General features: G+C 39.0%; 1 long non-coding RNA gene across 1 annotated transcript; it reads right to left on the bottom strand.

The window, feature by feature from the left end:
* Nucleotides 1-795: 795 nt before the first annotated feature.
* On the bottom strand, nucleotides 796-31630 carry LOC131826765 (uncharacterized). Its single transcript, XR_009351734.1, has 3 exons — nucleotides 31527-31630; nucleotides 26115-26237; nucleotides 796-919 (listed from the first exon to the last, which is right to left on the bottom strand). It is a non-coding gene; the product is annotated as an uncharacterized LOC131826765 (long non-coding RNA).
* Between the last annotated feature and the right edge of the window lie 29318 nt (nucleotides 31631-60948).

Below are 60948 nucleotides of genomic sequence, written 5' to 3'. Positions count from 1 at the left end.
CTCAGTATTAAAAATAAATAAATAAATAAATAAATACCCAGTATTATTTTTATTGTTATCTTTTCATATCTAGAACAGAGATAATTTCAATGATCTCACAAGCACTGGTATAAATATCAAATAATGTGTATGAATATACTTTACACATGATTACAAATTACCCAACATTTTTTTTTTCTGACTTCTACTGATCACCCACAACACAGATGCATAACAAAGAACAAAACTGAAAGAAGGTGTATGGGTATCTGTCCTCTAAAAACCTGAACATCAAAATGAGGGTAAAAAAGAAGAGAAATAAGCCAGAGAGGCTGGGCTCCAATCAAATTTGTTGCCCCTACACAAACTTGCAGTGTCACCACAACTCAATATTTAATCTATGTGTGTAAGTCAGCATTCTACAGAGAAACAGAACCAATGGGAATAAGACAGGTTGATTGATTTTAAGGAAGTGGCTGAAGCCCAGAGGCTGCAGGGCATGCTGGCGGACTGGAGACCCAGAGAAGAGCTGATACTGCAGCCTAAGCGCACAGACAGTCTGGAGGCAGAAATCCCTCTTCCTCTGGGAAGAACTCTGTCATTTTCTCTTAAGGCCTTCAAACCGACGGGATGAGGCCCACTCACTTTATAGAGGTAATCTACTTTACTCGAAGTCTACTGGTTTGAATGTTAATCTCATCTAAAAATACTTTCATAGAAACAGCCCAGCTGGTGTTTGACCAAGTATCTGGGTACTGTGGCCTAGCCAAGTTGATAAATAAAATCACACATCACACTGTTTTACAGGTAAATACTGGCTCAATACAGTTTTTATTGTATCTTGTCTTCCAGTGCCATAGGTGACTTATTCTACCAGAAAAAACAATGATTGCTTTGTCCTGCTTGTCCACTGCGACCACAATTAGACAAACCTGTACCCCTGAAACAAATAATACATTATATGTTAATAAAAATAAAAGAAATTGATAGATCCCTTTACTTTTTTAAAAAAGGAAAAGCCCTCCAACTTACTATGAATAACATAGTTAATGTTGTTACATGGGTGCAATATACCAGATCATATACTAGGCATTTTAAACACTTTCACCATAACACCCACCAATCCTGCAAGCTTAAATGATCTCTCCTCTACTAATGAGAATGCTAAGGTTTCTAACGGTTGTATTACCTCACCCAGTATCATACAGTGAGTCACAACAGAACCAGAATTTGAATCAAGTTCTGTCTTATTCCAAAGCCTTTGCTCATTTTACTATCACACTACTGATGGCAAAGACAACTTAGCACAGTGATTAGTTTTTAAGGGAAAAAAAAAGGTTAAACATTTTTAAAAGCTGGAACAAATGGCTCCACTAATTTTTCTATCCTTTTCTTCCCTCTCACTCTTCACTGCATTAGTATTTAATGTCATTTTAGGTGACAGAGAGAGAACATTCACCATTCCCTGTACATGGTGATTTGTTCTAATAATATATCTTCCTCTTTTCAAACTGATTTTCCTTCACCAGTTAGTTATGGTAGGTCTATCAAGAGAATGTTACTGCATTAAAATAAAGATGTTCTATGGTCAGCTGCAAAGGTACCTTCTTATCCTGGGTGGTCACTTAATGGCACCAATCTGTAAGAGGTCAGATCAGCTCCTCAATGCTCTCCTGTGCCCAAAGATAGTCATTCTAAGAGCAACTGAGGTTCCTTGTCCTCTGAGGACTGTATTAAGCATTTTAAAATCTAGATAGAAATGAATTGTCCAGGAAACTCACAAAGCTCATGAAGAGAACTTGACCCAGCTCTAATGGACTGACAAAAAAAGGATTTTTTTAAAAAAGATACTTTTATTAGTCACATAATTATCTTAATTGCCACTGCCCCTTAGTAATGTTCATTGTACAAAAGCTGTTAACACAGATGTCCCTTCAGCATGGAGTCCCTAACTGGCACATGCTGTCACTTTAGGTAAGATCTTCATATCCTTTTAAACTTCAAAATGCTCACCTCACAATTTTAAGAGGATTAAATGAGATAATGCATGTGAAAAGTTGTTTAAAACTATAAATAAAACTATTCAAAAATAAAAAGCTTTTTAAAAAAATATTTATTTATTTATTTATTTGACACAGAGAAAGATCATACACAAGTAGGCATAGAGGCAGGTAGAGAGAGGTGGGGAAGAAGGCTCCCTGCTGAGCAGAGAGCCCGATGCGGGGCTCCATCGCAGGACCCTGGGATCATGACCTGAGCCGAAGGCAAAGGCTTTAACCCATTGAGCCACCCAGGCGCCCCCAAAAAGCTTTTTTTTAATAAAAAAGAAACTCATTTGAAAGCGATTCAGTAGTCAAAACTTTATCTTAAATAGTTTAATAACCCAAAGTTGAGAATACCCAGTAAATGGTATTGCTGGATTCAAACACCATGTGAACACCAATGCTCGTGTTCAGAACAGCTCCCCTAGCTCATGCATATCCAACTTCCTTAAAACAATACATGAAGTCCCTGGGTTTCTGGTGCAGAGCATAAAGTTGTACTGCACAGAGCAAGCACATCTGGGACAGCTCACAGAAAGAAAATAGAGGTTTCCCGTATTTGTCAACAGTTCTAAAAATTTATATTATATGACAATAACAAGTTGGGAAGATGAAAGAAATTTTCTTAACTCAGTAATAATAACACATTATAACCAACTGTGATAAAAAGACAGAATTGTCTTTCCATCCTTGCTATACAAAACATGACAAAATGGCTGTCATTGGAAGAAATGGTAAAAAATTTTACAGACAAAAATCCAGGCGAAAAATTCTATAACAATGTGTTGGGCATTTAATTCTATGACATTTGTTTTTAATCAGCTCTTTTAAAATCTGTACTTTGTTGTGATTTCTTGGTATAAGTATTTCTGTATCAATTTTGTATTCTAGTTTTTGTATTTTTTTTAAATGAGAAATAACAAAATTTTATCAGCTTTTGCCCCTTCAAAACTGAATTCTACCCTGCTTGCAGATTCTCTAGTAGGAGAGAATGAGATTAAAAATAGTGATTTGGGAAAGCAAATAAGAAATTCAGGCTTAGATCCTATTTCAACTTCTATTTCATAGTGATTATTCTTTTTATTCTCATAATATAAATTTACCATAATTTAAGGAATACAAAGAAATCTTCATGTGAAAATTACTATAAAATAAGGTGTCTTTCACACAGTAATTTCAATGAAACATTTATTAAATATTAATTGGGGAAATGTTTATAATAAATGTGATGGCACATTCCAGCTCCCCATCTTATATAAATAATAATGAGAACATGTATTTTATTTGAGCTAATATGATTACATTATGAATTCTTAAGTGGAAGGTAATCAAATATAACAAGTAGCAAAATGAAAACAAAGCCTGGAAATATAGCACCCAAGACAATGATAAGTTGAGCTAAATAAAACTATCATGACATTATACACCTATGATGTTGTGATTTATAATAAGAAATAAATATATTTGGTCTTTGCCCTATTCCTGGAACAGAGCTCTTAAACCCTTATAAATTCCGAAGCAATAAGAGTACTAAGAACATCTTTTGTTTTTATATTTGGTCTTTGGCCCTGGCCCCTGAAACCCTTGTAAATTCTTAAGTGATAAGAGCACTAGGCTCCTTTTGTTCTAATGAGGTGACTCTGGGTGGGCTCCTGGATGGCTCCTAGATGGGAGGGCTGGCCACCAGAAAGATCAAGCCATGATTAGAAGCTTTGAATTTTCAATCCAATCCACCATCCTCCAGAAAGGGGCTAGAAATGCAGTTAATAATTGATCCTGTTTATGTAAAGAAGCTCCATAAAATCCCAATAGTATGGGGGTTGGAAAGCTTCTGGGTTGGTGAACACAGCCACATACCAAGAGGGAAACACATTCAAACTCCATGATGGCAGAAGCTTGAGAACTTCCCAGACTTGGCCTATATACCTCTTCATTTAACTGTTCATCTGTATCTTTTATCAAATCCTCTATAAATTGGTTTTTTTCTGATATAATAAAAATAATAATAATAAGAAGAAGAAGAAAAAGGAAGCAAGGAGGGAGGGTGGAGAAAATTATCTTTTCATCTCATTAATAGTTATAAGAAAAAAGAAAAAGGGTGCCTGGATGGCTCAGTTGGTTAAGTGACTTCCTTTGGCTCAGGTCATAATCCCAGAGTCCTGGGATCCAGTCCCGCACTGGGCTCCCGGCTCTGAGGGGAGCCTGCTTCTCCTCCCTCTGCCCCTCCCCTTGCTTGAACTCTCTCTCTCTCTCTCTCTGTCAAATAAATAAATAATATCTTAAAAAAAGAAAAGAAAATAAATAAAAGAACTGGTTATGAGAGAGAGCAGAGAGAACAATTAAAAGACTATACATATGTTTATATTTATGTTTATAATTATATATGTAAGTGTGTGTTTGTTCTGGGTCTTTAGACCCAACTAAGTTTTTTAAGTATTTAAAAACTGATCAACAATATACAATCTAGGTAGGGTGAAAAAACAAAAATCACAAATTATTCATAATGATAGGGTAGAATGCCAAGGTAGAGACAGGGTTATAAAGCAATATAACACTATTGGGACTTATTTAAATCTAAATAATTGGCATGATTTAGTATAAACTACTTCTAGGTAAAATAATAATATTTGTGGAGTTAAGAAGTACCTTGCCAAACAGAGTTGTTTGTTATTGTTTTTTTAAAGATTTTGTTTATTTATTTGACAGACAGAGATCACAAGTAGGCAGAGAGCCAGGCGAGGTGGGGGGGAAGCAGGCTCCCCGCTGAGCAGAGAGCCCAGTGCAGGGCTCGATCCCAGAACCCTGGGATCATGACCTGAGCCAAAGGCAGAGGCTTAACCCACTGAGCCACCCAGGCACCCCCAAACAGAGTTTTTAATAGCATCTGGCTAATAGATCTTATCACAGCTTCTGCCAATTTTTTACTAAAATATCTATCTATCTATCTATCTATCTATGTATATACTTGAGAAAATAAAAACATATAGCAGAATTATAATCAGAAAGGGAGGATTCTAACTCTCTCAGAGGTTGACAGGTCACACAAACAAATATAAAACTGGAAAGCATTTGAATAACACAATTAACAAGCTAAATCTAATAAAATATCACTTTATATACCACAAAAGGGAATATATATTCTTTTAAAACTCCTACATATTAGAAAACAGTATGGAGTTTCCTCAAGAAGCTAAAAATAGAACTACCTTATGACCCAGCAATTGCACCACTAGATATTTACCCCAAAGATACAAACATAGTGATCCAAAGGGGCACATGCACCCCAATGTTTATAGCAGCAATGTCCACAATAGCCAAACTATGGAAAGAGCCCAGATGTCCATTGAGAGATGAATGGATAAAGAAGATGTGATATATATATATATATATATATATATATATATATATATATATATATAATGAAATACTATGCAGCCATCAGAAAGGATGAAATCTTACCATTTATATAGATGTGGATGGAACTGGAAGGTATTAGGCTGAGCGAAATAAGGCAGTCAGAGGAAGGAAATTATCAAATGGTTTCACTCATATGAGGAATATAAGATACAATACAGAGGATCATAGGGGAAGAGAGGGAAAAACAGAAATGAGAAGAAATCAGAGAGCAAGACAAACCATGAGAAACTCAGAAAGAAACTGAGGGTTGCTGTGGGGGAGGTGGCTGTGGGGATGGGGAAAATGGGTGATGGGCATTAAGAAGGCATGTGATGTGATGAGCACTGGGTGTTATATGCAACTGATGACTTAGTCTACCTCTAAACTAGTGATGTTTTCTATATGTTGGCTAATTGAATTTAAAATTAAAAAAAAAAAGAAAAGAAATCAACTAAGCATCAAATTCACGAACTATAAACAGAACAACAAAATAAATATCAATAGAAGTAGAAAGGTCTAAGCAGAGGAATTAATAGAATGAAAAATACAGAAGAGTAGTCATGATCAAGAAAATCAAGAACTAGTTCTTTCAACAAACACATGAAATAAACCTTTGGCAGTTGATGACAAAAAAAGAAAGGACATAAATAAAAATATTAAAAATTAGAAAGAGTAGGTAATTTTAAATAGAGAAATACAGAACAATATTTAAATTGTAAGAAAATACTATAAAACTTTGTGGAAATAAGTGCAAAAACCTAAAAGAGACAGGTCACTTTTAAGGAAAATTATCAAAATTAGCTCAAGAAGTAGAAACCTGAATAGATAAGTAACTATACAGAAAAATGAAAAAGCAGTCACAGATCTAGCCCTGATAAAAAGGCACTAATAAAGTTTGAGTTCTACAAAATACTTAGGAAACACATTAACATTATGTTATGTTATGTTATTTACACTATTCCAGAACATAAATAAGAAACTTCTCAACTCATTCTGCTAGACTATCCTAACCATAATTTCATAATTGAATAAAAATAGCAAACACACATGCACATGTGCACATACACACAAACACACACCTATAGGTCATTCTCACTAATGAACATGACTATAAACATTCCTGTATAAAATTATTGGAAAACAGAATCAGCAAGACAGTTATTGAATATGCATAATATTCTGGCAGATTTTATCCCAGGATTATAAGAATTCTTTATTAGGAAGTCTATTCATGAAATTCACATTATTAACAGATTATATGGAAAAATTTAATCTTTTCAAATTACTCAAATTTTTTTGGTAAAAGTAAAAACATTTAATGAATTAAAAAGAATACAGTAGCAATGGGAGGGAGGACTTTCTTAAGGTAAAATATATCTCTTAGAAACATAGAACAAGGGGCACCTGGGTGGCTCAGTTTGTTAAACAGCTGCCTTCAGCTCAGATCATGATCCTAGAGTCCTGGGTTCAAGTCCTGCATCAGGTTCCCTGCTCGGCAGGGTGTCTGCTTCTCCCTCTGACCCTCCCCCTTCTCATGCTCTCTCTCTCTCTCTCTTTCATTCTCTCTCTCTCTCAAATAAATACATAAAACTTTAAAAAAAAAAAACACAGAACAAGTATTATACTTTGAATTTGAGAAACAAGGCAGAGGATCACAGGGGAAGAGAGGAAAAAATGAAACAAGATGAAACCAGAGAGGGAGACAAACCATAAGAGACTCTTAATCTCAGGAAACAAATTGAGGGTTGCTGGAGCAGAGAGGAGTGGGGGGGATGGGGTGGTTGGGTAATGGACATTGGGTGGGTATGTGATATGGTGAGCACTGTGAATTTTGTAAGACTGATGAATCACAGACCTGTACCCCAGAAACAAATAACACATTATATGTTAATGAAAAATAAAATTTAAAAAAATGTTAAATATTATACTTTGAGTTGACATTAAAATAATTCTTTATTTTTAAATTTTATTTAATTATTTGTCAGAGAGAGAGAGAGAGCACAAGCAGGCAGGGTAGCAGGCAGAGGCTGAGAGAGAAGCAGGCTCCCCAGTGAGCAAGAAGCCTGATGCGGGACTTGATCCCAGGATCCTGGGATCATGACCTGAGCCAAAGGCAGCCACTTAACCAACTGAGCCACCCAAGTATCCCCATTAAACTAATACTTACTAAAATCAAAGGACAAGGATACAGGCAGCCAGTGAATACTATCCTGGAGCACTTACCCAAAGAATTAAGATGGCAAAAAGAATAAGGGAAAAATGTCATTATTTGTATAAAATAATGTTGTGTAATGCAACAGAATCAACCAAAAACTGTTAGAATTAATAAGAAACCCCCAAAGTTGCAGGATATAAACAAACCCCCCAAATTCTATATCTTAGCAATGATCAATTGTAAAAGGTCATTTAAAAAGGATTCTATTGGGCACCTGGGTGGCTTACTGGGTTAAGCTTCTGCCTTCGACTCAGGTCATGATCTCAGGGTCCTGGGATCAAGTCCCACATCAGGCTCTCTGCTCGACGGGGAGCCTGATTCCCCCTCTCTCTCTCTACCTGCTTCTGCCTATTGCCTGCCTCTCTGTCAAATAAATAAGTAAATAAAATATTTAAAAAAGAAAAAGGATTCTAGGGACGCCTGGGTGGCTCAGTTGGTTGGGCAGCTGCCTTCGGCTCAGGTCATGATCCCAGCGTCCTGGGATCGAGTCCCACATCGGGCTACTTGCTCAGCAGGGAGTCTGCTTCTCCCTCTGCCTCTGCTGCCATTCCGTCTGCCTGTGCTCACTCTCTCCCTCTCTCTCTCTCTGACAAATAAATAAAATCTTTAAAAAAAAAAAAAGAAAAAGAAAAAGGATTCTATTCAAACTAGGAACCAATAAATAAACAAGCTTATAAGTATATCTAACATAGGAACTATAAAAATTAACAACAGAATATTAGAATAAATAAGGAATATGTCTTTCAACAGACGAAAGGATAAAGAAGATATGGTCCCAGGCGCCTGGGTGGCTCAGTGGGGTAAAGCCTCTGCTTTCGGCTCAGATCATGATCCCAGAGTCCTGGGATTGAGCCCTGGGTCGGGCTCTCTGCTCTGTGGGGACCCTGCTTCCCTTCCTCTCTTTCTGCCTGCCTCTCTGCCTACTTGTGATCTCTGTCTGTCAAATAAATAAATAAAATCTTAAAAAAAAAGAAGAAGATATGGTCCATATATACAATGAAGTATTATGCCTCCATCAGAAAGGATGAATACCCAACTTTTGTATCAACATGCATGGGACTGGAGGAGATTATGCTGAGTGAAATAAATCAAGCAGAGAAAGTCAAGTATCATATGGTTTTACTTACTGGTGGAGCATAAGGAATAACACGGAGGACGTTGGGAGAAGGAGAGGAGAAGTGAGTTGGGGGAAATTGGAGAGGGAGACAAACCATGAGAGTCTGTGGACTCTGAGGGGAGGGGGTCAGGGGTTTAGGAGGGCCTGGTGTCGGTATTAAGGCAGGCACGTATTGCATGGAGCACTGGGTGTGGTGCATAAACAATGAATCTTGGAACACTGAAAAAAAAATTAAAAAAAAAATAAGGAAGAAAACCATTATTTTAAAGTTGTAAATTTTCTCCCAAAATCAATCTATAAATTAAATATTATCCCATACAAATCCCAACAGAATATTTTTAAAGGAACTTGACAAATTGGTTCAAAAATTCCCATGGAAGAGAAGAATATAAAAGCAACCAACATAATTTTGAAACAGATAACAACAACTTTTCCTATAAGATTTCAAAAATACACTAAAAGGTTGTTTTAGTATTAAAGTAGTATGGTTAAGAAATAGGATAATAAATGGAAGGTAATAAAGAATCCAGAAATAGTCTCTTTCACTTGTTCCCTTCCCTTGCCACACACACATACATGTATGCATGAGTACACTCTGAAATTTGGTTAATATTAGATGTGACATTTCACATCAGGGAGAGGGGAGTAAAACAGAAAAGTAATTTAAGAATTTGAGGTATAGACAAAAAAACATCTTTCCCTCTACCCATCTTAGGTTCTCTGCTTGGGGCCTTGTATATTGGACTAACAAAAGAGAGATTAACAATAGTAAAGCATAAATGTATATAATATAAATTTTGTATGACACAGAAGCCTTCATAGGAAATGAGGACCTGAAGAAGTGGTAAAATCTCAGCGTTTTTCTACTAGGTTTGATGAAGAGTAGAAAGTTGTGAGAAAATATGCTAGACAAAAGGGTATGAGCAAGGGTAGTAAAGTAGGAGAAATTCAGTAAGCCTAATATGTTTGGATTCCTCTTCAATCCCTCCATCTTCAAAGATAAGGATGCTCCTTTCCTCAGGTATAAGGAGAACACCTCTCACCTGAGGGTCTTATGACTTGCTTCCAGGTAGAAGGGGGTTGATCAGAAAGTTCTTCTTGTACCTGCTATTTCTCAGATTCTTCCAACTTAAAATATTCAAAATGCCAAAGCATCATATTTTGGGATAGCGTGTCCTAAACCCTGTCATATGTAAAAGCTTTTTATTGCAATGCCATCTGTAATAGAAAGAACTTAAAGGAGTGGCCCTGAAACAAAGCATCAATAGGAGGATGGTTAAATAAATTACAGTAATCCACACTATGTAATACCATACAGTTATTAAAAAGAATAAAGTGGACCAACTGTACAGGAATAAAAGATCTCTAAAATACATGAGCTGGAAAAGAGCAAGTGGCAGATGCTTCCTTGCAAAATAAAACAACCTCTATATTGACAATGTGTATATGTACACATACGTATGTAAAAGAGCGGTGAAATGACTAGAAAATTATATTATTAACCGTGAATAGGGAAATGGGTGTGTGTATGTGTATACAGGTGATAGCAGGCTTTAAAGGAAGATTACCATATTTTATTTTACATCCTTACTTGTTTTAATCTCTTAGAAGAATGTAGTTATGTACTGCTTATATAATAATATACAATTTCATAAACAACAATAGTGAAATAACCAAGATTTTATCTCCCTTTAGGGGAAACACAACAGCAGTAAGAAGCCCTGGAGCATACTAGTTCTGCCTCTTAAATTATCTGGATTATCATTTCCTTATCTATAAAATGAGGATTTTGACTAGATTATCTCATTTCTCTAATAAATTTTACATTTCTATGAGCCTATAAAATATAATTAAATATTTTTTCACTTTTTTATACTTTATTTTTAATTTGCATATAACAATACATTAGTTTTATGGTTATATTACCATTTACTACAAGTGCAATAATTAAATTTTTGCTTAAGTAAATTTTGTCTGGCACAAATACAGTTACCTACTTCTATGCTTAAAAATGACAGAGTTTAGTTTGTTATCAGAACAGAATTGCTACATGGTCAATGAATATTATAATGAAAGGCAGGATGCAAATCACACAATTGTTCTTGTTGGGAAGAAATGTGGCTAATTTGACTTTCCTAAACTCTCTCAGTTCTAGTCATTAAATCGGAGAAAAGAAAATGACATAATATAAAATTTCCATAAGAGAAGATCAACCTTTCTCCAGCAGAAGTAAAGAAAGAGTTTAAGCTAGGGAAAAAAAAAAAAAAAATGCCCTTCATTTGAAATCTTTTTTTTTTCTTTAATTGATTTATTTTTCAGAGAGGGAGACAGAGAGAGAGAGAGCAAATGCAGGGGGAGTGGCAGGCAGAGACAGAAGCAGGCTCCCCACTGAGCAAAGAGCCCCATGTAGAACTCGATCCCAGGACCGTGGGAACATGACCTGAGCCAAAGGCAGATGTTTAACCGACTGAAATACTCAGGCATCCCTGAAATCTTCAAGAAAATATGTTCCCAATTCTTCAAGGTATTGAGACAAAGGCAAAATGACATTATTTGAGGGGGGAAAAGATATTTTCATGCAAAAGTTTCTGAATAATTCACCTAGAACTTTCTCTAGATCATCACCCTGGTAGTGAATCCTAAAGGAAAGAAAAAAGAGAATTTGTAGGTTCATCAGCAAAGAGTTCTACCTTCATAAGCCACCCAGTCACTCAGAATCCAAATATAATTTGTATCCTGGTTCAGAAGGACATATAGGTGGGAAATGGAAAGAGTTCATGAGCTCAAGAACAAAGCAAGAATATCCACTCTTTCCACTATTGTTCAACAGTACAGAGAAAAATGACCAAATAAGATGTTCCTGGCTTGACAGTAAAATCAAAAGCAACAAAAGCAAAAATAAACAGTTAGGGGTTTATCAAACTAAAAAGTTTTTCCACAGCAAAGGAAACTATCAACAAAATGAAAAGGCAAACTGTCAAATGAGAAAAAATATTTGTAAATCATATACTTGAAAGGAGTTCATATCCAAAATATATAAAGAACTCATACAACCCAATAGCTCCCCCCCAAAAAAATCTGATTAAAAAAATGGGCATTGTATCTGAACAGACAGTTTCTGAAGAAGACATACAGATGGCCAACAGGTACACAAAAATATGCTCAACATCACTCATCATCAGGGAAATGCAATGCAAAACCACCATGAGGTATCACTTCACACACATTAGAATGGCTGTTATCAAAAAGATAAGAGTTAACAAATGTTAGCAAAGATGTGGAGAAAAGGGAACCCTCATGCACTATTGATGAGAAGGTAAATTGCTATAGCCCCTATGGAAAACAGGATGAGGGTTTCTCCGAAAATTAAAAATAGAGCTACCATATGATCCAGCAATCCCACTTCTGAATATTTATCCAAAGAAGATGAAAACACTAACTCAGAAAGATATATGTACCTTCATGTTCGCTGACTGAAGCATTATTTACAATAACCCAGGAGTCCATTGATAAGTGAATAAAGAAGGTAGGGTGTATGTATATGTGTGTGTGTGTACACATACACAATGGAATATTATTATCTAGCCATAAAAAAATGAAATTTTGCCTTTTATGACAACATAGATGGACCTTGAGGGCATTATGCAGCGTGAAATAAGTCAGACAAATACCTCATTACCTCACTATATGTGGAATCTAAACAAACTGAACTCAGATACAGAGAACAGATTGGTGGTTGCCAGAATCAGACTTGGGGTGGGGATTGGGGGGAGCACAAATAAGTGAAAATGGTCAAAGGGCACAAACTCCGGTTATAAATAAAATAAATATACATCCTAGGGATGTAATGTACAGTATGGTTACTATAGTTAATAATACTGTATTATATAATTTTGCATATTTTAAAGATGCTAAGAGAGCAAATCTTAAAAGTCCTTATCACAAGAAAAAAAGATTTGCAACCACCTATGGTGACGGATGTTAACTAGACTTATTGTGATGATCATTTCACATTATATACAAATATTAAATTGTTATACATCTCAACTAATATTATGCAATCCCAATCAAAATCTGCACAGGTTTTTCTGTAGAAATCAACAAGTTGAGTCTATGAACATATAAATGATGTAGAATGTCAATCCAACTTTGAAAAAGGGGAACAATGGTAGAGTACTTGCACTAGTTGATTTCAACTTCTTATGAAGCTACAATAATCAGGGCCATGTAGTACTGATCGCCTCTGGGTTGACTAGAACAGTACATAAGGGAGCTTTCTGGGGAAAAGTAAAAGTTCTGTATCTTTTGATAATTTCACAGGCATATAATTTTTCAAGATAAATATATCTGCATACCTGCCTATTTGTGGTGCTTGAGCTATCTTCGATAGACAAAAAAAAAGAAGCAGCAGTGGAAGAAGAAATGAAGAAAGAGAAAGAGGAGGAAGAGGAGGAGAAGAAGAAATGCTTCCTTTCACGGCTGCATGAGGAGAAAGACAGAGGCAGAGACAGATAATGGAGAAAAAGTATAATAAGGAAAGTATATGACATGTTAGAGAGTGACAATATTTTGGGAAAGTGAAAAGTTCAGTAGGCTAACGGAGCATAAATAAGAGCCCTGGGAGGATGCCGTTTTATACTGCGTGATAAGATGATCTCAGTAGAGCAAACGCCTGAAGCCATGCTCCAACTTCTTAGAGGAAAGAACATTCCAGGCCTTTAGGCCTAGGAAGTGCAGAGAAGCCAGTGTAATCTGGGATGATTCTGATTCACAGGAGAACTTTCTTAATGCAATTCCAATAGAACAGAACTTTCTCTAAAGATCCAGTGAGCACCTCCCTGAGCTGTTCCGCCTGAGCTTAGTGAGGGGCCTGCTGTCTACTGACAGATGTTAACCCCGAGGACAATGGAAAGAAGAGAGAAACTGTGGCTTCTTTACATTCTTTACATTTCCATTCTGTGTACACTTCAGTGCTGCATTCTCGACGCAGGAGGTGAACTGTCTAATTGCTGAGCTCTGGTCGCATATCTGGCATGGACAGACGCTGGTGCACTCTCAAAAGTTTTGTTTCTGAGAGATTAAAAACTAAAAACAGAACAAAACAAGCAAAAACAGTGTTCATTTCCCAATGACTCTCAGGTCTTAACCATTTCCTGCACTGGGGTACAGAAAGGGCAAATTACAGCAAATAAGAATGTTCCAAGCCCTTGAGAGCCCGCCAGAGGTAGGCAGGTGGCTTCTGGAAAGAAAGGAGTACAAAGGACCATACCAGAGTGCACAATTTTGAAGACAGTGGATATTTATTGATTTCCCAGAATATAGCACTGTGTGGTCACACAAATGGGAATTCACTCTGGTGTTGTCTTCTAGAAGACAGTGTTTTGCTTGCTGTGTCTGAGATGGGCACCCATATGATAACTACAAACATCAGTTAGCCTAGCCAGTTCAAGCAGCTTTCCTTAATAATCTCTTTCTTTTTGTTTTTGTTTTTGTTTTTAACCTTGGGTCTTCATAAAGGAAGCCAAATACTAGTTGGAAAGAGCTGAGCCAACACTGTGATTCCTAGTTAGACACAAATGCCAAATACAAAAGAAAGCACAAATATTGGATAATGATCCCTCCTCTCTCAGACATAGCCCAGCTTAAGAAACTCATATCTAGAAATCAGAGCAGTAGCAGAGCCTGGAACTGTTTGCTTGGAGATGTGAAGCAAGTAGGAAAAAATTTAGCTACTATTTTATAGTTCACTCCTGCTATTAAGTACATAACTGGGCCTAGTTTTAGGGAAACTCTCTGCTAACTACCCTGTTCTGTCACTGTGGATTCAAGCCACTGCTGTAGTTTAATTACTCCATAGAAACAGGGAAGGATCTACTTCATGGCAGTTAATTTTCAGTTCTACAGTTTTAAGAAAATATTTGGTATTTACTTAATAATGCTTATTAACTCAAAATCAATGTGAATTAATTAACATGAAAGTGTTATCTAATCTTCTAATGTGAAGCACTTAACTGATGTGTTTCCCAAGTTTTCTCCCCATTGTATTCAGTTTTAATTTGTGTGACAAGTTTCACCTCACAAAATGCTTCCTCCTATTTGATTTTTCTTAAATGCATATAGAAATCTGTTTATATTAATTTCTGCTAGAACTGTAAACTTCTCCTTCACGTCTCTTCCCCAAAGGACCATAAAGGCCTCTTGAGTGGCTATAAATGTCTCTTTATAAACACTTAATTAAAAACTGTGTCACAGTTAGAGTCAATCTGGTCTGCACTCTCATGCCAAAAAGCAGTCTTTCAAGCTGTGCATTTTACTCTTAACTTTCCAGTGTAGCTTTAGAATCTCAATCAATTCTTTAAGACATGCAAATGTTCTTTTCCCTTTGGCTTAGCAGTAGCCACTGGGAAATACATATGTATAATTCCTTCCTGGTTATGCATGTGCTGTAACAATAATCAAAGCTAGATGCCAAAGAAGCTACTTCAGAGCGTTTTTCCAACATTTAACTTTCAGCCTTCCTCTTGGCCCAGCCAGGTGGATCTTAAAAGTGCCACACAAAAATGCAGCCTGTTTGTAGGATTAATCTTAATCCATTCTTGAAACTTAATTTCTATTTCTGCTGTTGGGCCTCTTGACTACAGCTCCCTCTCCCTCCAACCTACTCTCCACTCTTGCTAGGGTGTTCTAAGGACGTTTCCAGGCGTGCCTCAGACAGCCCTCTAGGTTCATCATCTTCATCCCCTTAACATCCAAGCCCAGTAACATACTTGTGCTCTAATCATGGCATCACTAGCAATTCCCAAAGACACCATGGGTTGCGTGTCTTTGTACACATTCCCTCTACCTGCAATGTCCTTGTCCCCTGGTGATCGTCCACCCATCCTTCCTTAGTCGGTTCAAAGCCCATCTCCTCTGTGAAGTCTTTCTGACTGCTCTCCCCCAACCTGGGCAGAGTTGAGAATTCTCTGCTAGTTCCCACAGCACCATGGAGCCCTTCTCTATCCTAGTATCTATCATATAATCTTTAATTATGACTTTCATTACTGTCTCCCCACTAGTCTGTAAGCTCCTTAATAGGAGGATATTTTTCATTCTTATATTCTCAGCTGCAGCACCATGCCTGGCATCTGACAAGCAATCAGGAAGTCTTCCTGGAATAAACAGAAGCTGATACAAATGTGGTTAAGTATGGATTTTCTAGCTCTCCCACACATTTGGAAGCATGTGACTCCCACACGATGGAGATGGATGACCTCTGCTCAAAGGGGGTCTAAATTCCCAAGCAAGAAAAGAAACCTACAAATGATACCATTTCTAGATGCCCTCTCACTGGATCCTTATCTCTGTGTCTGATGGTATATGGGAAAGGATCATGGAAGCATTTCTGCTGAAGGCATCCAGAACACACCACTATGGCATAACAATTATTTTGAGCTGCAAGTATTTGAATTCCTGAAATGCTTTTTTTGACTAAAAGCAGAACCTCCAAAAAAAACCTCAAAGAGCTCAATTGTCATAAATTCCCTCCTCAGAAGCAAGTAGGGAAGATTCACTCTTCCACCTAAATACATAGTGCTAAAAAACCATTATTTCCCAACTATTTTCCTAAAATCCCATTTACCTTTCCAAAAAGTCACTTGTTTTCCCTTAAGTGCCCTTTGCTCCCTACCATTTCCCCTATTAGGATGTCATTTGTTTTCCTAAGTGCCCTTCTCCCTCTTACTTTTCCCCATTACGATTGTAAATAACCCCCAAATTCTAACCACCCCTTTGAGTCATGTTTTTCTGTGAACTCCCATGTACATGCTTACATGAATAAAAATCTGTCTTTTCCCTCACTGATCTGTGTTTTGTCAGTTTAATTTGAAGGCCTCCAAACACTGAACCTAAGAGGGTAGCAGCAGTTTTTCTTCCCCTACACACATTAATCTGTGCATATGTGTATATGTATTTATGTGTCTATAGATACACACAGTCACATGGACAACTGGTCACGCCTACAGCGGGCTCCTATGGAAGATTCTGTTTGAAGGAAGAGATCTATAGCTAAAATAAACAAATAACAAACAAATAAAACACCAAGCCATAAGATGAGGCCATTTTTGTTGATGAAATTTCATCAGTTTTACAAAAATATGAATGGCCTAAGACCAGAACAGCAAGCTGGAAGGTAACCTATAGCTTCCATTACAGTGTAGGAGAAAGAAACCCCAAATTAGAGACAAGACACTAACTTCTGAGCCCTGTTCTGCTGGATGTGAGTGCCTCCCCCATAAGATTCCTAGGCTGCATGAGAGTAGTGACTCTTTCTGTTTTGTAAGCCATGGATTCCTCATGGCCTAGAAGAGAGACTAGGACATGGTAGCCATTCAATGGCTAGCTGTCAAACAAATGAACAAAGTCTCTTGTACTTATCTAGGGAACTCTGGATTCTCAACTTGCTTAAGTAACTTTTGTAAGCTGCAAATAATCAACTTTAAAACATCTGTTTTAAAGATAAAACAAGCATAAAGACCTATACCAGAGAGTTGTTTTAAAGATTAAGTAAGATAGTTCCTGTAAAATACACAACAATGCCTAACACACACAAAAAAAAATCCAATAAGGATTATTTTTATAATTAATATTACTATTAGTACTCCCTGGAAGAACTGAAGTTTCTCCCTGAAGCACTTTTTTTTAACCCCTTAAAGGCAAGGTGTACAAAGTCTGGCTATTCTAGGCAAATTCGTTAACTTCTCTGAGTCTATAGTTCTTTAACTTAAAACATGAATAATAATGCCTTCCTTCCAGGGTTGCTATAGGGTCAGTAAGGTAATATAGATACTCATATAGTTGGCTTTCAATAACTATTAGCCAATTGTCAACCAACAGGCTCATCTTGGTGATAACAATGCTAATAATGGCTGCACTTGGGGCATACATTTTATGAGTCTACATAGATCATTCAGTCATCACAAGGTAAGCATTATTAGCCCCATTTTATGATGTAGAAACTGACACTCACAAAGGTTAAGAAACTTGTTTGACATCACACAGCTAATAAGGAGAGGAGTAGGATTAAAAGTGACATATACCTCAGCCCCACAGCACACAATCTTTTCTTTCAGTCCTGCAACTTTTGCAAGCCTTGCCCTGTGAACTCCTGCCTGCCCTGTCTGCATTGTCCCCAAGAGGGACATGTGTTACCCTGCATGTCAAGGCTGAAACACAGCACACCTCCACCCCTCATGAATCTGTCAGCCACGGAGACTGTCCATGGCAGGCAGGGACAGGGCTGTCCTCTGTGTTGCTGGTTAGAGAAGCAAATTTGTCATCCACCCATAAGCAAGAATAAACAATTTCAGGTCTGCTTTTAAATCGGCCTCATTTTTATATCATTTTATCTCCACTCTTTTTCTTCTTTCTCAGCTTTTTCTAATCTGTACTTTACATATGTTTGTCAGATATCTGAAAGCATATTTGGAGTAAGGTAGGAGTATCATAAGTAAGCTGGCAAACATACATCACTGGGGCTGCACTTGAATGCCCCAGGAAAATCCAGAAAGCAAACTTCATGACAAAAGCGCTGTAACAGGAGACAAAAGCCCTACATTCCAGCCCAACTCCCTGCTGAGTGCCAAGTGAGTCACACAGGAAAACTACACACCTTCACAACCAAGCTGCACCAAACTGCCTCACTGAGCCCCAAGAAGTTGTGAATGAGCTCGTGACTGTCCTGGACACAGGTCTCCAGGCAAAACAGACAGCAAAGAAACAGAGGCTTAGAAGCCTAACCTTGTACAACAGTACAACTGGGGCAGGGAGACAGAACCAGGGACCATGGTGGGTGCAGGCTTGAAAGAAGGTCCAGCGGCTTTCTCACAAGGCCAGTGCCTACCCAGGAGCCATCAGCAATTCTCAAGGCAGAAAAGGGGTGCAACAGAGAAGTCTTACTCCTGGTGCTGTTCTCAAGCAACAATAGGGAACAAGATTTAGGCATTGTTTTCAGAGATGCAGAGTCTACCTTAAATCTTGCTGCCTTTTCAAAGCCGGCGTCACCGCTGTGTGGTGAAACCTAAAATTTTGTCAGAAACCACCCCAGCTTCAGGTCTAGATGGGTGCTGGTGATATTTTAGCACAAGGGAAGGTGAGTATTTTTAAAACATAAATTAAGTCATATATTTCCCTTGCCTAAAACCCTTAAGTGAGTTTCCATTTCACTTAAAATAAAATTCCAAGTCCTCACCAGACCCTACAAGGGTATGGCCTCTGCCTGCCTTTCTGAGTGACCTCCCAACCCTCTCCCCTACCTCCCTGTACTTCAGCTTCCAGAGCCCCCTCATGACGGAAAGGGCTGAGCCCACCCTGTTGTTCTCTCAGCCTGAGATGCCCCCACCAAGATCTTTGCAAGGCTGGCTCTTGGGTCTAGCTAAGCCAGCACCTCCTCAGTAGGGTCACCCCTAACATCCCAAACCCCCAAAGAGTCATTGCCCATCTCACTACCTGGTTTTATTTTTTAATGGAAGTATCACCATCTGAACTTATTTTGTCCTTACTGCCTTCTTGTTTATGTAGCTTCTTTTTGCCAGAATGTTCCACGAGAAGGGGCACTTGTCCTATTACCTCATTAAGCTCTGTGTCCAAGCCTTGATTTCATACCACACAGCCAAACCCTCGTGTTATCCTCTTTGCACTAGGAGGTCCCATGTCACAGAAGGAACTGGCCTGACACCACAGTGCCTGTGGAAGGCATTTGGACCCAGAGCAACCTACCTCCACCATCATAAAGTGTTGTCTCCATAAATATTTGTGGCAGAAAGGCAAAAGCAAGAAAGGCAGAAGAGAGGAGTTGCATGGGTCTTACTCTATTTATATAGTCCCTCGTGCTCCCAGCCACAAAGACTCTGACCTCCCTTTTGCAGAACTCTAGGACTTCTCTCATCCAGGCAAGTCTCAGGGTCACAGAAGATGCTGGGTTCCTGGGAGCATGGAAAGTAAGAGTCCTTCTTAGTCACTGGTGTGTTGGCTGGAGCACCAACCACGAGGCACAGCCTCTGACCTGGAGCTAGCCCTCAATAAAATACATGTTGACGGAGTAAATAAGAGTAAGGATGAAGGAAGATGGCTGAAGGCAATCCAGTTTCCCCCATCCCTGATGGCACTGTCCATCAAGGAGGCTTTGAGAGCATTACAGCAGGCCTCAATCTTAAAGTTCTGAAAAATCCAATTCCTGGATCTCACCTCCAGATTCTGTACTTCCAGGCTGGGGAGCTGATGCAGAGCCGGACTGCAGAGTCATGGTATTCAATAGTAAGGGTTCATTGATGGCTAGAATCCATATGAGGATTTTCTCCTTTATTGGGTCAATGGCCCAGAATTTCTGGATAATGATGAAGCTCTGTCATTCCCTATGCTGCATGGAACCTTGTACCCGGTGGGCATCTGATATTGATATTATCATGTTGATATTATCATGTTGGTTGATATTAACAGTAATAAACCTTTCCCTTAATCCTTCTGAGCATCTTCTAATGAGGAATCCAGTTCTGCCATGTCATTGTGAATGACTGGCTTACAGGTCTTGAGATAAGTATAATGTAATTCATCTAGTTATGAGGCAGGAAAATGAGTATAACCTTCCTGAATGTAGCCAGCAGGTACTGAGAAAGAGGCCAGGCCCTCGGCTCAGGCTGGGAGGAAGTGAGTGTAGCTTAGTAAGTGCTGCAAGAGTCACTTGAAAAGAAGGTGACAGAAAAACTCCAATGGAAAACCAGTCTTAAGATAATCCAAAAGTAAGTCTTAAAAGAAAGCCAGTTTGGGAAAAGGTAAGGTATCAAAGGAGAGAAATCAAGCACCAAGCATGACCTCCCAGCAGAGAGCCCAAAACAATACAATGGTCTCTCCAGTAGGCAAGATATTATTAATGAAGTACTTTTCCTTCAGAGAGATCAAAGCGTTTTGCTGTATGTCTCACATTTGCCCTCTGCATTCTGATTAGATGATGACTGTGGCTGGGACAGAGGTGAGGAAGCTGAGGCATGGGGGAATAAAGCAAAATGAAGCTGTCTGCATAATCTACCTGGGGCAATGTCAAACCCCACATGAGTGGGTCTCCAGATTATAAAGCCCAGGTTTGTGCCCACTGACATTAGCCCACAGCTCATATTACAGCAACAAAGTACAGTATAGATCAGTAAGATCCGAAGAATGAGGTATCTGGATTAGGATTTGTGAGGCTCAGACTGGCAGACTAGCTCAGATCTCTAAGATGGGCTCCCCAAAGGCTGCCCCATTACCAAACACATCCACCTCTTAGCCCAGCCCTGGGTCAGCAAGACTGAGTGGCCAGGTATGGTCTGTCTGGTGTGAACCAGGGATCCTAGTTAGGGCTCCAGCCATAGAGAAAGAAGGGAGGAGGGGGGGCCTCTTCAGGTTGCAACTCAGCCACTCGGACCACAGTAAAGGGTGAGGGTGGAGAGCAGACTGATGGGACCCCTAGGCCACCTTCAGCCTTGTCTTCCTCTCCATACTTCCTACAGGTGACTCTGTCCACATCAGGCAAAAAGCCTGGACAGGGTCCCCTAAGTTCCTCACATTATTCAGGGCCCTGCAGATGTTTCACTGGTTCCTCAAACTTAGAAGGCCTAAACCAGCACCGATCTTCCCCAGCAGATAACTGCTTCTTTTCTGTCTTCCCCGATTCAGGGAAGACCACCAGCATCCAGTTGGGCATTGTACCCCAACACCTCCATTCTGTGCCACATACAGCCATCCACCCTCTCCTCAGCTGCACCTCCTCCTGGTCCTTCTTCTCTTAGCCACTGCCTTGATTCTGGATCTCAATACTCCCTGCCAGGGTTGCCACAGCAACCTCCCTCCCTAAGCTACCACTCACAATGGCATCTCTGCAATGCTGCCAAGCTGGCTGTAATGGAATTCCTTTGTAGTTCCCCATCACTTTCAGAATTAAACCCGAACTCCTTAGGGTGGCACCAGGCCAACATCTTTATGATTTAATCAATACACCCTCCTCTCCAGTTTTTTTTAAATAGGAAGTGGGAAACTAATAACAAGGACTTAGGGATTATGCAAGTGGAGAAAGACCCCACCCTGTTTCTATGCCCCAGTTGTACCAAGAAACAATGTACCATGTCCCTGTCTCAATGCCCGGACAGGGAGCTCCCTTCCCTTCTTTCTCCACCTGGATAACCCCGACTCCAAGTATTAGTTTCCTAGTTACCACTGTAACAACATACACAAACTGGTTGGCTGAGGACAGGAAATTTATTACCTTACAGTTCTGGAGGCCAGATGTCTGAAATCAAGGTATCAGCAGGGCCATGTTCCCTCTAGAGTTGTGAGGGAAGGAATAGTTCCGGGACTCTCTCCTGGCTTCTGGTAGCTCCTTGGCTTGTGGCAGCATAATTCCAATCTTCTTGTGGCGTTAACCCTGTGTACGTGTGTGTGTGTGTGTGCATGTGCACACGTGTGCGCCTTTGTGTCTAAATCCTCCCCTTTCATCAGGATACATACCTGGTTAGAGCACAAGCTAATGACCTCAATTTAACTTAATTAACTCATAAAGGTGCTAACTCCAAATAAGGTCAGATTCTGAGGTACTAGGGCTTAGGACTCCCACATATCTTTTGCAGGAGGGGACAATATTCAATTTGTAACAGTCCTTAAAGCCACAGTTTACACATCACCTCCTGGCTGAGCAGGGCTCGGTGCCCTTTCTCCTGCACTTCCCTGGTATCCTGTCTAGTCCCTGTTACATCATACTTAAAACCCACTTCTCTGTGTCCCCCATCCTACCATAACTCTGAAAAAAAGAACCAACACCTTCATCTCTGTAGTCCTAGGTCCTCCTCTGCCCAGTGCTGGGTACATCATGGGCATCAAACATTTGGGGTTGAGGAATGAACACAGATGGTAATGGATTTTGCAAGCTGTGCCACTGGCCCCATTACTTGCCTTCATCACAGGAATACAAGGGAACACACGGTCAGCAGGCTTGACTGACCTCTGTCCAGACTCCAGCCTCAAGGACAACTAGATGAGCTGGCAAATTTAGTCCATTTGTCTCATACCAGCCTGATCCTGACAGCTGTAAACTTCAGCAAAGACAGGGACCCATGGGGCGAAACTTCAGGATCGCCAAACCTTTGCCTTGAATATCATTGTTCAAGTATATGCATGAATGGTTGCCAAAATGAAGAAAGATTTTTTTATTCTGGTTGATTTCCCTACTGACCTTTCTCTGAGCCTTATGAACCCGTTCTTCTAGAAGGAGATCCTTGAGATGGAACAGCAACTGTAGACTCAACTACAAAGTGCAGCTCACCTCTCCTCCAGCACATGGAGAAGTCAGGAGGCCGCAGATTTCACTGCTTCTTCACGGCTCGCCCCCTGCATGCCAAAAGCTACTTGGACCTGGCTCCAGACCCTGCTGTGGCCGGAGAAAACTGCTTGGTGCTGGGCCCTTCGCTTCTGTCTGTAGCACCTGCCTTCTCAAAGCAAGTTTTGAAATTAAAACCACTACATTCCACCTCAACTATAGAAAAACTTTGACAATTCACTTGGAAGTATGGGTCACAGCTGCCCTTCAGTAACTGCCATTACAAAGATCGTGCCTGTGTTGAGGTTTTTATCTCCACCTTAATGAATTGTGAAACAGGACCATCTTCTCTGTGCAGGACAACTCACCCAAGCAGTTCTGGTCAATAAGCATATGTTTAGATTCGCTCTTTGGTTCCCAGTGTGCTCTGGTGGGTTTGTGGCAGCATAATTCCAATTTGTCTCATACACATCCTTTTGATGTGCTAAGATCCTTCATGGTGATGGCAAAGTCCATGATCAGGTTCAGAGGAGTAATGCCACACAGGTGGGAACGTACTCATACAGGAAGAATCCTGCCACTTCCATGCTGCAGAGATTCTTTAATGTTCTCAAGAACATGAGAGCCCATCCTGAGAGCCTCTGCTTTGCACCACTTGTCATTATACTAAAAATGTCTAGTTTTTTATTGTATATCACCTCATTAACAATAATTGTGGTCATTTATTGAGCATCTGCTAAGTACCATTAAGACTTCACAGCAATCCTAGCTGTGAAATGGAAAGAAAATGAAATGAAATGCATCCAAACAGGAAAGAAAGAACTAAGATTGTGTTTATTTGCAGATGGTATGATCTTATATGTAGAAAACCCAAAGATTCACCAAAAAATTGTTAGAACTAATACACAAATTCAGTATTATTGCAGGATACAAAATTAATCTACAAAAATCAACTGCACTTCTATATATGAACACTGTATCTGAAAGAGAAATAAAGAAGACAGACCCATTTATAACAGTATCAAAAACAATAAAATATTTAGGAATACATTTAACTAAGAAGATAAAAGATCTGTTACACTGAAAACTATAAGATATTGATGAAAGAAACTGAAGAAGACACATAAATGGAAAGATATCCCATGCCTGTGGGGATGGGATAATCAGAAGAATTAATACTATTAATACTATTTATTAATATTAATACTATTTAATACTAATTAATACTATTAAAATGTCCATACTATCTAAAAACATCTACAGATTCAATGCAATCCCTATCAAAATTTTAATGGCATTTTTCACAGATGTACAGAAAATAATCTTAAAATTCATATGGATACACAAAAGACTTAGAATACCCGAAGCAATTTTCAGAAAGGAGAAAAAAGCTGGAGGCATTACAGTTCCTGATTTTAAACTATATTACAAAGCCACAGTAATCAAAACAATATAGCATTGGCATAAAAACATACAGACCAATGGAACAGGATCAAGACCCCATAAATACGGGGTCAACTGGTACTTGACAAGGGAGCCAAGAATACTTACTGGGTAAAAGATAGTCATTTCAGTAAATAGTGCTGGTAAAACTGGATATTCACATGCAAAAGAATAATAGCAGACCCCTATCTTACACAACTCACAAAAATTAACTTGAAATGGATTAAAAACTTAAATATAAGATACTGTAAAACCCCTAAAAGAAAATATAGGGAAAAATCTCCTTGACACTGGTCTTAGAAACAATTTTTTTGGCTATGACACCAAAGGCACAAGCAACAAAAACAAAACTAAACAAATGGTATTACATCCAATTAAAAATCTTCTGCACAGCAAAAGAAACAATCAACAGAATGAAGAGGCAACCTATGGAATGGAAGAAATATAGGCAAATCATATATCAGATAAGGGGTTGATATCCATAATATAGAAAGAACTCATATAATTCAATAGCAAAATAATCATAATGATAATAATCATAATCATCTGGTTAAGAAATGGGCAGAGAATCTGAGTAGACATTTTTCTGAAAAAGACATACAAATGGCCAATAGTACATGAAGAGATACTCAATATCATTAATCATCAGGGAAACACAAATCAAAATGACGATGAGATATCATCTCACACTTTTAGAATGGCTAAAGAGACAAGAGATAGTAAGTACTAGCATGGAAGTGGAGAAAAGGAAACTTTTGGTGGGCATGTAAATTAGTCCAGCCACTATGGAAAACAGCTTAAGTTTCCTCCAAAAATTAAAAATAGAGTTACCATATGATCCAATCCTACTTCTGGATACATACCCTAAGGAAATAAAGCCACTATCTCAAAGAGATACTGCTACCCCACCACCATGTTCACTGCAGCATTATTTACAACAACCTAGACATGGAAACAACCTGAGTGTCCACTGATGGATGAATGGGTGAATTAAAGAAGATGTGCTGTACACACACATACACAAGGAATATTTTATAGCCATAAACAAGGAAGAAAGTCCTGCCATTCATATCAACATGGATGGAACTTGAGAGTGTTATGCTAAATGAAAGAGGTCAGAGAGACAAATATTGTATGATCTACTTAAATATGGGGTCTAAGAAAAGCTAAACTCATAGAAAAGAGATTAGAAAGGTGGCTGCCGGGGGCTGGGAGTTGGGGGAATTGGAGAGATGTTGGTCCAAGGGTACAAATTTCTAATTATAGGATAAACAAGTTCAGGGGATCCAATATATTGCACAGTGACTACAGTTAACAATACCTGTATCATATAAAGTTGGTAAGAGAGATCTTAAATGCTCTCTTCATACACACAGAAATATTTTAATTATGTGAAGTGATGAATATGTTACTTAACTTTACTGTAGTAATCATTTTGTAACATAAATGTATCAAATAATCACATTGTACACCTTCAACTTACCCAATGTTATGTCAATTATATCTCAAAAATGCTGGAAAAAAGCCTTCACAGCAACTCTCTGAACCTTTATCCCCACTCTATTAGAGAAGAAACAGATGGCTTATCTGCCAAATACTCACATGGTCAGTAGGTGACAAAGCCAGTTGGCCAGCCTGGGTGTATTTGATTCCTGGGCCCATATTCTTCACTAAATCATCTTCAACACCTTCAGGTCTCCAGTAATCACAGCCAGAAATAAAACTCTGAAATGGATGAAAGACCTGGATGTGAAACAGGTATCCATCAAAATCCTTGAGAACACAGGCAGCAAACTCTTAGACCTCAGTCGCATCAACTTCTTCTTAGAAACATCGCCAAAGGCAAGGGAAGCAAGGGCAAAAATGAACTATTGGGACTTCATCAAGATAAAAAGCTTTTGCACAGCAAAGGAAACAATCAACAAAACCAAAAGACAACCGACAGAATGAGAGAAGGTATTTGCAAATGACATATCAGATAAAGGACTAGTATTCAAAATCTATAAAGAACTTACCATATGGTTTCACTTACTTACAGAACATAAGGCATAGCACAGAGGACATTAGGAGAAGGAAGGAAAAGATGAGGGGGCGGAAATCAGAGGGGGAGACAAACCATGAGAGACTATGGACTCCGAGAAACAAACTGGGGGTTTTAGAGGGGAGGGGGATAGGGGATGGGTTGGCCTGGTGATGGGTGTTAAGGAGATTATGTACTGCATGAAGCACTAGGTATTATATGTAAACAATAATCTTGGAACACTACATCAAAAACTAAAGATGTGCTGTATGGTAACTAGCATAATGTAATAAAAAATAATTTTTTAAAAAAAGAACTTATCAAACTCAATACCCAAAGAACAAATAATCCAATCAAGGAATGGACAGACGACATGAACAGATATTTCTTTCAAGAAGACATCAAATAGCCAACAGACACATGAAAAAGTGCTCAACATCACTCGGCATCAGGGAAGTACAAATCAAAACCACAGTGAGATACCACCTCACACCAGTCAGAATGGCTAAAATTAACCAGTCAGGAAATGACATATTGCCAAGGATGCGGAGAAAGGGGAACCCTCCACTGTTGGTGGGAATGCAACCTGGTACAGCTACTCTAGAAAACAGTATGGAGGTTCTCAAAAACACTGAAAATAGAGTTACCCTATGACCCAGCAATTGCACTCCTGGGTATTTACCACAAATATATAAATGTAGTGATCTAGAGGGGCATGTGCACCCCAATGTTTATAGCAGCAATGTCCACAATAGCCAACCTATGGAAAGAACCTAGATGTCCATCAGCAGGTGAATGGTTAAAGAAGATGTGGTATATATATATATATATATATATATATATATATACAATGGAATACTATGCAGCCATCAAAAGAAATGAAATCTTGCCATTTGCAACGATGCGAATAGAACTAGAGGGTATTATGCTAAACAAAGTAAGTCAATCAGAGAAAAACAATTATCATATGATCTCACCGATATGAGGAATTTGACAAACAAAACAGAGGATCATAGGGGAAGGGAGGGAAAAATGAAACAAGATGAAACCAGAGAGAGAGAAAAACGATAAGAGACTCTTAATCTCATGAAACAAACTGAGGGTTGCTGGGGAGTGGGGGAGGGAGGAATGGGGTGGCTGGGTGATGGACACTGGGGAGGGTATGTGCTATGGTGAGTGCTGTGGATTATGTAAGACTGATGAATCACAGACCTGTACCCTCGAAACAAATAATACATTATATGTTTTTTTAAAAAAAACTCTGAATGGAACAAAACTGAACTTTGTCCTCTTGCACTTCCAGCACAGAGTACATAAACTGATCTTACTGGCATAACTGGAATCTTCCTCAATTGTCTCTTCCACCCCCTGCCACCCCCAGTTGTTGAAGCAAATGCTGGGATGAGGCAAGAAGGCCACCCAGTGAAAGCACAGAATGAAGCGGCTCCAAAGAGATGAAAATAACCTCCCTGTACCCAAGTAAACCTCAGTATATTGGGCCCTGTGGGAAGCCTTGCAGAGCCTCGATATAACAGCTGTGACTTAAGTTCCTGTCCCCACACTTTCTACAGACTATGCAGAAATGACATGGGTTCCTGTATGCCTCACAGGGAAAGCAACCCACCTCCCACCAGGCGAGCAGAGACAAACATATGTCATGGGTTCCTATAGACATCCCTCCTTCCACCAAGGCAAGAAGCCAGACTGGACAGGAGTCCAGGATTTGAGTCCCAAAGATTTGTAGGAACGGGTATATAAAGACAGGAAACTGAAAAAGGGCCTCAGCTGACCCCAGCAGACAGGACTAAATACATACTTAAAAAAAAAATTCATTTCTAATTCATACACATGGATAGAATGACTATCCTGGGAACATTTGCCCAACTGGAATCACAACATTTCATTAAAGCATTGTTGACCCTGCGGGAGAGGCTGGGAGCACTGAAGGAGAAGTGTCTGCATCCCTTCTGCTTAAAGCCTTTCAGTGGCTTATCTTCTCTTTGGGAGAAATCCCAGCTTGTTAGTCAGCACAATGTGGCTCCTGCCCTAGCCCCAGGCCATCTCATGCCTCTGCTCCTGAGCTTCCATAGATGCTCTAACACACCTTGCTCTCCTCTCTCCAAAACAGCTGTGCCTATACCCAGAACATTATCTCCATGCCCTCCTCACCAGCTGACAGCTGCTCATCATTCACATCTCCACCTACCACCTCCTCCTGGAGCCCTCTCAGCTCCCCTCATGTGTAGGTCGGACACTTCTAAGTTTTCTCCTAACACCTCCACTCGGTATCAAAGCAGTTATGCTGATGGAAACTATTACAAGACAGAAATCTCCCTGAGGGTAGGATCCAGATCACTGTGTTGTTATTATGCATTGAGTGAGCAATATTGTACTGGAAACACAAACTATAAATGAATGGAGCAAATGAATTCAGGGATAAAGCTTGATTTATTCTCTCTGCCCCTGAGAGGCCTCCATCTGCTCTAAAATTAGATCCCTATCATCTTGTCTCCAGGGTCTGTCCAAGCAGGGAGTGCCAAGCCAAGGATCCACTCATATTCTTTGAGTTTGACTATCTCCCATTAAAAATATAACCCATAAACCCAGACCAAGGCTCCATCCATCAGATATCAAAGGCCAAACCTGACATGATCAATAAGAGGGCTGCTCTTGCCGTCAGCACCAGGAAATGAAGAGTGATCCGGGCCCCGAAGCTCAGGGACACCAGCAGCTGCCCCAGCTCTGACAGATTACCTTGGATGCACAAAGAGTGTGTCTAAGAAGCAAAGAGGTTTCCTGTGCAGGAAGATGAGAACTGCACAGATATGAAGCTTAGCTGGTTGAGAGAAATTAGCAAAATGTTACTCTGTCATTTAGATGTATTTTCATTTTTCATTTGGCTCAAAGATATACTACATTTTCTTTATGAATAAAAACTGCTGCCAAATAACAATGACCTGCACAGGAGATGGAAACCTAATGTAGATTCCTTTTAATCCTAGAGCAGGAGAATAAAGCTGTCTCTTTATTATCGATTAATCTGACCAGATTGGAGAGTATTTTGGCCTTTTTCTGCCTTTAGATAAAAGACCTCAATGTGAGACAGGAATCCATCAGAATCCTAGAGAAGAACATAGGCAGTAATCTCTTCGATATCAGCCACAGCAACTTCTTTCAAGATATGTCTCTAAAGGCAAAGGAAACAAAAGTGAAAATGAACTTTTGGGACTTCATCAAAATCAAAAGCTTCTGCACAGCCAAGGAAACAGTCAAGAAAACAAAGAGGCAACCCATGGAATGGGAGAAGATATTTGCAAATGACAGTACAGACAAAAGATTGATATCTAGGATCTATAATGAACTCCTCAAACTCAACACACACAAAACAATCATATCAAAAAATGGGCAGAAGATATGGACAGACACTTCTCCAATGAAGACATACAAATGGCTATCAGACACGTGAAAAAATGTTCATCATCACTAGCCATCAGGGAGATTCAAATTAAAACCACATTGAGATATCACCTTACACCAGTTAGAATGGCCAAAATTAGCAAGACAGGAAACAACATGTGTTGGAGGGGATGTGGAGGAAGGGGAACCCTCTTACACTGTTGGTGGGAATGCAAGTTGGTGCAGCCACTTTGGAGAACAGTGTGGAGATTCCTCAAGAAATTAAAAATAGAGCTTCCCTATGATCCTGCAATTGCACTACTGGGTATTTACCCCAAAGATACAGATTTAGTGAAAAGAAGGGCCATCTGTACCCCAATGTTTATAGCAGCAATGGCCACGGTCGCCAAACTGTGGAAAGAACCAAGATGCCCTTCAACGGACGAATGGATAAGGAAGATATGGTCCATATACACTATGGAGTATTATGCCTCCATCAGAAAGGATGAATACCCAACTTTTGTAGCAACATGGATGGGACTGGAAGAGATTATGCTGAGTGAAATAAGTCAAGCAGAGAGAGTCGATTATCATATGGTTTCACTTATTTGTGGAGCCTAAGAAATAACACGGAGGACATGGGGAGATAGAGAGGAGAAGGGAGTTGAGGGAAATTGGAAGGGGAGGTGAACCATGAGAGACTATGGACTCTGAAAAACAATCTGAGGGGTTTGAAGGGGCGGGGGGTGGGAGGTCGGGGTACCAGGTGGTGGGTATTATACAGGGTACAGATTGCATGGAGCACTGGGTGTGGTGCAAAAATAATGAACACTGTTATGCTGAAAATTAAAAAAATTAAAATTAAAATTAAAAAAAGGAGGAGGCTTCAGGGGAAAAGCAACGATGTGCCAGTCACCCCAAGAGCAGCAGCTGCCCCTGTGCAAACTCCACACTGGCGGACTCTCAGCCAACATCCTCCCCAAACATGAAAAGTGGCCCAGGGAAAAGACCCTTTAGGCCTTTCACCCAGTTCTCAACAATCTCTCTTCTCTGGACAATGCCCCTTGCCAAGCTAGGCGTTCCAGTCATATTTACACTGTGACCTACCCTCCTGGCTATGGTAACATATGTGGGCCAGAGCTGGAAATTCAGAACTGGGGTTAAAAGTGTCCAGTTTCAATCTGGGTTGGTCCCTGGATCGGGGAAAGCCCAGAGTCTTTGAAGACAGCCATTTTCTGCCAAGTGGACAGAGGAAGACAGTAAGCCAGTGTGTGGGATAAAAACAAGCCAGAAGTAGCTGCAGTGACAAGAGAGGGACTTACTGGATTCCTTCACCTAGACCCTCACTACTCCCTTTCTCCAACACTTTCCCTTCTGGCCTATACTTCTGTCCACTGTAAATGAATTCCCACACACCCTCAGACTCCATGGAGCTCTACTTCTACCTGACTGATCCTCCTTGACTTGACAGAATGCTGGATGGAAAGAGCATTGATTTCGGTGCTGCATTTTTTCGTCTCCCCAGATCACAAGTGCACACAGTTTCCCCAGCACTCAGGTGTGCTCAACACATATTTATTGAAAAATAATGATATTACCCTCCTTGAAGGCTTCTCAGTGAAGGTTACTCATTCATTTTCTTCCTAGACACCATGAAGAAAGGTGGACATTGTCCCTCCTCCTTACTGCTGCTTCTAGACACCATTCCTCCTCCCTTATAAACACAAACAAAACCCCAATAACGGCTACTCTTCTCTCAAGTTTATGACATCACAATCATTCACCCAGCTCAACTGCATTCCTCAGACAAGTTCTCCCCCACTTAACGTGGACCCTCATCAGCCCTGGGTCCGATTCCAGCCTTTGGTAATTGCTCCTCAGGGTTCCACCGAATTCGTTTTGGAGTAACATTTGGTAATGGCCTGGTGAGAACTGATATGTCTGGATCACAGTAGCTACACAGTTGAGACCATGTATGCTAAATAGGTGAGTTCAGTCAATTCTGGTCAGTTGGGCTCATGTAAGCAGTTAAACTAGGGAAGCTGGCTTTGAGAAAAGGCTCACCTCCCTTAACAATAAGTGCTTTGACCTGAGTGCCTTCATTCCTCTCTAAAACTGAACTGAGTGGACATTACAGCTTTTGGCACTTCTCTAAGACAATTTATTTGGCATCGTGAATAATATCCCAGATTCTTTACATTTCATCCACACCAAAACGTAACACCACCATTCATTTATTACCCCCTGTACAGAGCCAGGATAAGGAAGGTCAGTAGCTGTTGCTTGGGTGATGCAGTCTCCCTTTATAAGGCCCTCATGACCTGTATGTGGTTCAGTTATCCCTGAGCAACTACATCCTACTGGGCAGAAGTACTGCAAAGAAAATTGCAATTATGCACATATGTAGCTGTCTGCACCATGCTTCAAAACCCTTTTATTTCTTGGTCTCTGTGCAACATGAGAGCTGTGCATGTGGAAACCAATTAGGACCTGAGAGCTTCTCCCCACAAAATCAGAGAGCACTTACTTCTGGGACTCCCTCTCTGGCAGAAGCTATGGGCGTAAAAGCCACCCGCCCAACCTGGCAGGCAAGGTATAGTTTCACATGCTTTCCCAGAGCCCTTGCACAACCTCAAAAAAGCAGAGTTGAAATTGTTTGGCACTCAAAAATCAGACTCTTTGGTGCCCTACGGCTGCCCACTGCTTCCTAAGCAAGAAGAATCGTGCAGATGAATAAAGGAAGACATAGGAGGCCCTAACTGGTAAAAGTGACAATTTACATAAGGCCAAGCAATACCCTTGACCAAATCCAGACATCTCCAAGGAAGCACCTATGATAGGTGGGTACACATGCCTGCAGAGTCACTCCCATCGGCACACTGGGTACATAGCAGTAGTAATGACCTATTCTAACAATCTGCCAAGAGGGTCTGGCCATGAGGGGCTCACAGCAGAGTAATATGTACCACTAAATACACACACACACACACACACACACACACACTTGTTCTTGCCTCCCCCTACGTGACGCAGCTCCCACATGTAGTGATATGGTACAGAGAAGTCTAGATGGTCACAGGTAGGTGGGATGGCAGTGATATTTCATATCCTCTTGCTCATTGGTCTTGGCTGTTGCCTAAACCATCAAACTCAAAACTTATAATCAAATGATGAAATTATCTGAATCAATCATGTACATCTTACTTTCCATTTCAGTATGTCATATTAACTATGTGATACTGTATAGCTCTAAAGCATGTGATTGGCCCACAAAATCTTTAAGGTTCCAGCTTTCCACTTAGGAACTATCAGCCAAAATAGATATAATATGCTGCATGAGATTCCTTTTCCAATTCAGGTCCTTACCAAGACATTCATCCAAGCACGTGAGCACATCTAAATAGTCATGGTCATGCTGCAGACTGACTTCAGATGAAAAATTACTGAGCCTTCCCTCATTGATCTTCTCCCAGACCGTCCCCCCACTTCCAAGTCACATTACTTAGAGCTTATGTGCCCACTATCTTGCCAGTTACCTCACTCTGTTCTTCCACTCTCTGCCAAGGAGAAGGCCTGGCCCCCTCCCCTAAAAAAATGTAGCAAATATCACTAAATTACAATATCCTTGATACCAACCAAACTAGATTATTTCAGACCTAAACTGTTTCTAGGAAGCTTGAGGTAAATTTATCAAAAAGTTGCTAAAGTCTGTTTCTCTTAGAGGTAGCCACACAGGCTGACTGAACCATTCCAAAAAGATGGTCTAGTCACTGAAAAACCTGACAGTCAAGGGCTCAATTCAGGCAAGTCTGGATTAGTGAAATGACATAGTTGATGGGAGAAAGGAGAAACCCACAGGAGCGGTATGATTCTCCTCCTCGTAGAGGAGAGGGGGGGATCAGAGAGAGGCTTACAGTAGGTGTTAGAAAAGTTTAGAATTCTGTTTTAAAGTTCTATGTCTTAGTCAAGACGATTTGATGAATTAGTTTTGATATAAATTGGTATCTTCTTAGCTTTAGATTAACACAATCTGCACAACAGTATTCATTTTAGCATTGTTTATGATGAAAAACTGAAAGTCTATATGTGAGAGTACATAGTTACAATAATGTTATTCCACTCAATGGAATATTATGACATAATTAAAACAAGGATTCTGAAGAGTGTCATACTATGGAAAATACTTAAGAAGTAGCAATAAGTCAAATGGCAAAGGGAACCAAAGTACACCCAATCTATGTTATGATTTCACATTTTAAAGTAAAATTTATGCAAAGAAAAATATAGTCGGGCAGACAGTTCACCTAAACACAAATGTGTTTAGGTGATGGGATTATAGACTTTTCTCTCTTTTTTCTATATACCTCTTTTCCAAATCTAATGAACATGTACAACTTTTAATGAACACATTTTATAATAGATACATATTTTAAAATATAAGAAAACTATCTCAGAGACCACACTATAGAAATCAGAAGGAATCAGAAAAATACAGATAAAAAAATTACTATATGAAACTAACCGGTTCATCTGATGAAAGATGAGGGAATGCTGAACTGACTTAGAGGCTACTAGGGCAACAGCCCTCTAGAAAAAAAATCATGAGACTTAATGCTATGGACACAACCCCACATTTTTCCTTTCTTTCCTTTGCTTTACCACAGGGAAACAAAATATCAAGCAAGATTTTTCTTTTGAGAACTAGAAGCAGGCCATGGAAAACTTGCTCTCACCTGCTACATTTTTAATTTTTACTCCTCTGTTACTTACAAGGGTTTTAGCACAGATTGTCTTTTAAACACTCTCCATATTCAAGATGCTGGACATTCAAGAGCTTCAAAACTCTTGATGAGTTTTCAAAAATGTGATGGCCTAACAGCTTTCTCTGCATTTAAACCTACTGGTTGATTTCCTTTCCTAGGTATTGGGTACTGTCTACTTTTCCTCCAAATGTTCTCACCTGTTTTCTCTGACCTCTTCATCCTATCCAAGTCCCTGTGAATTCACACTACGTTCTCTGCAATATAGAGGGGGGTTTCCTCTTAAACCATACAGGCCTCAAAAAAAAAAAAAAAAAAAAAAGGAGGATTATTAACCACAGGATCTTATTCAAATTCCAACAAGGGAAATTGCATTTGCCTCTCTATCATTTCCCCTGTCATTTATTTGAAATACTATTTAATATCCCTCTCAAAATAAAACCTGTTGCAGAAAGGGCTGCCTCAGAGGGACCTGCCTCTTCTAGCACAGAGGAGATGATGTTTCAGAGATGTATGACTAATACTCCTGGGGCAGGAGCTGAGTACACTGGGATCCTTTGGGAGTAAAGGTACCTCTGAAGGATCAAATTGGTTTTTATTTTATGAGTGCAGTAGACAGTCCCATTAGACAGATTTTTTCCCTCCAGGATTCTGCAGCATCTTCTGACATTCAGAATCAAGCTGAGAACTGCTCTGTAATAGTGTGTGGATGACGCATTACACACTGACTCTGTGACATCATGTCACCTTGTTCTCAGTTACAGCAACCCAATGTGCCTGCCCTGCACACCCCAGCTCTGTGAGTCACTGCATGATATATTGTCCAGGAAATGCAAAATGACGCTCTTCTTAAAAATTCACAATTTAAAAAATTGGGGCTTCCGGCTAGGGAATGTAGAGTGAAGAAAGTAAACTCCCAGGAGGGGCAAGTTCTCATTTCTGTTTTTCTTTTCATTATTGTTTAAGATCCTATAAAGGGATTATAGTTTATAAATAAGCACAGCAAATGGTTATTTTCTTCAGTGTTTTATTGCCACAAAAATTAACTTTATTCTTACCAACCAGAACTTCCCATTATAAGCAGCTGTGCCACTCCACATCCTAAGAAACTTTTACCAAAGGGGTACCTGGGTGGCTCAGTGGGTTAAAGGCTCTGCCTTCAGCTCGGCTCGTGGTCCCGGGGTCCTGGGATCCAGCCCGGCATTGGGCGCTCTGCTCAGCAGGGAGCCTGCTTCCCTTCTTCTCTCTCTCTGCCTGCCTCTCTGTCTACTTGTTATCTCTGTTTGTCAAATAAATAAATAAAATCGTTTTTGTTGTTTTTTTTTAAAAGAAGCTTTCACCATCAAAAATGTTTGAATATCTATGTGTGCATTATGGGTGTTGAATACAATTGCCTAAATAGCCACCACTTGTGCCTGAAGAATTCTGCAATACTAAACAATCCAGACACATACAAACTTATAGTGAATTTTGACAATGATAGAATAAAGTAAAAATCAAGGATAATATACTAAGGAGAAAATTAAAATTTAACCTTATCCAAATACTTCCAATCTGAACCAAAAAATCATGTGCTAGACGTCAAACACTGAGAATTTGAAGTTTAAAAACCTTTTCTTCTTCTGTCTCCACCTTCCAAATTTCAGTAAATAAAAAAATTGGTGAACCAAAGGTCCAGTGAACAAAAAATGGAGGGAAAAAGAAAAACAGCAGACATTAATCAAGCTGGAATGTTAATAAGGATAGAATCTCTTTCTGGCAAGGCTGACCTTTCCAAACCAGTACTTGTCATTCCTAAAGCTTAAGACACCAGAACAACCAGACAAATAGCAAGAGCCCAGAACCCCCAGGGTTCAAAAGCAATTAGGCAGACAGCACACGTTAAATACCAACCCCCTTGCCTCAAAACCACCACCCTTTTCCAATTAGAAATGCACTTTTGGGGTGCCTGGGCATCTGACTCTTGGTTTCAGCTCAGGTCATGATCTCAAGGTTGTTACACTGACCCCTGGGTAGAGCCTGCTTGAGATTCTTTCTCTCCCTCTCCCTCCCCACCACTTGCTCATGCTCTCTCTCTCTCTTAAAAAAAAAAAAAAAAAAGTAAGAAAAGAAAAGCACTGTTAATGAGAGGGCAGCATCATTTGGGACTTTGATTGCTACAGGTTTGATTTGGACTGGTGTCTGGTTAAATCTCAAGGAAGTATGCCCCATGAAAGTATGGGCTCCATGGAGGAGGGATCACTCTGCATAGTCACTAAACAGGAAAAGAAAGCCCTGGAACCACTATTGGATTTGGAAGTCAGCCAACCAGAAAAACCTGAAGGACCCTCTGGACCCAGACACTCTATTACATCCCTGGAGGAATTTCATTCTCTCTGTGCCACAGTCCATTTACCCAGCAGCAATAAGGGCAACTCAAGTCATCTTCGCTGGGTATGCAGTTGGAAATTCAGGCAGGCTTCCAGAGATACTTCATGTTACAGGTACGTACATGCCTAGCTATGCATTCCCTTTGGCTTCATGGCTGGAGCACAGCTGGAGGTAGCACGTGGGAAACAGAACAACTTTGCCTTTTTCCCCAGTATTACTCTGGGCCTGCCATGCGAAACTTCACTAGGGGTCCTAAATAGGTTCAAAGTCAATGTCCTGGAAGCAACAGTAAGGATTACAACTCTTAAAAAAAAAGTTGTCAAAATTTCACAGTTATAATGATGTTCATCTAAGAACCTAGAAATAATGGCAATTGCATGGCTTAAAATTAATGCAAAAGAGTAAGATACCCAAAGGCATCTAAGGCAAGATGGCTCCCAGGCTTGTAGTTTTATCACAACTTCATTGAAAGTAACTGCTATTTTTAAAAAGACCCAGTCAGGGGTGCCTGGGTGGCTCAGTGGGTTAAACCGCTGCCTTCGGCTCAGGTCATGATCCTGGGGTCCTGGGAGAGAGCCCGATGCGGGGGCTCTCTGAGCATCGGGCTCTCTGCTCAGCAGGGAGTCTGCTTCCTCCTCTCTCTCTGCTTGCCTCTCTGCCTACTTGTGATCTCTGTCTGTCAAATGTCAAATAAATAAATAAAATAAAATAAATAAAAATAAAATAACCTGTCTACAACTATAAAAATCTTGCTCAGATTTTGGTAGGTATTGCATTAAACATGCATATTCTGTTTGGAAAGAATTGACATCCTTGCTATGCTGAGTCTTCTAAACCATGAACATATCTCTATTTATTTGATCTTTGATTATTTTTGTAGTATTTTGTAGTTTATATAATACAAGTTTTATTTATGTTTTGTTAGATTTATACCTATTTCTCTTTTATTTGTGCAATTATCAATGGTACTGCACTTTTAATCTCAGTGTCCACATGTTCATTACTAAAATATAGGAAAACAATTCAGTTTTGTACTGGATTCACTTAATGATTATAGGAAGTGAGTTTGTTTGTCTTCTGGAGGGGCACTTTTTGGTAAACTTTTCAGGATTTCCTAAACAGACAATTATGTCATCCACATCTAGAGAGATATATCTTCATTTCTAGTATGTACAACTTTTATTCCCTTTTCTTGCTTTTTGCACTGGCGAGAATTTACAGCACTATAAAGAAGAGTGGTGAGAGCTGCTGCTTCCCACTTCTAGGAGGAAGACATATAGTCTTTCACCATCAAGTTTGATGTTGGCTTTAGGATTTTGTAGATTCATTTTATCAAGCTGAGGAAATTCCCCACTAGTCCTGTTTTTCTGAGAGGGCTCTCTAAATAAAAATCTAAAAAATCTAAATTGTCAAGTGTATGTATGTGAAGTTGCTATTAATATTCCTGTATTATCTTTTTAATATTTGGAGGAGGAGGACCTTTAGTAATATTCCTGCTCTTGGTAATTTGCATCTTCTCTGTGTTTTTTCTTTGTTAATCTTGCTGAACATTCATCAATTTTATTGACTTTTTCAAAGAATCAACTTTATGTTCCATTAGTTTTCTCTACATTTGTTTTTAAATTTTCCTCTCTATGCTTTCTTTGAACTTATTTTGTGGCTCTTTTTCTAAATTCTTGAGGTGAGAACTTAGATTATTGATTTGAGACTTTTCCTCTTTTCTAACGAAAGCACTAAGTGCTATAAATTTCCCTTAAGTACTGCTTTAGCTGTGCCCCCCAAAATTTTGTTATGTCCTATATTCACTTTCATCAGTTCAATTTCTTTTTACTTCAGTGTAAGCTTTGACCCAATGGCTTACTTAGAATTGCACTGCTTAATTTCTACATGCTTGGAGATTTTCCTGTTATTCCTCTGCTGGTGATTCTAGATAATTCCACTGTGGCCAGAGAGCATATACTTATGACTTCTATTCTCTTAAATTTGTTGAGGTTTGTTTTATGGCCTAAAATATGTTCTATTTTGGTATATGTTCCATAAACACTTAGAAAGAATGTATATACTGCTGTGGCTGGGCAAAGCTTTCTATAAATGTCAATTAGATTTCGTTGGCTGATGATGTTGTTGAACTCTTCTATATTCTAGCTAATTTTCTGTTCAGTGGTTCTACCAGTGTTGCTAGAGGAGTACTGAAATCTCCAACCATAACTGTGGATTTGTCAATTTCTTCTTACAGTTCTATCAGTTTTTGCTTCCCATATTTTGCAGCTTACTCTCTAGTGCATACCCCTTTAGGGTTACTATCTCTTCTTAGTAGACTGATCTTTCATAATTATATAATGTTCCTTTCTTATTCTAATTTTCTTTGCTTTGCAATATACTTTATATGATATTATAAAGCCACTCCTGATTTATTTTGGTTAATGTTTGCATTTTTCATCTTTTTTACTTTCAATCTTTCTATATTATATTTGAAGTGTGTTTCTTATAAACACCATATAGTTGGCCATAGTTTTTAATATACCCTGTCAATTGCTGTCTTATAGTCGGTATATTTAAACCATTGACATTTAATATAATTATTGATATGTTGTGACTTATGGATGCCATTATATCTTTTGTTTCTCTTTGTTCTTCAAGTATTCCATTTCTATTTTCTTTGGTCTGTCTTAAACATTTTTATTGTTATTTAAATAATTTTTAAAAATCCTCAGACTTACTATGTTATTTTTAAATGTACCTCTTTGTAGAGTTTTTTAGTAGTTGTTCAAGGTACTACATTATATATAGATAACTTACACCTCTACTGATACCGTGGGGCAGGGAGGTAGTATCATTAACAATGAGGAAAGATGAAAGTCCTAACTTTACTAGGTCTCCTCCAACAGCACTCTAGCAGAGGGGTTTCCTTATTACAATGTGAAGAAGGTGGAAGTCTTTTCCAATGTGGGTTAAGGTAGGGCCATGGTTTTCCTGTGGTATTTGACTACAGTAGAACAATTATCTTAAAGTTTTCTGTCTTGAGATTGGGTTGGAGTGGGGGAGGTGTTAAAAAAAAAGTTTTCTGTCTTAAAAAAAAATAATAGTTTTCTGTCTTCCTACACTACCTCTTTTCTAGTCCTTTTGCTACAGATAGCAGGCTTTAACGAGTGCTTTCTTTGCATTTGGTGCTTTTTTTTTTTCATTGTAATTACTTTTTTTAAATTTATTTTCAGCATAACGTATTCATTATTTTTTCACCACACCCAGGGCTCCATGCAATCTGTGCCCTCTATAATACCCACCACCTGGTACCCCAACCTTCTACCCCCCCGCCCCTTCAAACCCCTCAGATGGAGGCATAATACTCCATAGTGTATATGGACCACATCTTCCTTATCCATTCATCCGTTGAAGGGCATCTTGGTTCTTTCCACAGTTTGGCGACCGTGGCCATTGCTGCTATAAACATTGGGATACAGATGGCCCTTCTTTTCACGACATCTGTATCTTTGGGATAAATACCCAGGAGTGCAGTGGAAGGGGCATAGGGAAGTTCTATTTTTAATTTCTTGAGGAATCTCCACACTGTTCTCCAAAAAGGCTGTACCAACTTGCATTCCCACTAACAGTGTAAGAGGGTTCCCCTTCCTCCACATCCCCTCCAACACATGTTGTTTCCTGTCTTGCTAATTTTGGCCATTCTAACTGGTGTAAGGTGATATCTCAATGTGGTTTTAATTTGAATCTGTTTTTCATTGTAATTACTTTTTTTTTAATTTATTTTCAGCATAACGTATTCATTATTTTTTCACCACACCCAGGGCTCCATGCAATATGTGCCCTCTATAATACCCACCACCTGGTACCCCAACCTCCCAACCCCCACCCCTTCAAAACCCTCAGGTTGTTTTTCAGAGTCCATAGTGTCTCATGGTTCACCTCCCCTTCCAATTTCCCCCAACTCCCTTCTCCTCTCTAACTCCCCATGTCCTCCATGGTATTTGTTATGCTCCACAAATAAGTGAAACCATATGATAATTGACTCTCTCTGCTTGACTTATTTAACTCAGCATAATCTCTTCCAGTCCCATCCATGTTGCTACAACAGTTGGGTATTCGTCCTTTCTGATGGAGGCATAATACTCCATAGTGTATATGGACCACATCTTCCTTATCCATTCATCCGTTGAAGGGCATCTTGGTTCTTTCCACAGTTTGGCGACCGTGGCCATTTTAAACTAAAGACTGTAGTCAGAGATACAGAAGGACACTACATCATTCTTAAAGGGACTATCCACCAAGATGATCTAACAATTGTAAATATTTATGCCCCCAATATGGGAGCAGCCAATTACATAAGAAAACTGTTAATCAAGATAAAGAATCATATTGATATGAATACATTAATAGTAGGAGATCTTAACACGCCTCTCTCAGAAATAGATCATCGAAGCAGAAAATCAATAAAGAAACAAGAGCATTGAATGACACATTGGACCAGATGGACCTCATAGATATATACAGAACACTCCACCCTAAAACAACAGAATACTCATTCTTCTCAAGTGCACATGGAACCTTCTCAAGAATAAACCACATACTGGGTCACAAATCAGGACTCAACAGATACCAAAAGACTGACATTATTCCCTGCATATTCTCAGATCACAATGCCTTGAAACTGGAGCTCAATCACAAGGAAAAGTTCCAAAGGAACTCAAACACCTGGAAGTTAAAGACCACCTTGCTTAAGAATGCTTGGATCAACCAGAAGATCAAAGAAGAACTGAAACAATTCATGGAAACCAATGAGAATGAAGACACTTCAGCCTCTTTGTTTTTTTGACTGTTTCCTTTGCTGTACAGAAGCTTCCAGATGACTGGTTTATCAAGCTCCAAGTCTCAGATTTATGAGATTAAAAAAAAAAAAAAAAAAAACAGGGAATTTACCATTATGTTGTTCCTTAAGTCTTAAGGTTCCTAGCTCTTCTACCTTCTTCTTTCCAACTTTCATTCTTACATACATTTCTTATATATATTTTATATATACTGTCCAAGGTTTAGGTTATACTTAACCAAACAAATAGGAAAAAGTATGTCTACTCCATCTTCCCAGTAGTGTAAGTGCTTCTTCCTTAGCTATTTAATAAAGAACACTTAAAATAACTAAAGAAAGCACCAGCTAGCCATTATATTGTCATATAAATATATTCACTATCATCTAAATATCTTTATTGTAAGATAAATAAACATTATCATAAAATTTAAATTGAACTGGTATTTATTCTGATTCTCATTATCAGAAAACTGGGTTTTTCTTTAAGGCAAAGAGAAGTTTTCTTCTAATGTGAAATGATTCATTTTAATAATTCAAAAGACTGTTCAATTATCAACTTGATATTATGAATGTTATTTTTTAATTAATTTATTTATTTTAGAGAGAGAGTGTGATAGTGGGGTGGGAGATGGAGAGAAAGAGAAACTTCAAGCAGACTCTCTGCTGAGCATGGGGCCTGACATAGGGCCCAATCCCACATTCTTGAGATCATAACCTGAGCTGAAGTCGAGGCAGACACTAAACTGACTGAGCCACCCAGGTGTTCAGTTATTATAAATATTCTCATATGAAAGTACATTTGTATCAGCTTGTTATAAATGCTGTAATTTGTGGCAGGTTAAAGATAGAGCAGGTTTTTGGTTTTTTTATTAAATTATGCTGCAAATACTAGCATCTGTTACCAGATACTAAGAAAGCAACCTGTTTTCTTAGCTAGATGATATCCCAGTCTCTGTCTTCTTAAACGCTCTAACCATACCTTGTGTAATCTTTTTCAAGAAAAACATGAATTCTAGAGGCAAAATTCAGTTAATCTCTCAATCAGCCTCAAGTGACCAGAATCTTCTAAACTGTAGGAACACAAGACTTTGTTATATGTAAGTATCAGGCACCAACTCCATATGTGAGGGAAGGAAGCTTCCTAGTTTCTTACACCCTTTCGTGTAAGAGTAGAAGAGCGTCTCTAAAATATTTCAGTGTTTTCATGAAAATACCCACTAGCATCCCCCTACACATCACAGAGAATTCAATCGCTGAGGAGTAAAGTACAGGGGTGAAGAAGAAGTAGTGGACAGAGCATTTTACAGTTTTTCTAGAAATGGAGAAGCTAATAACCACTCTGTTACAGAGTCACCTCTTGTAAGCTTCTGAAAGTCTCTACAAGCTTCTGAAAGTCATTTTAGGCTGGGATAAATAAAGCATTCTTTACAAAGGCTATTTTCAGGCTTTAAAAAAAAAAAAAACTTGCATTCTAGTAGAAAATAGGGAGGGGTTAATAAAGTCCACCCACCTGGCTACCATTACCCAGTTCCCTCCCCAGGACAGTGGTTCTCAAACTGTGACCCCACACCAGACTTACTGAGTCAGAATCTCTAGAATTAAGGTCTAGAACCAGCATATTTAACAACCCTGTGGTAACTGGGAGATCTTTGCCTTTGTACTTTGAGGAACATAGTTTGAAAATCACTGTGCTTCAGTTAGTTTAATAGTTAGCATAGCACACAGAAAATCAGACCTCTATGGGGAATATTAAGTAGAAACAGAACCACCAAAATCTCCAGTCACAGTGAACAATTAAAGAGCAGCCACCACAGGTGGTCCTGGGGTCCAGAGCAGGAATGTCGTGCATACTGAAGACCAAACCACACCAGGGTGGCTTCCTATTATTTTTTGCTTCATTGAGTTATGAGGTGAATGGTAGTATAGTACAAGTAAAGGTAGGGGGGTTTTCTTTCTAATTCCCTCTTTTATGAAATAACTTTTTCTAAAATAGTGACTTACTGAAACATTTTACGTCTTACTAAAACATCTTACTATGGAAACACGACATTTAGAGAGAAATCTATTAGTCAACAAATGTCAATTCATGAACAGTGTTCTTTCTAAAGTTAACACGAATAATTTAATTGATCAGCACCATCAGCTAACATCAATCACCAAGGGTACATGGGTAGCACTCCAAACAGATAACAGAAAGAAGGGGTTTGGAGGAAGTGTGCTGCATAAAGTCAAATATATATAGAACAAACAAATACCTATGCTGCCAAAAAGCAAAACAAAACAGGGTACCTGACAAGCCCTCATATACCAAACCACTGGAAGCAGGCAATATTAATGTTAACACTGCTTTTACATGAACTGTTTATGTTTTAATATCTGATTTCACATTTCCCATATTGCTTCTCCTGTATATAAGGATTTCACAATTTTGCCTATTAAAGCAATAGCAATATTTGGCTATACTTTTAGTATCCTAAAAACATGCCAGGATGTCCAAGAAAGGAATAAACAAATTTTAAAATATTTATTTCCAAAGAATATATAGTGGCATAGGGGAAAACTCTTTATACAATGTTAATTTTTTTTTAAAAAACAGAGATATAAATCTATATTTTGGTATAATAATGAGTTTGATCCCAATTTTATAAAATTTGCATACATATGTTTATTTGAGATAGGTTGAAATAAATAATAATAATAATAATAATGTATACACACATTTATTTCAACTCTGGATATTGAGTATATTATTTTCTGTTTTACACATTTTTGTTCTAAAATTGTCTATAATAAATGTATATTCATTTTATAATTAGAAAAAAAATGTATTTTTTACATGACCAAGTTTCCATTCTCTTGAAATGTTTCTAGAATCTTTTCTACTTAGTCATGCTCTTTTTAGCAATAAAATCATCCCCAACATATTTGAAAATACCCTTCAAGCACAAAGCCATTGGCCCAAAATATGAACACAAATCACTGAAGTTTTAAAATTCTACTATCCTATAAAGAATATGTGGTTCATATATACAATGGAATATTGTTCAGTCATCAGAAAGGATGAATACCTACCATTTGCATCAACATGGATGAAACTGGAAGGCATTATGCCAAGGGAAGTAAGTCAAGCAAAGACAATTATCATTTGGTTTCACTCATATGTGGAACATAAGGAATAGAGCAGAGGACCATAGGGGAGAGGAGGGAAAACTGAAGGGGGGAAAATCAGAGAGAGAGATGAACCATGAGAGACTATAGACCCTGGGAAACAAACTAAGGGTTACAGAAGGGAGGCGGGTTGGGGGAATGGGTAAGAGAGTGATGGGTATTAAGGAGGACATGTGTTGTGATGAGCACTGGGTGTTAATATGCAACTAATGAATCGCCGAACACTACATCAAAAACTAATGATGTACTATATGTTGGCTAACTGAACATAGTAATTTTAAAAACTCTACTATCCTAGATCTTTCCATATGCCATGTATTGGCACATTTGTTTCATAAATAAAGAAGCTATAGAATAACATGGAATTTTACCAGATCCTCGTGTGTCTGCCATACTGCCATTCACATTCTGTTGTACTTTAGGCTTTATAAAGGATATGTCAAATACTAACAAATACTTCACCTGTTAGAGAGGCATAGCTTGAGGATATAAATCATACATACATCCTGTTCCTAATTAAGGAGGAAGACTGACATATGTCATTGGAGACAACATTAACAGACAGCTCCTCTGTGACACCAGGTTTTACCTTAGTCAAAATGTTGCTTAGGAAATACTTGTCGGGATAAGACAAGGTTATATATACTGTTACCCATGGGACTGAGGACAGTCCCAAATACACGTGTAGAAGACAAAAAAATTGCTACATAAAATCTTTACTCTTGAGTTACTCCAGTGATATATATAAGCAAAGTGAATTGAGATTTTGAGCAAGGGGACCCATGGATGGGCCCACACATTAGCTTTGTTGGAGAGATGTAGGGACAAGTTACCTCTGCCCATAGCTATAACTCACCAGTTAGCTGATTAAGAGCCCTGGGTTTATTTGTATTTCTTGGGCAGAGGACACATGGGGCTAGAATGGCTGTTATGAATTAGGGCCTTATGAATATCATGTGTTCATTTAGTAACCTGAATACTTCGTGCCTTTTTTATACTTAGCATCTCATAGATCCCATATATATTTAGTGTATAATGAATATTTAGTACCCAGGACCTCATGAATATTAGAGATATTTTGATCTTTTTATTCCTTCTCACCTATGTTGGACCTACACATGTTCTACTTACTGTCTGTTTATATGTAACATATCTTACAAGTTTCACTTATTTTTTTATAAATTTATTCATCTTCTACAATAGAACTAAATATTTCAAAAGCAAGTGCACATTAAAACCACATTGTCCCTAACTGCCAGACTAGTAACCCTATCAGAGAAAGAAATTCATTTAAGTCATCATAACGTACCTACATTGATATGGGAAATCTTGCCTGCCTTCCAGAGCTGACTAGCTGGTTTTAACCATTATGAGCTATATGACTCCAGTCAAGTCACTTATTCTCCCCATCCTTCAGTTTCCTCAACTCTAAAATTGGAATTATAATGGTATCCACTATATATGGCTATTGTGTAGATTAAATGAAATAATCCAAGCACTCAGAACAGTGCCCAGCACATAGTATATAAGTGATAATTTTGTAATAAAATTTTCCATAGACACCTTCATACTGGTGTCCCCAAAACATCTCTTTTTCATCTAAGCTCTCATCTCCAGGTCTAGAATCTACCTCCGTTACCTTTGGAAAATTACAGTGGTACTTGTCTTATCTCAGATTATTTGACAAAGCAAAGTAAATGTAAATGTGACAGGACTGGTAACACAATGAGATCAGTCCAATGAGAGGACAAAGCAGAGAGTATTACAATCTTCAGTTCAATCCTCAATCAACTCTCACATGAATTACACCATTTCCAATCATTTTACTGTCCTTTTAACTCACACTCCTTATTCTCTGTACAACTGATTTGCCTGTATTATCTGATTGTGGTTTTTTCTCCTTCTCCTGCTCTATTCAGTTTAAAGTACTCTATATCTGCTAGCCAGCTTGTGAACAAATGCATCCTGCCCCTCCATCCATTCTCCACACTTGGCCAAGAATGCATATTCCTTGTGTCTTCTACGAGGATTCACACATCCAAACCCCGTTTGTCAACACCATCTGCCATTTCTCTCCAAGATCTTTCTCAATCATCCAAGTCCCATCTGAAGGTATAAATGATGAAGAATGATAATAGTTACCCTTTGCCCAATAGCTGCTATGTACCAGAAAGTTTGTTCATGGCTTCCCACTCTTGATCTCTAATCCTGATATCATAGGCATTATTGTTAGCACCCACAAGATATCTTGTGAAGCAACCCTCATAAACCCAGAGACAGGAAAAATAAAAATGTGTTCAGAGTTAAGCTGTAAAATCAATACAAAGTAGATTAGAAATATGTTATTACCTTAAACATCCAAAAAGTGAAGAGTCTTGCATTAAATGACCAAAACCAGATAGAATTTATAAAGTTATCTAAAGAAAGAACATGCCATAAAAACTGCAGGAAAAAAGAAGTCTGCCACTAACTGGTTGAATGAAGAATCATTCTACTACTCTCTTGTCACTTTCCACTATAGAGTATAACAAAGCCAAGCACTTCCTTTTCCAGTCTTCTTTGCAGCTGGAGGGATGGGTGACAGGCACATAAGGAGACCGTGCAATGGGGTCATATTACACAATTCTGACAAGTGAGAAATAACTGGAAATCTGCTAGGGATGTCTACAAGAGGTTTTGCTTTCATAACAATAAGGACACTCCCCCCCTATGTCCTCCTACCTTGAATGAAAAATGTAACAGTTACAATCAGAAAGGACATGGCATTTAGAATTTAATAGATCTGGGTTCAAATCTGTTTTCCCACATACTGGAGGTGCAATATTGGGCAAACTGTTTAACATGCTTCAAAAGCAAGTGCTTTTGTAAATGTAAATGGGTTTAATAATACCTGTAGATGTTCCAATGAGAAGAGAATGATGCACCAGAATGGTCAGATGCTTGAATCCTTAGCTGTTTTGTTCTCTCCAGCTAGCAGCTTCACAGAATTGCCAGATTTTAATCAGAAGGCACTTGCCACTCTCCGGGTACAACATTCCTTGCTCTGTCCATGTCTCTGAAAAAAGTCTTTATTAAATTCTCTCAAATTGACCATTTCAGGGTGCCATGAACTTTCTGCTAGAGCCCCAACTGACGCAACCACTGATGAAATATGTGTATCTGAGGTGACTTCACTCTGACCGAGAGCAACCAGTCCAACCAGGCCTCAGAGGTGCCCTTCAACCCAAAGACTCCTGAGCCAAGCCTTCCTCCCCTTAATGTCCAAGTTACCAGGAGAGAAATCTGGTCTCCTACCTATCTCAGGAACGAACACACACACACACACACACACCACACACCATCCCACCCCAACCAAAGAAAAGGAAATAACATCCAAGCAGGGTCAATAGCTGGATTAAACTTTCAGAAGAATAAAGAAAAAGCAGGAAGGACTAAAATACTTTAAACTCCGTCTAATTTCATGTTATATCCCTAAAGTTTACCATAGTGCAGACAGTGAATGAATAATAAAAAGGACTGCCCATGTCCACATTCCCAGTCCAGCCCAGGAAAGAAGGAAAAGCAGAGATGAAGGGGAAAAGCTTTCCTCACAACTAGGCTGGAGAGAGGAGGAAAGGCCAACAATGACTCAGTAATCTCAATCAGTCTGGGATTATTTATTTGTTTCATATTATATGCTTACCCTCCATTAATTTTGATCAGGTTATCAAAATCCTGAATTTTCTTATTTCCACCTGGTATTATTTCTCTTTCTTACTCTAGATTCCTCCAGAATTTGGGGACACTGAGGTGCTGAGAAGCAACTTTCCTCAAGCTTAGTGGCCAACTTCCATTCATCGTTTAGCATGAAAATTAACACAACAGAATCCCAGTTCCTGCCAGAATTGAGCCATTTCCATAACCCTCATGGTCTTGAGCTTTTCCTTCTGGCCTGTTGGGCTGCTAGCTCCTTGGTCTTCTGGCATCTCAATGCTATTTATACTACTCTATTCCCTAGTCCTACTATCTTAAGATATGTCTTTACTGATGCTAGGACAGCCACTTGCTATTGACAGCAACTTACCAGTAATCAGCAGCAATTAGCAGCAGCTGCCTGAGTTAACACATTAGAAGTAACTCAGCAAACTCCGAGGGAGAGACCTCTGAGAATTTGGTCAATGACTAACCTCTTCTCATCCTCCAGCTGCAGAGGAAGCCTTACACCTATCTCCCCAGAACTCTAAAAAGGCTGCTAATGTACACTAGATCTTGTAAACTCACAAGGAGTCATTCCTTCTTGGGGTCTGCAACATATCTTTCTGGAACTCCTTCCATGTAATGCGGTTTGGCATGTTCAGGTGTAGCCAGATGGCAAGTGACTAGCTTCACGTTATCCTCAGTGATGAAGGTTCAAAAATCATTCACCTCGAGCTTCTTCCATCAGCAAAGTGGCACCAAAGGATATCACAGGGGTGATGTTCAGAGGTGGCTCATAGAAAATGCATCTTAATACCCTCGTTATTCCATTCAAGACACAAATTGGCAGTGCCCACCATCCAATGGCCAGAAGTTGAAGTCTGCTGAAAAACAAGACATGGTCATCAGTGTGGAACTTCTGGTCAACTCCTGGAGAAAACCAATCAGCAATCTATCTACATATTATTAAAAACAAACAAGTATTAAGCCCCTCCTATGTTCCAGGCACAGTGCAGGCACTGGTATTCAGAGCTAAGGAGTTCACAGGCTGGAAAGAGTGAGAGATCTAAGTAGACAGTTATTATACGGTATGAGAAACAATGTGATAGCAGGAAGTACTGTGTGCTAGGGAAGTTTCTAAGAGATATCAGGAAAGACTTCCTGAGAAGATGATGCTCAAACCAAGCTTTAAAGAACAAACAGGATTTGTCAGGACAGAGATGGCAGAGGGCATATCAGGTACATATGGTCTAAGACACTGGGAGAAGCTGGGATCTTTGAGGTCCTGTACTTGTAGTTCAGCTGGTAGGTCAGGGAACAAGAAAGGTGTGAAGTAGCAAGAGATGAGACTGAAGGAGAGTCAAAGGAGGAAAAAGTCTAAGGGTTCTTAGTGAATTCCAAGGTTCTTTCAATCACTGTCTCTATTTTCTTAAAAAAGAGCCATGAAAAAATGAAATTTTAGGAATAGAAGAGAATTTGGATATCAACTGCAGCCACCTATTTTATACACAAGTAAACTCTGGCCCATGGAGGTCAAATCAGGGTAAGAGGCAGCACACTGAAATGATGGGATGATAGCAGTTCACATATGTCAAACATCTTACAGACCACCACGCTCTTTCACTTACCACATATCAATAAGGGAAGGAAACATGAACAAGTCAAAAGACTGAAGTTGTGCACTGCCTCAATTCCTGCCTGAGGTGAGTGATCCTTGGTAGGCCCTTTAATGGCTCAGGATCTCAGTTTCACATCTACAGGATGAAGAGGCTGGATCACGAAGGGTTTTTCCAATTCTAACACCCCACATTTCTAAAAGCTGCTACTATGGGGCGCCTGGGTGGCTCAGTGGGTTAAAGCCTCTGCCTTCGATTCAGGTCATGATCCCAGGACATTGGGCTCTCTGCTCAGTGGGGAGCCTGTTTCCCCTCTCTCTGCCTGTCTCTCTGCCTACTTGTGATCTCTGTCTGTCAAATAAATAAATAAAATCTTTAAAAAAAAAAAAAAAAAGATTTAAAAGCTGCTACTACTGAGTCTTTACTGCCACACTGGAAAAAAATAACTTCTCCTTCAAAGGCCTGAAGTTGTAATTTTTTGAAGGTTTTCAGGGTAGATCTGACCCATATTTCTTTTCTTTTTTTTTTTAAAGATTGATTGACGGATTGATTGATTTGACAAAGAGACACAGCCAGAGAGGGAACACAAGCAGGAAGAGTGGGAGAGGGAGAAGCAGGGAGCCTGATGCGGGGCTCAATCCCAGGACCCCAGGATCATGACCTAAACTGAAGGCAGACATTTAACAACTGAGCCACCCAAGCACCCCTAACCCATTTTTCTAACCATAATCCACTTTCTGCTTAAACAAACTTATCACAAATAATCTAACACCATCCTTATTAGAACATCTCCAATTAAACAAAAAAACAAGGTGCCTTCATAAACTCTGGAAATCCCTCTAATCCCCAAAGAGTCAGCACTGCACTGCAAATTGAAATTGTTTCATGATACGCAAACAAAGGCCCCAAAATCATAGCTTTCTTTTTTAGTTTAAATTTAGGCACTAAAAATCTACAGGGACATTCCATAATAAAGAAATGAATATATTGCACCTTCTGCCTTTCTCATCATTTATTATTAAAGACATTTGCAGGAGAGCAGGCTCACATTGCTTAGGAATCCATCCAGGCCTGCTGGTAATTCTCATTATGAGGTGAGGAGCACAATCCAAGAGGTCCTTCATCTTACGGAGAGTGGAACAATGTGGCTGTCAACACAAAGATTGAGGATGAGGGCAGGCACTACACAGCAGGAGCAAAAGGATGCCTCAGGAGCAGTGATCATATTTCAGGCAAATGACCTGAAAATCAAGAGAAGAGAAAAAACTAAAAATGTAATATGCTAAGTTTTTCAACAGTGGCCATTTCCTTTTAAAATAAGTGCTTCAGGGCATTGTGCTCTGGTGTGGCATCTGAACATGGAAAAGCTCAGCCTGTCCTCGAGTTTACAAGGAACAGGAAAGATGACAAATGAGCGTAGAAGGCAGCAAGAGATGGATATCAAAAAATCAAGAAGGTGAGTCCGGAGAGGACAGAAGTCACTTGCTAGGCGATCTGTGAGACTGCAACCAATTGGGGCAGAGCAGGGTTGTGGCAGGAGGTGAGGGAGGCATCCATCTGCCCTCCAGGCTGTCTGGACCACGTCCCTCGTGCCAGTCACTCTCCCTTTGCTTAACCATTTCCCTCCTTGCATCATCTGGATTTCCTTCCTTCACTTGTTCATTGTGTATCTCCTCCACTAAAATGCAAGCTCCATGAGAGCAGAACTTTGCCTTGTTCTCTTCAATGCCTAGAACAGTGACTAGTATGGAACAGGTACTGAATAAATGGTAGGAAGCAAGGCAGGCATGCAGAAAATAAGGAGGGTGGGGAGGGAAATAGGGAGGAAAAGTACAATCCACAGAAATGAATTCATGTCCCTACTCATCTTTACCTTACATCCTATTTACATTTTAAAGTTTGATGTGGATTCCTTCCACTGAGAGAGCTACCCCTGCTCCTTTTAGCCCACCTAATTCTTAACTTGGCCCTAAACTCTCTTACAGTCCGGTGTCTGGCCATTCCTCACCGTGCATCCCACCAAACTACACAATCATTTGTACATGCCGGTGTTTTTGTTCCTGCTGTTCCTGTGCCTAAAATAGCATCCTTCTTGTACCTTTCTCTGCCAGATAAACTCCCACTCATTCTTCAAAACACAATATAGCAATTTAGCAATATATAACAAAATGTTAAATAACACTCCTTTTGATCCATCTACCCACTGCTATAAATGTATCCTTGGGGTTTCCTCACACAAGGCAAATGTTAGCTCTTCTAGGAAGTTCTTTCCAAACTCTGAGGCCAGGCCACAGGCACTCTTGTGTTCCAACAGCACACAGAGCACCACTTTCTTTCTTTCTTTCTTTTTTAAGATTTTATTTATTTATTTGACAGAGAGAGATCACAAGTAGGCAGAGAGGCAGGAAGAAAGAAGGAAGCAGGCTCCCTGCAGAACAAAGAGCCCAACATGGGGCTCAATCCCAGGGCCCCAGGATTATGACCTGAGCTGAAGGCAGAGGCTTTAACCCACTGAGCCACCCAGGTGCCCCAGAGCACCCCTTTCATGTACCATTTATCCTACAATGTGTAACTGTTTGTTTATAAGGTATTCTCCTCATAGTAAACCTGACCAGCTCAGGAAACATATATAGGCAGACAGACAAAAAGGTAAGCAAGAGAGCAAATAAATACATAAATACATACTTCCAAATAAAAGTTGGGGGTGGGGGGGGAGGATAATGCAATCCCCAAACAACGAATGAGAATCTCCCTTTTTAACTTATTGTGCACTTATTGTGTATAATGTTGATAAATTTTAAATCTAAATTCTCCTCTAAGTGTCCATACTATGCACTTTGATATTCTATGGTATGTTGCAGGCATCTAGGTCCTGTCTGCCCAAAGTATTACAGTGGGCAGAATCCATATCCTGTACATCTCTGCCCGTCCCCATGCCATCTAGCACATGGTACACAGCAGGATTTCAATTACTACCCGGTTGACTGGTCACAGAAATAACTGAAGGCACAGGTGCTACTGACAGGTTTGAAACATCATCTATTAATAAAGAGATCAAACCCATGGAGAGAGAAGAGACCAAAAAGGGCCCCTGACTAGCTCATATTAAAAACAAACAAAAAACCCTCTGAGGCTACTGATGAGTATCACTGTTATAATCTGAATTTACTGTCTATAATGTGAATTTGTGACTTGTGAGAAAGAAACCTTATTTTGAAGGGGTACAGAAACCTATAGGAAGTGTATCATACATAGTCTCTGATTTATATACCCTCTATTTTCTGAAGAAGGAGAAGGACAAGGAAGAGTATCACACACATAATTAATAAGAATGAATAGGCAAGTCACAGATTGGGAAAAATTATCACAAAACATATATATGGAATATTACTGCACATATACCAGATGGGCAACATTTTTTAAAATCTGACATTAATCAACATTTTCAAGAATGTGGCTCACTGGAAACTCTCATGCATTGCTGGTAGAAGTATAAATACATCCAGCTACCTATAGTTGATTCTCATTATCAGGAGTAGTTATGTTCTATAAAGTTACCACAAACACTGAATTAGCAAATACTTTTTCTGCCCCTGGGAGAAAAAGGGTTTGTTTCCTGCAAGTCTCTAATCACAGTATTTTTGTCAACCAGTCAATACATAAACTTGTTTTATTTGTGTTTCTGTCCAAAGACACCTTATTTAATATGTGTTATTGATTCATCAACATTGAATTCATGGCTAATAGCACTATAACTTAAGCCTAAAGGAAACATCTAAAATACATATATTCTCACTAGGGCATATCATAGCTTTCTTGTGCTTAGGAACACTAGACAGCACTTCAGCACTACACTTGGGGCCCATTTTAAACAGTGACATCAACAAAAAACACAAGAACATTAAAAACTCGGCAGCAACAGACATGGAAAGGACACTTGTCTACAATGAGCTGAAAAAAGAAGGCAGAGTGACACCTGATTCAACCTCAGCTGGGAATGTGCATATTGGCAAGTCAAATATTTTGCCACTCTGTACCTATCTGTATTTGACCATGAAAGCAGCATGAGGACTGATTTTGGAATTACAAATAATTTCTATCAAGTAGGAGAAATCATAAGTACAGAACATGCAAATAATGAGGATAGACTGTACATTGGAAGAGAGAATTTATGGTCATTATTATAAATCAAGTCAATGATGAGCAAGCGCTGCAATCCAGCAATTCCCTCCTAAGTATAAACCCTATAGAAAGTCTTGCACATGTTCAGCAGAAGGAATATACAGGTTCATTTGTAATACATCACTCATAATAGCCCCAAACTGGAAGCAACCTAAATACCTGTCCTCAGGTATTTAGAATAGAATGGGTAGAATGGGTAAATATATTATAGTAGAAGAGTTACATAATTGCAATATTATATAGCAACAAGCATTTTTAAAATTTTTTATTTAAATTCAATTAGCCACATATAGAGCAACAACCATTTTTAAACTACAATTACATGCAACAATGTGAATGAATTTCACTAAGTGTAGAATGAAAGATGACATCCATAATGTAGTTTTGAATGAAAGAATACTCACTGTATGATCCCGTTTCATAAAACATAAAGTTTTTAACAGTCCATTTTTTGTTGAAGAATATAAACAGGTAGTGGTATTACAAGGAAAAGCCAAAAAATTATTATAACAGATGGTTAAAATATGTACATAGGTTTGTGATGTGGAAAACAAAGGCAAAAGAAAAAATTAAGTTTCTTTACTGCTTACAGCCCATTGACAAGTCCTTGAAACAGGCAGAGTGGCATTCGTCTAGGAACTTGGCTGCCTCAATGTTAATACTTTGTTAAGGGCAAAAGGCAATCTTAGCCTGAACCCCCCAGGTTCCTGCAAGTCTACTTTAAAATTTATTTATATGTATACAAATAATGTACAATTATAAAATATAAATATAATACATAATTACATAAATACAATTATGTATAAAATATATATAATAATATATTCTATATAATATATTTAATATATGATATATAGAATTAATATAATATAAATATAAAATGTATATTTATTTATACTTTAAATAAAAATTCCTTTAAAAACTTTCTTTATCTCCACCCCCCACAAGATATATGTTGGCAATCATCCCCCAAGCATAGGGAACACTGATATACATCCGAAGGGTCTCATGACTAGGGTTTTATCAGACAGTAATAAATGACCTTTTCCTAACAATAACTAGCCCCCTCAAGGTCCTATAAACCTTGCTTCCAAAATTCCTTAGAAACTTACACTATCCCTAACCCCTTCCCAACTTGAAAGTATGTGACTGGCCAATCCTCATAATCCCAGTGCAGCTCTTTCTGCCCATGGGTTCTGGTCCCAGCTTTAACAAAACCATTTTTATTGCACTGAAGATGTCTGAAGAATTCTTTATTGGCTGTCAGCTCTGAACCCCAACATCTCCTACATCACTCTGCATACACTTTTCTGTGTATATAGTATACTTTTCTTTATAGAAAAATTAAAATGTATTTTTAAAAGGATCAGGATGCTCACGAGTAAAATTCTTATATAAAATGGGAAAGGAAGGCAAGGAAGACCTACTTACAAAGAGGCTTTTAGCTTTTTCCAATGTTTAAAAGATTATCACCTTAATAAGAGCATACATCAATGCCTTTTCTTAATATTATATATGAGTTGGAGGGCCTTATCTTGTAATTAAATAAGTAAAACATGCAATGAATAAATAGTGTATTTATACGTATCCATTAAATGAAAGTAACCAACCAAAAACTAATCCTGAGTCTTTTGGTTTAAACTAGCATATGAGAACCATTAAGTTAGCCAAAGCCATATCTGAGCCACAAAAGTTAGTGCGTGAAATCTAGAACCTTCTACGTAGAAGTGTACTAGTAAGAGCTCTAAGCACCTTGGAAAACAAACAACAAAAAGTCAAACTGTCTGTACAACAACATGTGTCCACAAAATGTGAAATAATCCTCACAATAACCAATATTCCTATAGGATGTATAACTTTGCTTTTGATCATGATATTCAGTGGAGAGAACTTCTCATCTGTTAATCCAGAGTCCATGACTTGTCCTATACAGATGCATGACCTTGATTAATCATATAACTTCTCAGGCCTCTGGTTTTCTCTCTATAATACATACGTGTGGGCCAGCCATCTCTAAATTGCTTTCCAGTGCTAAGGTTCTCTGAAATCAAGAGTGATTTTTTTTTTTAATTTAAATTTAGTTAGTGAACATACAGTGCAATACTGGTTTCTGGAGTAGAATTCAGTGATTTGTCACTTACATACAACACTCAGTGTTCATCACAAGTGCCCTCTTTAATCCCTAAGACCCACCTAGCCCATTCCCCATAGAGGGAAATAAATGTTTTTAAAGGAGAACCCTTCACTTTAATTCTTGCTCAACCTACAATTCATCTGCATTTAAGTGATAAATGACCTGACAACCAAAGAAAATAATAAAATCAAAAGGCAAAAAGAATCTCAAGGGAATTATTATAATTATAATATCCCTTACTTAAATTGACCTAAAATGAAGGTTGTTATCAATAAATCCCTCAGCATGTAAACCAAGAACACAGACTTTAGGGAACCAAAAGGGGGACATGATTAAACTGGAAAAAAATCACACATTTAAGTAGTTTCCAAATGGCCTTCCTCCAAACTGTTCCTCACTGGCCCTCATGAATTTTCACAAAAGAACTCATTAGGCTTTGAGAAGTGCCGGTTAACATTTGTAATATGTGTTTCAGGTTATAATACGTTGCTAAATGTGAAGAAATAAAATCAGTAATCTTTAATTCAAATAGAGCCATAAACATATTCAATTACCTGGTTGCTTGCCACAACAGCTACAGATGACATGATTTTCACCTTTTACTTATAAAGCATTAGTAGGAAATTAGGTCAGGAACCTTGAACAGCCAAATGGGTAACTCATCACTTCCTTATTAGCACAGCCCTATGAGCCCTGGCCTTCAATACTGGGTCTAGGTGAAGAGCTAATGTTTCTGAATTGCAATCTTTGTCCTCCCCTGACAGTACAACTAGCAAGTAAGAAAAAACTGATTTTTTAAGGGCCTGTGTGGAGGAGACTGGTGTTAAATTCTACTTTGGTGTTTTAATAAACTGTTAAAATTAAAGATCAGATAATCTTATGAACATTTGGGTTTGTTAAAATCATCTTTCTCCAAATTTGGAAGTCTTCATCACTTTAAGCCCTACTCTCTCCCAGGAATTAACTCATCTAGAAGAGTCTTGATTTCACCAAGAGGAATAAAGATATTCTAGATGGAACTTCCATCTTCCATTGAAAGAATGATGCTAGCTAACATCTACCGAATGCCAACAATGCCAGGCACTGTTAAATGTTTTACATGCATTATCTCTTCTAAAACCATAAGTCTAAGTGGCTAAAACTATTATGATTCTCACTTTGCAGGTAAGGACAACGAAGGACTGACAGATTAAGTAATCTGCCCAGGACCATACGGGAAATACTGAGTCTAGGGCTGGAACCCTGGAATCCAGACACAGTGCTATAATGCATATCTTTTCAAAGCACCTCTATACATTGTTGTCATAGTCATCCTTCCAGTCCTACGTTATAGTAAACACCATTTAAGTTACCCTCACAGCCCCCAATAACCTCTTCCTCTGAGAACTGCCTACACACACACACACACACACACACACACACACACACACCAGAAGAAGCCTGCAAACATGTACCTACTATGTTATTTCACCTTGGTCATAGCTGACTGGATCATGAGTGGACAACTGGGCTAAGTCAGGCAAGTCAGAATCTCAAGAATTTCAATGGAAAGCTCTAGTGTGGAAGCATTAGGAGCTGTCATCGTAATAGATAAGTTCTCTGGTGGTTGCTGCGGTTCCCAGAGCTGCCTGGCTTAGCCCCTTTCTGCATACTGCTTATCCAGTTTCCCTAGAATTCCATGAAGTTTCTTTTCATGAATCTAGGTTGCATAAGAGTGGTAACCAAGACACAGTCATTTATTCATTGAAAAGTAAACTTCTCAAGCATCTGCTATGTGACAGGCACATAGATGGAAACTTAGTGGGTGGAGCCTGACATTAAAACAACTAACCACACAAATAAGGACATAGTTTTCAGTTGTAAAAAGTGCCACAGCAAAAAAAGTATGGGTGCTATTAGAGAGGGAATTACTTTTGTCATAAATGAGATAATTTATGTAAAGCACTTAGCACATGGCCTGGTTCCTAATAGGCTCTCAGTGTATGTAATTCTTTGGCCAAATTCTCTCTAAATAATAAATAATAGTTCTGGCACAATGTCTTCCTGGTTGAGGCCCAAATCCTGCCAAACTGTTCTAATTGACTGCTAATTTACTCCCTGTCTTTGGTTTCTGCTGCCAAATTATTATTCCCAAAATATCCTTTTATTATGCTGCCTACTCGTATCCCACGCCAAAGAATTTGGACTCTTTCCTGTAAGCCAGCTGTGAGGTCTCAGATGGGAGAAATGTAGGTAAGCAGGATTCTTGGTCACCTGCCCCCTCCACCCCAGGGAAAATAAAGGTGCCCATGGAGGCAAGAGAGTGCATGAAGAATGAATACATTCTTCATGTATTGAAGTACACGAAGTACTGAATACAGCACTCATAATTTCTACTGGATTAAATAAGTAGTCCAGCAATCCAATCTGAGCAGGTCTGAGGTACACCCTTCATTCTTCAGCACTGGAAAGACTGCTTTGATCACTCAGAGCAAACGTCTATGGAAATGGTGAGTTCAGTAAAATCAAGTTCAACCATCCATTCCATCTTCTTCGCCATACCTGGGTGTTGGAAACATTCTCTTTTCCAAGCAGAGGGAGATTCAGCAGAGGGAGACTCAGGTGCTACTCTGCCATCTATTCTCTCCTCCTCCTCTTCCTTTTTCTCTTTCATCTCTCAGTCTAAAGCATGTTGTGATATTCAATGCGGCTATATAAGATAACAATCAATGCACAGTATTATGCACAAGGACCTAGCTGGTTTACAATGGGAATTATAGCTGTAGGAAATAGGGTTTATTCCTGGGAAGGATAATGAAAGCATTGAGAACTTGATTTTATGAATCATACTACCCTGTGTGGAAGTGAAGTTCACCTTATGAAAAAATCATTACCATTCATAAAACTAAATCCAAGTCTGCCCCTGAAGGAGTAGTGAGTTCAACAAAACACATTCCTTTTTCCAGAGAAACGCTGTGATAACCATTAAATGACAACTCTGAAATTAAGTAGGACTTGGGAAAATTACTTACAAATTAGCAATTAAATATCAACGTCCCTGCCTATCAGCTTCTTTCTCCCTCCAATTTTTTTTTTTAATTTTTTATTTTTTATAAACATATATTTTTATCCCCAGGGGTACAGGTCTGTGAATCACCAGGTTTACACACTTCACAGCACTCACCAAATCACATACCCTCCCCAATGTCCATAATCCCACCCCCTTCTCCCAAACCCCCTCCCCCTGGCAACCCTCAGTTTGTTTTGTGAGATTAAGAGTCACTTATGGTTTGTCTCCCTCCCAATCACATCTTGTTTCATTTATTCTTCTACCCACTTAAGCCTCCATGTTGCATCACCACTTCCTCATATCAGGGAGATCATATGATAGTTGTCTTTCTCTGCTTGACTTATTTCGCTAAGCATGATACGCTCTAGTTCCATCCATGTTGTTGCAAATGGCAAGATTTCATTTCTTTTGATGGCTGCATAGTATTCCATTGTGTATATATACCACATCTTCTTGATCCATTCATCTGTTGATGGACATCTAGGTTCTTTCCATAGTTTGGCTATTGTGGACATTGCTGCTATAAACATTCGGGTGCATGTGTCCCTTTGGATCACTACATTTGTATCTTTAGGGTAAATACCCAATAGTGCAATTGCTGGGTCATAGGGCAGTTCTATTTTCAACATTTTGAGGAACCTCCATGCTGTTTTCCAGAGTGGCTGCACCAGCTTGCATTCCCACCAACAGTGTAGGAGGGTTCCCCTTTCTCCGCATCCTCGCCAGCATCTGTCATTTCCTGACTTGTTGATTTTAGCCATTCTGACTGGTGTGAGGTGATATCTCATTGTGGTTTTGATTTGTATTTCCCTGATGCCGAGTGATATGGAGCACTTTTTCATGTGTCTGTTGGCCATCTGGATGTCTTCTTTGCAGAAATGTCTGTTCATGTCCTCTGCCCATTTCTTGATTGGATTATTTGTTCTTTGGGTGTTGAGTTTGCTAAGCTCTTTATAGATTCTGGACACTAGTCCTTTATCTGATATGTCGTTTGCAAATATCTTCTCCCATTCTGTCAGTTGTCTTTTGATTTTGTTAACTGTTTCCTTTGCTGTGCAAAAGCTTTTGATCTTGATGAAATCCCAGTAGTTCATTTTTTCCCTTGCTTCCCTTGCCTTTTGCGTTGTTCCTAGGAAGATGTTGCTGCGGCAGAGGTCGAAGAGGTTGCTGCCCGTGTTCTCCTCAAGGATTTTGATGGATTCCTTTCGTACATTGAGGTCCTTTATCCATTTTGAGTCTATTTTTGT

This window comes from Mustela lutreola, chromosome 3 (genome assembly GCF_030435805.1).
Source record: "Mustela lutreola isolate mMusLut2 chromosome 3, mMusLut2.pri, whole genome shotgun sequence".
Lineage (NCBI taxonomy): Eukaryota > Metazoa > Chordata > Mammalia > Carnivora > Mustelidae > Mustela > Mustela lutreola.
This window is presented reverse-complemented; position numbering and strand designations above follow the sequence as displayed.